The sequence below is a fragment of the Athene cunicularia genome, assembly GCF_003259725.1.
Source record: "Athene cunicularia isolate RWA chromosome Z unlocalized genomic scaffold, athCun1 chrZ_part1, whole genome shotgun sequence".
Classification (NCBI taxonomy): Eukaryota; Metazoa; Chordata; class Aves; order Strigiformes; family Strigidae; genus Athene; species Athene cunicularia.
Window position 1 is genome coordinate 18,071,148 of NW_020799142.1, and position 72,089 is coordinate 18,143,236.

At 36.8% G+C, this 72,089-nt stretch overlaps 2 protein-coding genes across 2 annotated transcripts; one reads left to right on the forward strand and one right to left on the reverse strand.

The window, feature by feature from the left end:
- Positions 1-27,894: 27,894 nt before the first annotated feature.
- On the reverse strand, positions 27,895-55,379 carry NDUFS4 (NADH:ubiquinone oxidoreductase subunit S4; the record flags this gene model as incomplete). The annotated part of the gene is made up of 4 exons (XM_026865792.1): positions 27,895-28,105; positions 32,397-32,470; positions 36,437-36,609; positions 55,281-55,379. Coding segments are annotated over 4 exons (450 nt in total), but the record flags the coding sequence as incomplete, so codon positions are not given.
- Positions 55,380-68,816: 13,437 nt separating this feature from the next.
- On the forward strand, positions 68,817-71,503 carry LOC113489777 (histone-lysine N-methyltransferase SETMAR-like). The gene is made up of 3 exons (XM_026865793.1): positions 68,817-68,830; positions 70,626-70,857; positions 71,246-71,503. The coding sequence occupies exons 1-3, from the start codon at positions 68,817-68,819 to the stop codon at positions 71,501-71,503; spliced, it is 504 nt and encodes a 167-aa protein (XP_026721594.1).
- The last annotated feature ends 586 nt before the right edge of the window (positions 71,504-72,089 follow it).

Sequence of the window (72,089 nt, forward strand, 5' to 3'; positions counted from 1 at the left end):
AATGCCGAAGAGATACATGGGCATAGCGATTTTATATATATATATATATATATATATATATATGGTGTGGGGATGTTTGTATATATTTTTAAAATACATGCAGAGAGGGGAGGGGAGAGGAGAAAGAAGTTAATGAGCTAAGAATTTTAAAACTAGACAAGATATGATTCACTGGCAGATGGCCTCAGTAAAGTGGCCAGCCTAATTAAGTGTGTTATACTGTACCATCAATAATCCATTAGAAGAGTGGCAATAGTTTATGTGCAGCAACAATTTGCTAAAAGAGCTATGTGCATTTCATAGCTATGGAATTTACAATTTCATTCAGAGGGGAAAACAAACAATCAGCCCTTTTAGTTTTGAAGAATAACTTTAAAAGCACATGGTGTAATCCATTGTGCTGACATGTGCCTGACTCCAGTGAGAATCTGAAACTGTGCCTCTAACTTGTGTGAACTGATACAATTAATCTTAATCCTGATTCCCCAGGCTCAGACCCCTGTGCTCAGCAAGGCAATGGCTACGTAATTTGGCATTTCATCAGGGTGCCACCAAATTCAGCATTCCCTTGTGGAATTCCCTATTTTGCTGCAGGCGGTTGCTCAACCTTTTGTTTTCTGTCTTCTGATTTGCCTCTTGCCTTGTCTCCTTTCCCCATGGGGAGGAGGTAATTGGATTACAAAGCATGCTCCCTTCACTCCTTCATGGAGCCAGCCAGCAGGGTGTTGGAAAACAACCATCTGAGTCCAGCCTGTGGCCTGGGAGTAGAGAGCCAAGCATATGGGATGACACACAGGAAGCAGAGCAACCGTGGGGAGCTGGGCAAGGGCTCCTGAAACTGGCTGCAAGAGCCCTGCTTCCCTGGTGCACATGAGGAGGGAGGTTTAAGTTAGGTTTTCAAGACAACATCATGGGAGCTGAAACCCAGGGTATGGACTAGGGCCCTCTGAAAGCATGAGAGAAAAAATCCTACCCGTGGGAGAGGAGAGTGGTTTTGTGAAAAATCAGGTGTTAGTCCTAAAAGAAGCACTGGTCATCTTACCCCTTCTCCCAAATCTTGACACAAAATACTGTATTTTAGGACAATTACATTGAGTTTTTTTATTTTTTTAATAGATGTTTGGGTGTGTGGCAACTTGTTAATTTTCTCAGAACTCTTCCATGTATATAAAGCCAAGTGATATTTTGGCTTATCTTGCAGAAAAAAAAGGGCTGCCTGGTAAAGCACAGCCTCCGGTTCTGCCTGAGTCTTCTTCCCCTCCAAGTTTTTATTCTTTCTTCTGACAGGCCCGCACTTATCCCCCTCTATCTTAGCAATTAAACAGATGGGACACAGCAACTGTTTTCCCTCTACCCCAGCATCTCCGTGTGGCTGGATCCCCTGCTTGGGAGACATGAGATGTTGCATTAATGTCACCTTCTTTCCTCCTGAATGGGGGTCAAATGTACCAAAAACTTTTCCACAGCCAGTGATATCCTTCCAGCATTTGCAATGTGCTGCCTTCTGTCATGCAGTGAATCTGAGGAGACCTCGAGGACACCACTTGGGGTTTCCTCAGCTTCAGCTCCTGTCTGAGCCACTGCTGCACACCTGCATCTATGTGATGCCATGTCTTGGCTCCAACACACATCCTCAGCAATTGCTTTATTATTCTCCTAGCTTTGTAATGTTAGCTTTCATTTTTACATTAGGGAACACCACTTTGCTTTGGAAATCCTGAAAACAGCTGGTTTTGAACAATTCCAACTAAATATTTGGTTGAAAACAATATTAGTGAGTTTTTGTGAGGAAGGACCACAAAGAAAAAGAGCATTTCGAGGTCATGAAAAATGTCTAGAGACTGGTAAAGTGCACTTTAGTCCCATTTTGCCCAAAGAAGGCTTTTTCTTGTGGAATTCTTGCAATGAAGCAGTTCTGAGAAAGAAATTATTATTGACTACTGCATTGTCTTAACTTTGTGAAGCACCATGCTATGAATAGGCCCTTTATAGTCATAACTGCACATTCATATTACAAAAAAAAAATTAGTTCTTGCACCACAATCACTTTCTCTCCTCATTTCACTATGACATAATGAAATTGGAATTGAAGGGATGAGACAGGATCCTGAGGATCATCTCAATTCTTCTGCTTCAAGCTCAGAATAATAGCAGAAGGTGTTTGCAACAGTACAAGTTTTAACTTTAGGTTTATCAACCTTTAGGAGTTTGAAATAAGCTTTTAACAGATGGGTTTAAAAATAGATCTGTGGGGCTGAAAAAAAAATTTTTTTTTTTTTTACCATAAGTAAACCCCGATTGTCAGGATGTTATGTCTTTGCTAGGCAGTGGGCTGAGGTTGCACAGGGGCTGTGAGGTACATATGAAAGCTCCTTCCCCTTTGACAGTAAATTCCATCCAACAATTCTGTTGCCTTTGGCTGTGTATCTATGAAGTCCAACTCAACCTTGAACATCTCTTGTTTTTCTGTAGTAGTATAAAAGTCTAAACAGATGAGACTTTGTTTTGTCTGCCCTTAAAGATTACCACCAGTGTTTTTCATCTAAGAATTCTTGGTCTGTGATTGCATCTTCATATGGAATATCAGCTTTTCTGCTTGTAGAAGGAAAACAAAACTCCCTGATTTTTGTTTTATGCACATATGTTTGTGTGTATGTTTGGACACATCAGTGGCTATTAGCATCCATCTCCTTCTTACAAGACACTACTGGATCCTGCTAGGAAGTAGGCACAAACACCGCACCTAAATAGATGGAAAGAGGACTCACAGGGAACTTAGCAGTGCATTGTATTAGTGACCCATGATTTCAAGTACTTTGAACTAGGCAGCATATCAACGAGTCGATGCAATACATTGCACGAAGAATCCCCAGATAAGAAATTCCATTCTGTGGCCAAATGTGACAACAAACTGTAGAGCTGTTTTATATAAAATACCTTAGGTTTGGCTACATCTCCTACTCTTGCTTTGATAAAACACTGGTATTATGTTAACAAATGGTAAAGTTTCTAGGGAAAGGACATGCACTTAATGAACAGAGATTGCCTAGCCCTAATCCTTAAAAAGAATAGAAGCTCCAGCCTGTTTCTGGGTGTTCTACTTGTAAGATCTGGGTCCTGTAAGCCCTTGTGCACATGCTCACCTTCATTTCTGCCAAGTTTCAGGAACTCAACATATGAAGTTAAATGTGTGTGTAGAATTTGACCACTGCTCTTAAAAACCTCAAGAAAGTTTAGCAAACAAAGCCAAATATAGAAAGATTAATGATTTATTCTGACAAGTATGATATAAATTTGGCTGGAATGTGTTAACAGAAAGAATTTTGTTTAAGAACCTTCAACAAAATTTAGTAAATGTCTTTAAAGTCTTATGTATTTTTTAACAATGCAAATGGCATCCTTCTAGGGGAGGGGAGATGATGTAAAGACCCTTTAATTTCTAAGATGTCATGCTGTTTGTTTTTCATAATACATAATATTGCAAAAGTTTCCTAGTAGCCTCTTTTTCAATAGTGTTTCTCTGTTCATTTCTGAATTTATATAAACTGAACATACACTTGATAAAGGAATTAATTTCCTATTAATCATCAAAACCAGAACTGGTTGCTGTCTTTACCTTTCTCTGCAGTTTGTTAAAGGATTAATGGTGAGAAATATATGAAACAATCTTAAAGTTAAAGTGGAGAATTAATCTGAACCTTACGAAAACTCATATGGATATGGTTTGATGTCTATACATGTAATTACTCTTCATTTATTAAAACATGGTCATTACCCCCCCCCAAAGTAAACAGTTCAACTGTATGAAGTTTTTACTACTTTAAATTTTTTAAACAACTTTTTAAATTTTAAAAAATTCTTTAAATTATTTTTTTAAACATTGACAAAATTGTACACTCACAGTGAGATTAAGATAACACTTCCCTGAAGCTTTGCCCAAACAAAAACGATCAGAAAACAGCTGCTCATTTAAAAACAGGAAGCTGTCTGAGAATTTCCTTATTAAAAATAGTAATAAGTAAATAAAATAGCAGAGCTTTGTGATGCTTTCACTTGAAGTGATTCATTATTCAGTTTATATCTTCTGTCTTCCTCTGAAGGGCATAGAAATTAGTCAGCTGAAAAAAAACCCCAGTGAAGTGGCTGCCATTCCCCTAGCTTGTTACAAGTCTTTGTGTAAAATCACATTTTCTTCCTATAAAGTGCCACTTAGATCTAAGGAAAAATGCCATAAAAAGCTGCACAGAACAGAGCAAATTTTTTTTTTTTTTCCACAACTGAATAGGTCCACATAATTGGAGAAGCCACAGTCATCTCCTACCAGCTGGTTTTTAGGTGCCAGTTGAAATACAATGGTGGTGTTGGTGTTTAATCTGGAATGCTTTTCCTCTCTTAGAAGCTGGTGTGACACAGTTTAAACTTTTCAAACAACTCTGATTTTTTTTTTGTTTCTGTTGTTTGAAAAAGAAAAAAAGAGAAGAATTCATGATCGATACATCCTGTGGCAAATGGGCTCAGTGCAATCTATTTTAGACAACTGTCTAACACAAAACCGAAGCTAATTTGTGTGGCAACAAAGCACACCTAAATTTTCAGATGCTTCAAATATTCAAATGTTAACTTTCAGTTCACATACTATCAGAGATTTGTTTCTGTTGCTGATTGTATACTGAGCAGCTATGTCTGATTTGTGCAATTCCACTAGTATAACTCCAAATTAACTTTTATTAACAAAAAGAGGGATACCCAGATTTATAGCACTAGAATCAGTTTGGAATATAAGGGAAATTTTATGAACTATTGGGGACTTCTATTTTTATTTCTGACTATTTCTAGGTTGCCGTAAATGGTATGACATGGGTGAAAGATAAGGAAGATCTCAACTTGAATTTCTGTGATTAAAAAAAAGAATCAGATGTCTTTTGCAAGACAGTCACCATCTGATTTCACTGCAGATGGAGAAAAAAGCTTAAATTTTAGTCTCCCATGCTCCCCTTTGTATACTACAAGGGAGAATGCAGCATGTTCACTGAGTGGGAAATGTATTGCATTTTTAGAGTACTACATAAGGGTTTTTTTCTGCTCAGCAGGAAAAGGATATAACATACAAATTGTTAACTCTATAACAAATCTTCAACTTGCAAACAGAAATCAATCGTTCAGAAGAAAAATCAATGCAAGTGTCTCCCAGACAGTGAGGTGATATTAAATGACAATATTATCTAGCAACGTTTCCATTTGAGTATAAACATGTCTTGGTTTCATGGTAGCTCTGGGTAGCAGCTGGAAGAGAGTAAGGGATACTTGCTCCTCCTCACTTTTGGTGTTTAAAGAGTACCCTAACAACAACGGGTTTCGTTGGATGGGGCTACTAATTATTTTGTAGTCAGAAAGTGCTCTATAAAAGGCATAAGGGAGTAATTCAATGCAGTTTCCTTTTATCTGCCTTGCCAATTGATGTCTATACAGAGCAAGCGGGGCTCCCCAAACACGTCAGTCTGTTTCAGATACACAAGATTAAGTAGCAAGTGACATTCAAGAGCAATCGGCCCACCCAGGAGGAGTGAAACCAGCGGAAAAGCTGTCAGATTCCGCCTTTTCTCCATTAATCTTGAAGCTTTTCAATGCTGCCAGGTCGCATCTCCATCAAACAAGCTGGGAAGAGTGTTGGGCTATTTTCTTTCCTCTCACCCTCCCCTCCCCATCGCCCCCATTAACCCCTGCCATGCCAGGTTCTGGTTTGGGAGCAGCTCTTGTGTTATCCCCAGTAGATGGGGCAGCATGTAGGGCTGGATGGAGTCCAGTGTGGACCTTGTCTTAGTAGCAGTCCAACATTTACATGGTTGGAGAATGGCAGGGATTTCTCCCAAGATGGAACTGTTTTGAATGCTTGTGCAAGCAGAAAAGAAATAGCAGGTGCGTTTGTCTTTTATAGACAGACCATAAAATGAGGTAATCTCTCCCAGGCTGGTTTGGTTTGGGGGTGTTTTCTGTAATCTAGATTAAAAGGGGGAGGCATTTCCTTCATTTAAGAGTAAGTTTTTGGCACTTATAGTTGAGTTGGCTGCATCACACAAGATCCAGGATTTGACCATGACACAGATACGTATCTCATTCTTTCCCTGGATAGTTCCAAAAGCATGGAGGACACAATGTGTAGCTGTCACAGAGGAGGCGTTCAGGCTGGTGGCAACCTTCAGAAATTGAATCATAGAAGCTGAGGGTGGCTGAGTGACCAGAAAGTATCAGACTGTGAAGTGTACATAACAGGGGTAAGTGATAATACATGTTGGAACTGAAGCCAAGTGACTGTGTTCCTCTGATATGAGGGGATGGGTCTAACAGAAAGGCAAGAGGCTTTCCTTCAGTTCCTTGGGACTGCATCCTGAGAATGATATTGGGGAGGGTGTGGTTTTGAGAGACAGGAAATTATGGAATCCAGCTCCGAGGAACTAAATCTGTGAGCATAAGAATGGCTGCAGCAGGTAAAGGCAATGGTCCATCTAGACTGTCTCTGACAGGACATGTCTTGGGAAGGTTATATGAAACACATATAGTAGTAGCTTCTTGGATAGTCTTCCAGTTCACAGTAACTTGTAGATAATTAATTTCTATACTGAGGTGGCATCTCTCTCCCTCTGCCTCCCTTTTTTTTCCTGTAATCATACATGTGTGGTGTTTGCTTTTCTCTATTCTTCTCACTCAAGAAATCTCTTATGTTCCTCTTCCTACAAGTGATTTGAATTTCTGACTATTGCAGACATAGGGACAGTGGCTTTGTTTCTGGCATAAACCAGAGAGTGAGAATTATGAAGGAAGTGTGCCATGACACAATTCACATACTAATATTCCCTTCCCCATTTTCAAGCAGAAACAAAGCTAAGCAGAAATGGTCAGAGACTGCAAGTAAAATGATCTCAAGCCTCTAGCACCTGACATGACTGTTCTATCCCCAATGTGACTGAGTATCAGGAGAGGGTGACAATGGTCAGTCTCCAGGAATGTTTTCTAGTATCCTAACCTGCTTAGATGTGCTCTGAGAGTGTCCACCAGGTCTCATCTTGAAGGTTAGAGAGGGGACATTGTTCTCAAGAGATTCACTTGTAAGATGTCCACCTCCCAAATACCTTTTGTTATTCTCTCCTGTGCTGCTCCAGGAAAAGGGAGAGGAAAGGAAAGGGATATGCTTTAGTTTGCAGAGCTGGGTTTTTTTAAAGGGACTTAAGAGAAATTTTTTACTAAAGCAATCTAGATCGCTCCTAGTTTCTCCCTATTAGCTACTGTTATACCAGAGATATAAATATATAATACATTCTTCAGTTTTTACTTAAGTATGCCACTTTACAGATACAGGCCTTTGTAATTTTTCTGGAGTGCTGCCTTTAATGGCTAGCTGTGTAGTTCATTCCACTCCTGCTCTGTATCAGTCTCCTGGCTGAGTAGGCCAGTGGTTGTAACTGGTTATTCTTCCAATACAGTACAACACTGCCTGCACCGTAATCTGGGTATAGTCAGTCAATTTTGTATTCAGGCAGTGCAATCTCCAGCAAATGGGCTGTTAACACATTTAATGGTTGTGACAGAAGAAGTAGTTTATTGGAAAAGCAGTTGTGTCATTATCAAATGTACACACAGAAGGAAAAATAGTGACATACAGAATAGTGAGGGGAAAAGCAGACAGAAGTGAGAAACTCAGAAAACGGATCCTTAGATAGTAATAGCTGTATAGCACAGGAATAGTGGGAGAAACACCATCACTATGACTTTCTTCAGACTATACTGAGTAAAGAAAAAACATGCTTCACAACACAATAATTCACCCCTATGCTGGCTGCAAGAGCCAAATGCCCCTGTTCAGCATGACAGCAGAAGTGAGTCCTGTCATTCCAGAGAAAGAAGCAGGCATGGACAATTCTACATCTAAGAGCACCAACAGGCTTATGGATTTAAGATTTCCTACTGGAAAGCTGAAGTCTTCCAGAGTGATGACCTGGCAAGTAAACTTTCACCCATTAAAATAATTCATTTTAGGTAACAAAAATTTTGTATGTTAGAAGAGATAAAGACTTTAATATCTAACCAGGTTTAATCTCTGACTGACTGGTTGGGGCTGGATAGCCTGTTGTGCATCATGAACTGGTGTGGTGTGGTGTCACTAGCAGGTGTGATCACACAGGCCTTTACGTATGATCATCACGTTAAAGGTGAGCCCTTTCATTGCATTGAACAAGCAAGCAGAAACATGGATGTGCTGAGACAGTCAGCAATGTACTTAGTGTTTACTATACTTTGGTTTGTACTCAGAAGCCAGAGCAGGAAAAAATAATGATGTTACAGTGCTGGTGTAAGAGCTGAGTAGACCACTTGAATAGGACACCCTTTCCCAAATGCTCACTACTCACCCACACACCTAGCATTCAAGAAGCCCACACAGCCAGTATGTCCCACTCCTAATTTTACACAATGGCTAGACGTGAAGTTTTTCCATTATGTTAATCTATAATTCAATGACATTTATCTTTACTAACAACTACAGTATCTGTCTGTTCTCCACAATGGATTACTGCCAATATACGGAAATGAATGACCTTAAAATGTCTCCCTAAATATCTTTCTGTAGTTTCTTTTCCCATGCACAGTCTCCACCATGCCTCCCCCTTTTCAAACTGCCTCCCCACCCGAGACTGAAAAATAAACTGGTATCAGTTTCCTACTTCTAAAACAAAACTGTTCTCCCACCTTTCTTTTTCTCCATTTTCTACCTCTATCGCCCGTGTCCTTTTCTCACTCTTTTTTTCCTCCTGTTTCTGTATCTATTTATTTCTTGTTTTGCCTGCCTGGTTCTGTGCTCCCAGTCAAGGATAAGTGATCTGTTCTACAGCCCTTATGGCATCTATATTCACATTTTGCCACACCTTTCTATAGTCATAGCTACTTTTGTACTGCTAATTGCTCTAGTCTTCTCTCATTTACATTTCCATTCAGATCTTTCATCATACACCATGAGGTTTAAGTTCCTTTCAGTCATTTAAGTTGTATTTCTCCACATCTTTTTTTTTTTTTTTTTTTTTTATAGACATAAGTTAAACACAGGGTGTGTGACATTTTGTTTGTGCCTGTTAGGCCATGCTAACTTAAGGTCACAAAACTTTCCTGACTTGCAGCTTCAGTGGTACTTCTGGGTAATCCTATGGGATAGCAGTATATAATTAAATTTGGAACCAAGTTACTCTTCAAATTTCCATGCAAAATCCTGCCTTAAAAAAAAAAAAAAAAAAAAAAAGGCAGAGGGAGAGCCTTTACCATTATCTCCACATAAGTGTTAGTGTTCAGATGCAGTTGCTGTCTTTGAAATAGATCCTTTCCCTCAAGTGTAGTATGTTTCATTTCCACCAGTTTATCTTCCTGGATAGGGCTCAGTGTTGCATAATGAAAAACAGCTAGAAATTCCAAAGGTCATGAAAAAAAGTTCATTACATTCCTGCCTCTGTTTTACTTTCTTCCTCCCGTGTTTCACTTCCTTCTTTAATCTTTCTATTTACAGCACATTTATGACACACGTAGGTTAAAAAAAAAAAATTAAAAATATTATTTCATCTAAAGCTACAACCTGTGAACAAAGATGATACTTTTACCAAAACAGTCTTTTGAAACCTGCATTATTTTTTCCAGAAGCACAAAAATGTCCTGGAAAGAACTAGATTACTACTTTATTCTCTTCTTCTACTGTTTCCTAAAAGAAATTCCAATCATCAGCCTTCACTGGATCAACAGTTTCAGAAATGTGTTTTCCTGATAAGATGAAGTTGTTATCTAATGTGTATGACTAAAATAACTGATGTTCTAAATAACTGCAAGCAACCAGTCCTTGACCAGAATGACTCACAGATATGTGAGTGAAAATGATGGTAAGTTTAACATCTAACCATTCAATTCAACAATGTTTCTCTTGTCATTATCAGGAAAACATAAGTAAACTTTTGGCAGAATAAAATATTTAGGAACACTGCGACACCATTAATACTTATTTCTGCTGGGGATCATCATGTTCTCACAATGACTCTTAGGGCAACATGTTCCAAGCACATTTCATTTCTTGTGGAAAAGCTCGAAGTTTGATTCCTGACTCTTGCACACATACAAAGTAAAGAAAGGGGATCTGAATGTACTTTACATCTGCAAAGTCAAACAGAAAAATGAAAACCATGAGTCTGCCTAAGCAAGTAATAAAATTGTTCAGGTGCTGTATGTCCCTCTAAAAGACTTACCTGTAATACTTAAAGTATTTTGTCTGTGTGGCATAAAGTAACATACTAAGTAACTACTCTAAAGGAGATTTTACCTCTGCTTGGGTAGTAGCTCAGAGAAGAACTCTGGGAAAGTGAGCATAATTTTGCTAGAAAAATCTAGATCAACTTACAAATAGATTCAGCAGTTTGAAGTATTAATATTAGACTGTTTTGATCTGCACTGAGGCTTTTCAGAGAGGGGAAAATAGGATGGGGTGGTTTATTTTATCTTTATGAAACTTATGGCCTTCCCGTGGTTCACATAGATGCTTATAAAGTCAATTAAGGTTGTTGTTTCAAAGACAGGAAGACAAGCAGCCAGAATAGGTAAGAAAGTGTAGTAGAACATCTCTCAGACTTCTAAATCTTTCCAACCATATACTCTGCTGTACTTAAACATGCTTTTATTATCATCAGATTTTTAAATATGTTTGTGATTTTTCATTTATTCTATGGGCTGTTTGGAATACTTAGCTCCAGTCTACTTATTGCTGGTAATTATTTTTATTTTTTAAATTGTATTTTAGAGGTTTTGAAATAATCTTTCTTAGCCAATATAGAAATGGTTACATATTCTGTTATTCCACTATAAAATTGATGTGAACAGGGGCTGTGGACCACAGAATGTACAAAAACCAGCAGAGTTTGGCAGCTGTCTAACACTGGGAGACGACACTGAAGCCTGGGTATGAAAATGGGTATTTCCATATAGGTATCATTGACCACTTTGTTTTATGTTTACATTTTAACCTGTCCTCTCCTCTCAGTTCTAAAAGAGAGCTCATACAAAGCAATAAAAGAAAGACAACTCAAAGCTACAGCCTCTGGGGTTTCAGAGCAACTGCTATATATTGCATTACAGCAACCAGGAGCTATGACAAATCCTCAATTTTCATGTTGGACATATTTTCTAATAGAAGAGTATATTGACACTACTCTCTTGGTAAAGTGGAATTCTCCATGTCACTCTGTAGTGGGGAAATGTGATGTATCCAAGGATCCACACAGGATTCATATTCTACACACATAGCAGAAGTTTCAATGACCAAGTTACTTAAAAATCATAACTTACCTACAGTACACAGTATCGTAGTAATATACTAGCTAAAATGATAGACCTGCATTATATATAACTCTTTTTTCAGAGTATGACAAAAATGTGCACCTCTCCCCTACCAAAGGTATTTTGTGTTCTGGGCATTGTCTTTCTTCCTCATCAGTACACATGCCTGCTTTAATTGTTACTCACATACAGTCAGTCAGAAGAATAAGTGCATTTGTGGATCAATTTTTTAGCAGCAGTTGATTAATTTCTGAGGAACTGGATTTTAATACCAGAAACCATGACAAAGCCTTCCTTGTAATGGTGCTCTGCAGTGGCAGGGCATTCAACAGAAAACTTTGTAGTAGACTTGTGAGAGTGTGTGTATGTATGTGAGGCAATGGAGGTTTTGAAGAACAATATTGTACAAAACCAGAATAGCATACGTTATTCATTATATAGATAATATTATCAGGATGAGAATAATTTGTTGTTATACATTGGCATTTAGGAAAAATGTCCATTGCCTTTCTAATGGGAAGTGCATGTTGCTGCATGATCATCTCTAAACTCTGGAACAGGCACTGAAATCCCTCTAGAGGGCTACTGCACAGATACACTGATGCACAGCTGGCTAAAACATTTATGCCTTAAAAAAGACACATCTACAGGAATGTGTTACACATTGCCTCAGTTCTTGCAGACCTCCATTATGTTACACACACACACACACACACACACACACACCCCTATTAAGACACAGCAACAAAGATTTAGCAAGGTTTATAAAGCTCTGGTGGAAACAGATCTCATGCCTCCCAGTTAAGAGGCATCATTGGTTTTGTGTTACTGTAGAAAGTTTGCTGAGTCCACAGCCATTGCTGAATTCTTCCTCTTGGTGGGAATTATCTTCGGCATGGACTTTTTTTTGATCTTGTGCACTGGCCAGGTACTTTACAATAATGCTGGCTGGCATGTAGATTCTTTCACATTAAGAACTAAACACATTCAGATTGATGCTTCCCTGGTTAGTTTAAGATCACTCCATCCGCCATGAGCTTCTGCCATGCCTCGGCAGACAGGCATCAGATACACCTAGCAATAAAAGACACCAAGTGGAAAAGAACACAAGGGACAGGCAGTGCTCAGCTGAGTTAACATCCTTTTTTATCATTATTAAAAGGTGCTGCTTCAGGATTGGTTTAGTTTCCTAAATAGCCATAAAGCTTTTAATTCAAGACCTTATTTGAAACACAACATCCACTGCAATAAGAGAATTCAGGCAGTGAAGTCATGCTGGCTTACCACACTGGACTGAATGGATGTGCCTCGCTCCTTGCAATGGAGAAGGCACTCACATGGTCTGTTTCTTATTACAGCATTATTCTACTTTTTCTGGTCTGGGGCTTCCTTTGAAGCTATCATGGTGCAGAGTACCAACAACTACATTTTTAACCGCACACAAACTGCATGAAGAGAAGAAATGCTTGCTGGCACACTTTTGAAAGACAAAGCTGTATTGGTGGCTTAGACCAGATGCTTTCTGGGCAGATGATGTCAGAGCAACAGGATACACTGTGATGAACACACTTGCTCCTTCTAGTCCACCAGTTCTGCATGCTCTTCAAGACACCAGGTTCAAAAACACAGTATCAACTTCAACAATGAACAGCCACTGTTTTGGTCATTTCATTTCTGGAATCCTTCAGCTTGTGCTTAATGACAATGGTGACTTTGGCAGAGCCCTGAGGATTGTTTAGCTTACACAGTATCTTTTATTCTTAGCTTTTTTCCCCAATTGTTTGTGTGCTAATATTTTATATGACAGTCTAAGGTTGTTACTTCTGACAACTCAGAATCTTAATCTCCCTCCAAGAGCTCTTCCTGTGCAAGGACCAGTATTTTCTTCTTCACTGGAACACCTTAAGAAACAGCATATTGTGGGAAGAAATATCCACTGCATTCCAGTTTAAAAAATATGTTATCAGATTTGTGTGCACATATTCATATTCTTCATCATGCATTTATTTTTCATTGTTTTTCAAAGTGTTCAGTGTTAGTATCATGAAACACAGTTTACTACCTTACATGTGTGATAAGCAACCACTTAATTTCTTGACACAGTTTTTTGAAAACATGGACACAAAAAATAAAACTGTTGTTAATACCATCTGATTGATTGGTAGTTTCCAAAACCACTTTAATGCCAGAACAGAATGGAACTTCTTGCAGCAGCAGCCAAGTTTGAGATCTTCACACACTTCCCTCTCCCTTCCCCTTATCCAAGCTAGAATATATATATCTCATCTGGCATCTCTCTTTGTAAAGAACTACCTCTAGCGATTACACTGCAATGTATTTAAAGGACTTGTTCCTGAAAGCTGTTCTAGTAAAGAACTGTCTAATTAAAATAGCTCTGTCCTACATAGTAATTCAGTTTATCGCTGTAGTCAGTTTTTGAGAAACAGTAAGTTCAAAGGATAAATTCTGCCACAGAACTCTGGAATTTCAAATCAAAGCTCATATTTTACTTAGCAGTGTGACAAAAGTGAGCTTTGCTTCAATTCATATGAAATTTTGATGAAAATTGACTTTGCTTACATTCTTTGCTTCTTTTAGAAGCAACTGTTGTTACTGTTGAGGAGGAAGCTGAAGTCTTGATCCACCAGAAACAGGCAGTTCGGTGATTTAACTGAGTTGTTAATATTAAATTAATCCAAATCTACAAATTTAGTTATGGTATTATTCCTAGCTCTAAGGCTAAGTTATAGTTCTTTCAGCTGCATGATTAAGACAACATGCTTTCAATTAAAGTTTACTCTTTTTTATACTAAACACTTATTTCTTCAGTCTTTAAATAAGGAACAGAATAGTAAAGCTATCAGAGTATCTTAACACATTGCCTTTCCTAAACAATTTGGGCTTAGCAAACCAGCATTTGTTTCAACAGTTGCAATCCTGATATACATTGACCACTGTCACAATGCAGTCTGCAGTCTTGATGAATAACTTCCCTTTCTCCTTTATCTATTTTATTTGTGACTACAGACAAATAATCATCAGATTAGCAAGCTGTGTTGCAAATGGAAGGTAAATACTAGTAGTCCAATCACCACTATGGACACTGTCAATCTAGTAAGAAAACAACTCCCATTTGTTTTTTGTTGACTATAGTCAGCTTTTTCCGTGCTGTTTTGAAGTTAATCAGAGAGTGTTTGTGGAGAGAGGTTGTCATTTTAATGACAACTGATGATAGAATTTTCTTTGAAAAGAACTACCAAATCAACAAAGAAAGCAAAAATGGAGATCTATCCTCAGTACTTTTAATGCTCTAAATTTCTGGTTTAAGATTTTTTATTTTTGTATTTAGTCTAATGTAGGTCCATGAAAATGTCTCTGACATTGAAATAAAATTGCTAAAGCCAAAGTATTTCAGTGTCATCAGAAAGCACTTAAAAACTACTGGCTTAATCAACTCAATGTCTGCAACTTGTTATTGAATTAGAAGTTATTTCCTTGAAAACAACAACAAAAATCAGAATGGTAATTTCTTTTTCCCAGTGCTTATCTGAAAATTTTCACTGTCTCAATTCAATAGATTGACCAGACTGGTATTTCAGATTGCTTACAACTCAAGTTCAGAATCTGATTTGTAAGTCACTGCCAACTTTCAGACATTTTCTACTTCTGAGGAAAACCTTAGGCTGTGGTGTTTCATATTTAGATTATAAAATGCTTGTTTGGGGTTAACTGCACTTTGTGGCAGAAACACATTTCTTCTATTTCCAGAGAGTCATCAGCTCTAATGACAACAAACCAATTTCTGTTTCCATTCTGAATAATGTTTTGGCTTTGCAAGGGGCATGATTTACAGATGAAAGGAAACTGGCTGAATAGAAACCTTCAGGTAAGCCTTCCCTTTTGTCTTCATGCTGAAACATACTTTGAGTATAGAAGAGGCTCATTCTTTATGTATGACCCTGTAAAACAAAAAATGTTTTAAAGATACATTTATCTTCCAACATTGCCTGGAGACAAAGCTATAGTGAAAACTCTCGTCAAAAGAAAAAACTGCCAGTGGCTAAAATTGCGTATGCTCAACTTGGCTTGCTGTCTAGTAGACTAGCTGGTTTTAAGAATATTGAAGACAACCATACTCCACTATGAGATTATTAGTGCTCTGAAAGTGAATGGCATCCAAAGCTCTTACCACTTATTTAAAAAAAAAAAAAAAAAATTAATACAGCAATGGCTACTAAAATGATGTGGGAAATGGCAAGCCATTTGGCATGTGAGGAGATTAAAGAAAGGGTTTGATGTGTGTAGTTAGTTAATCAAAGGATAAAAAGAAGTCTGTTTAGGTATTTTAATTCAGAAAGCACTTACCAAAGAGGGAATATTGGGTAGGTAAGTGGAAAGGCATATAAACTGGTTATAAATAAAACTAGTCTGGAAATAATAGAAATATCAGTATTTTAGAGATACGCTATTCTGGAATGGTCTTTGAAATGCAGTAAGGAGCACAAGGAATACAATGTGTCATGCTAGCACGTCACAAGTGTGTAAGTAGGATTTAATGACAGGATGGAATTGATCCTCAAGTTGAAAATTGACTTGTGATTTGTATCTTTGGGTGGTTAACTTCTTGTATTTGTAACACAGGCTTTAAAGGAGGCTGCATTTCCATTTATCTTCTTTGCACCGTATTTTAAATACTTTAATCCTGCCAGCTGTTTACCTGCAGGGGCCAGAGATTTACATTTGCCCTCAGTGCATAATTTGGCTTTTAGGGAATGAAGGCAGGCAGGGTTGCTTTCTTTTAAAGCATCAAACAATGGCCATGGAAAGTGATGAGATATTGGGTCAGAATTTACTGGTATTTTTGTAATATTGAAAAAAACTTTCTTGCCTCTGCTCAGGTTTAGGAAGACCCTGACTGTCAGGTTTGGAGTCATGTGGATTCCTCTCCCAAAATTCAGAGTATTGACAGAGTCTTTTATTAGTCTTTTCTGGTTTTCTCCTTTCTACCTAGTGCTAGGCAGTGATTACTTTCTAGGACCCCCTAAGCATTATCTCTGCACAAATGCCCGCTATTGCTAAGGCCATGGTTTGAACATTAGTGACATTTTTAATTTTTCCTACTTTACTCGTGTATTAGCCTCCACAATGATTTGTCTTTATATGGAATGTTTTGGGTTAGTTATACAGTGGCAGAAACTTTTATACAAGGTTTTGAGGTTTCATGGTTAACTGCGTGGTTGATACTTAGGGCAGTCAGAGCAGGTATTTTTGTAGACAGCTGTGGAGTATCTCTTCATGGTTGGCTGTGGTTCTTCCAGGTCCCTCCAAAGACCTACATTTCTTAGTATTTAAGTCCACCAAACAGTTGTTGAAGCTCTGCAACTGTGACTAGCTGGAATATGTTTAATGCCCTAAAGAACATTAAACATAGGGAACTGCTCCATATGTCCTTCACCTGAACATACCGAGAACATGCAGTTCACAGTGGAGACGTTATTTTTTTTTAAATGTAGGCACTCCTATGCTCTTGTCCTAGGCTCTGTTTCACAGGTTCATCAGCTACAAGAGTAAGTTCTAGCTTCTGGGGATGCAGGAATGTAATAGTCACTTTATCTAGTTTCCCATTCTAACTCCATCATGTAGGCATGTTGGCAACATAGCAGGATTTGGTCTTTAGATAGTGATACTGTAGATGAGATGTTAAGAGTCATACCCTTATATGCCAGATGGCATAAAAAACACATCTGCAACTTTCCTACCATTTTTTTGGTACCATTTTGAAAGTAGTGTAAAAGATTGGACAACCTACAGTAGGGACCTTGCTCAGCTTTGTAAGATGCCATCATCTCCTGTCCTCAGTCTTGACACTTGGAGACTACAGGCCACTTCATTTATTTATTCCAGATGTAAAAAGTCAAGCTCTAGTTCTGCAAATAGATCTATGATGAGCGAGCTATTTTTTGAAGGAAGAACAGTAATTCCTATTAATCCAGCTCATTCTATGTGCTCATTTGCACCTTGATGGTGCTGCTCTGCAAACAGCAACAGAAAACCCTGTTCTTCTTGCAACATAAGAAAATCTGGACAGGGCTAAAAGTGCTCTTCCAATGTATATGAATTATCTGTTAAACATAATGACTGATCAGAACAGATCTGTTATTCAAGAAAGGATCAGTATTGGAAAACCACCATGTTGTTGCTAATATGACATTCATTCACTGAGCAGAATTGTGAAGATCCCTAAAAAAGAAAAAACATGTATGCATCCTTATTGACTATTTGGAATTGCAGCTCAGATGTGGATAAAATGAGATGGGATGAAGAAAGAATACCCAGCACTGGTTAACAGTATGCAGGAATCAAACCAGCTGGATGCCCTTAAGGAAACATTTGAACATAAGCTTATTTGATTAAGCAACATTTCAATCTTTATTTAGCTAGACTCATCTCTTCCTATGACTGAATTAGCATTTGCAAGGTACCACCAGTGAAATATATAAACATTTACTCAAAGGAGACCAAGCTTCTCCCTATGGTTGCTGTTTTATAAAATCTATTTGTGCAATAAATCTGCACCTGTTGTACATAGTCAGAATACTTAATCCTGAGCATTTAGATGGTCTTCAGTGGACCTTCACTTATAGATCTGTTAAAAGCTTTATAATAGCAGGGTACTGAATACATGTACACAATACAATGAATAGCTAATTTGTGGAAATAATTCAAAGGAGAGAGAAAAGCTATCATGTATTTTACTCTTGGACATGACTTCAAGTGGCAGGAGGTAATTGCTTAGTGTCTGAAGATTAAAGTACCACTTAATTAAAATAAGCATACAACCCAGACTTGTCCCGCAGGGAGCAGTATTTCATAAATGCATAAACAGGTGGCACAGTGCATGCTCCAAATATGGGAATATTTCCAAAAGCAGTTGCAGATTTTATGGAGTAAACCTTTATCTGACTGGGGAGAAGGTTCTCATTTAGCTATCTGTTAACATAGTGTATTTGAGTTAGCAATCCATATGGATTCGTTTTGGGAAAAAATCTGGTGCACTGCTTGCAAAATGGTTTGTTCTTTTACTCTTCCACCAAAGCCCATCACCTCAATCAGGTTGTGAATGTTTTGCTAAGATGCAAGTCATCAAAAATTGTTCTGACATATACAGTATACTAAGCCTTTTTTAATAGCAGGTTATTGACATGGAAAACTGAAACTATTTTAAAATGAAATTTTGCTTGCTGATTAAAGTAAGGTGGACTTCTAGCTGGTTGTCAAGAAGCAGAATTAAAATGCTCATAAAAGGTCCTATATTCATACGAAGATAATTTATGAAACAAAATTAATGAGTCAATACCCAGTCTCCATTCATTTAACTTATGATGCTAGAAAAGAAGGTCTCAGTGAGTACACACACAGCAGGGTTTTTTTGAGACTATAATGAGCTGTATGGATTGCTGCTAAGTTAAGTACAAAGAAACCTTGATACCTGATCAGACTCCCAAGGTCTCAGGGAAACAGGAGGAGAGCTTATTTGGATGAACATAGATTGCAAATTTTTTTATCAGCATCACTGCAGGTGAAAGTTGTGAGAACAGCCTTATATATACTGTAACTGGATCCTTCCACCAGACATGCTGGAATGTTTTAGTCTCTGAACCAGGATGCCAGGCCAGAAATTTTTGCATATAACCAAGGCAAAATCTGGCTTCAAGAGGAATGGATGTGCCCAATGGCACATCGCAAAGCATTCTCAGATTCAGGCTTATTACTGCCCAGGGATTTCTCTAAAATTCAAGCAAGTTTTACTGATTCCTGTTGATGGTTTGAAATCCAGTTTGTAAATTCTATTCTGCAAGATGGCATTAGAAATTGTATTTCTTTTTTGTTCTAAGCCAAAATTTGGCAGAGACCTGAGAGGCAGCATATTCTGTCTGTGATCTGGCAAAGAAGATACTCTAAATTAACTACGAGTGGGTGGGGAAATATTACCCGAGGACCTTGCCTGGAAATAAAACCTGTAGCTTTTGAAGTTCCTTGCAAAGAAAAACAGAAAAGAGCAACAGAGAAATAAACTAGAGCAAATGACAGTCACAGCAGCTACCTAGGAGACCTAAGATCCAGACTGAAGTTCTGGCTCTGAATCACACATTAGGGCCTGGTTCATACATATATGAGACAAGCACCCTAAGAGTATCTAGAGTCCTTCCTTCAGACACTTCTTTGGAGCACTCCTGTTCTGGGCAAACTGGGTATTAGTTGGGTCAGCAAAAATGAGGAATTCCTTAGCCTGACAGTAAGGGATTTCACCTGGGATGTAGCAGCAGGTGTCAGTACCTCATTTGTGCCTTCCCACACATTATACATTCGGGTTATTGGCTACTCTTGTGCCAGTTCAGCGGTTTTGATCTGAATTTATGCCTGGCTGCACAATATTGCAAAACTAATGTTTACTTAAGCCAGATTTTTCCCACAAAACACAATGATTTCAACAACAAAACATTACCCAGTATTACTTTTTTTTATGGAGTATTTCCAAGCTGCCAAGATTCAGATAACGTTTCATGTTGCTGACAACTCCAACAGCAGGACTCGAACAGGTTAAAAAAATTCAAGATGAAGCCTAAAAAAAACCCCTTTTTGAGCTAGCCTAGTACAAGATTAATGATATGCCACAGATAAAAAGAGTTAAGCACCTAGACATGACTAGCAACTCTAATCATGGATGAGACGGTTGGCTACAGTCTGCCATTTTATGCCCTCAGGAGACAGTGAAGGTCATTTAAGTGCACAGATGTGGGATGCTGTGTCTACTGGCCAAAAAAGAAATTCAAAACTCCAGAAAATGTAGTACCAGAATGGAGAACACATAACCACATCACTCAAAGACTGACTGTGAATCTTTAAGGCAATGCCCATGGAAAAGAATAAAAGGCCCAACAGGCGCCAGTAAGATTTTTGTTTCTGTGACACCATTTGTTTTCTATTATGGATATTTGAGTCTTTGGTTAACATTCCTCTCAGATAAGACCTCATACCTGATAACATTCATCCCCAGGCCAGGCCACAGATCTATGTCCTTGGCACCATACAACTATTTCTGTCTGGAATCCAAAATACTCCCAAGAAACACATCACTTTGTGTTTAATTTTTTTTTTTTTTTTTTTTTTTTTTTTTTTTTTTCTAGAGAGACCTGGTCAGAAAAAGTGTCCAGAAAGAGAAAATGAGACCTTGAGCATGTATGAAAGACCATATGGTAATGATCAAACTTGAGGAAAAAGCTGCCTTCCACCTGCAAAACAGAATTGTCTGAAGATAGTGAAATGGGAATGCTTTGAAGATAAGCTATCACGTAGTGTGGGAAAAGGAGGCAAGAAGCAAAGCCTGGTACTGAGACAATTTCCTAAGGTGCACTCTGTGATTGGTGGGTGGGGGAGCCAGGTGCTGATTGTTTTCTACCCTGTTCTAACATGTAAAAATCAGCAAAGCACTAACTGTATTTGTTACCTGCTTTTCCTCATAACCTGCCTTCCAGTGGATGGAAAGCAAGGAGAGGAGGAACTTTTTTCTTTCAAAATATTTCAGGTAGTAAGTCAGCTGCCCTTCCTGAAATGGGATTTCTATGTCTTCCATGGTCTTCTGGCTCTCTTCAGGAAGATAAAGGCTTAAGTTCAAACACGGCTCTGCAATTTCTCTCTCCTGTGCTTCTTAATCAGTCTGAAATCCGAAGGTAGGCACTGATGGGAAGTGAGGATGCTATTTTTGAGGTCACATCAAGAGAAGTGAGTATACCTCTCTCCACTCCTTACTGCACTCACTGGTAGCATCTATGCCTCCTTCAGAAAGCATATGGCATCTTGAGACATAAGCAGGACTTCAATACTGAACGAAACTACTAGCATGGAGGAAAAAAAAAGTATAAATGGCATTTCTTATCCATTCTTTGTAGCACAGGTGGATGCTTCAGCCATCATTTTTAAAGGAGGCAGGAAAAAATATCCCCGAAGGAACTTGAGATAATACAACAAAACAAAAGTATCTATGTAATTCAATCTTAAACTGTGCAAAGCAAGGAGATTCAGATATAGAGATATAAATTCAACAGCTTCAAAATCCCTCAGATTATATTTTACTGATTGGAAATTATCTCTGACATGAAGAGTGGTATTGATGATTGAAATTCAGGTGTTTACAGTGGAGAAGGTAGTAGCTTAACTAGTCTCTGTTTATGGTTTTGTAAGTGGTTATAACAGCATAAAGGTGGTTATGGTGGCTCCGTCTAGCCCAGGTCCTGTTTCTGTTGAGAAGTGAATGTAGACAGCCTTCTAGATCTGTAGGGATGCCTGCCGATGTGTGTACCTTTGAGTATTTTCACAGCCTCCAGCCATTTCTGCTTTAGGGGACTTCTATGATGGAGGTGGCTTCTATGTGTGTAATAACCCTTAATGATATTTCTTCTCCTCTCCAATAACTTGTTTAATCTCTCTTTTAAGACATTAACATTTCACAGTTACATTACATCCATAGCAATAGACAAAAAGGCACTTCTAAAGCTCAGTGCATCTCGCCTCTACAGATTTCTGCATCAGCTAAATGAATCAAAATCCACCAGCTACTGAAGGACTACAGTTTCCGTGTGAATATCCACACTGTGGACAGGTGGGTAGTTCTCACATCACCTCACTTTAAAGCAGATCATGTAAGACACCAGCATTTGAAGTTTTATACCAAGTTACAGTGATGGGCTGCAGAAAAGCTGTTTCTAATTTACTGTTATTTTTTAAATACAGATTATATTCTGAGGTAGGTTTTCCTTTTTTATAGCCTAGTTATTTAAAGTAATTTTGTTTAAATCAGTTTACCTACATAATTATTACAGTTGTACAAGTGTGGTTTGTGTAATCTAGTTACTGCACATTCTCAGCGCTGTGGGTAAGTACACCCTGTTGAGGCAATCATACCTTTTGCTCCCAAGTTCTGTTTTAGGTATAGCTGCAAAGAGCAGTTGCAAACTAAGGATCATGACAGAAATTAATTATTTAATTGAACTGGTAGAACTTTCAGTAGTTTCTTTTACAGTGTCTCAGTGAAGCTTCTTCAGTTGTTAGGAGATTTTATGTCTGCTATAGTTATTGGGTATTTTATATATTTGAAGACTTTACTTTAGGATGTTGACTGTTAAAGGAACTTTGTTATCATAACCCCAGTAATAAAGTGGAAATCTGTCCTGCCAAAGAGAAAAAATGCATCATCAGAAAGCTAAAACGTGAATGACCCATGCAGTACATTAATGAGTAAGACAGTCTGCAATGTAAGGGGAACTGTAACAACATCTCCACAGCCACGGGTATCACTCAAAAATCTTTCCACAAGCACTGTGCAGACATCCCAAGTGAAGCAATAGAAGTGGTCAGGTCGAGAAAAGGGGAAGAAAACAAAAATAAATATAACTTATGAAGGTCTGTAATTTTGACAAAACACCTATTTGGCAACAACATCAGATCACATTGTAAACCAAAACAGTGAAACATCCAAGAACTGATCAGAAAAGGTGCTGTAATAAGAAGGGAATTTATTAGGCACTGGTATAGTTCTGGCTTTAAGTTTACAGTATTTCTCAGTTCAATGTTTCACTTCTCTTAGCTGGTTAAGGCAGAAGGCAGCAATGACAAACCTGCATTTGATTAGAAAAATCATCTCAACAGACAGACTACAACTTTGCATACCTATTCCTGTAACAGACAACCAAAGCATGCTAAAAGACAAATGCTTTACTTGATATACATGCTAAGAATTTTCTCATCTCCTCTACCTAATAACGGATAAATTAAAGTATCTTCCAGTATTTATAGCCACAATACCAGAACAGATTCTTCACTTCTTCTGGCTCAGCGATACCTTTTAAGAATAACTATACTTATTTATCAAGTCAAGCCATTGTTTTACCAGGATGCTTTAGGAGAGTAAAATGTACATATAGTACTAAATATATTTAATCATAATTTAAATACTTCTCCAATCTTAGACAAAAATTTTGAATCTGTGGAATTTAGCCACACATAGGTATGTGAGCATAACTTGTTTTAAAAAGTATGATGACCACTGTAGATCATGTTGGTCAGTAGTAAATCTTCATTAGCTTTGACGGGGAAGTTGTTTGTGTCCTTTGTTTACTCTAAATAATGTATTCAATTAATCATAAAACACTGACAAACACAAGAGAAAGAAAAGTTTGAATTCCATACTGGCAATCACTACTAAGAACAACCATTCTGTGCAAGAGCAGGATATTCACCTGAACAAACCTGGCATTGTCAGTGGCCCAGTGACCACCAAAGAAACAATAAAACAAGGCTAACTCCAAGGATACCCTCTTCTCAGCTGTTAGCAGGCTTTAGCTCAGGGATTTTTCTACACACTATACTATTTTATGTTTAATAGAATGCATTTCTTGTGTTGAATTTGAGCAGGTGCGAAGTTAGCTTTGGTAGTCAAAAAGTTGCCAATGAATTTCAAAATCTGCTATGTGAAAATGTATTTGTTTATTTTTAAACTGCATCCTCATGAATTTGTTGATCTGCCTCTGTATGTAAAACATTGAAAAATTATACATTTTCTCTGCACCACTTAAGATTTTAGAGGCCTGTTCTCTCTCCTGTAGACTGAAAAGCTAATTCCACCCTGCAGATTTGTTTCTCAAACAAAAGATACTTATGTCTTTAAGTATGTTGTTGCCTCTCTGTAACTTGAGACCTTTTTGAAATCCAAACAGGACCACTTGAATCACCTTGTTCTCATATTCATCACTCCTGTGAAGAACATGAAAGTGAATTACATCTAAAATAGCCAATTGACGCATCATTTTTATATCATTTCTGTTCATAGCACTATTTATAAAGACTTTTTTCTTGGAGGGAGGGACACGACACACCAAACACCCAATAAACCAAGAACAAAAACCTGACACATATTATTTAGGTAGAGAGAGTTTTGAATAAAATGTGTAAGTCACAGATAATAGTTATAGTTTCAAATTTCAGTTCCTTCAGGACTTCACAAGACTACCATCTGATCTTTGTATTTATTCTCAGCAACTTGTCCAGAAAGTTTTTCATTCACATCTTCTGTGCAAGAAAGGTTCAAGACAGGGACCTTTCTACCTTCCCTCATAGTGAACATGGAAGAATCAGTATTTTAGATCCAACTGATACTCACATTTTAACACCATTTCAAAATAATTTGTCTTGTTGTACTGTTAAGTTCCTGTAGGCACATTTATTTCAGCAATCTTAGGATGTTGGTGTTATTAGCAGCATTAATCAAGTACCAATTAAAAATAAATCCTTCTCAGAATGTAGGGATAAGAACAATGACTTATCAAAGCAAGCTGTCTTACCAGACATACCATAACTTACTATAAAACTCTCTAAAATTATTTTTTTAGGTTACTTCAGGTTTATTTGCACTTCTTTTCTTTTTGGAATAACAAAGTATGTTGGCATACCCAGTAACAAAATACAAGGTTAGACAACTGTATCTCTGGCAAAACCAAACTACAAGAGTTCCTGGTGTGGTATTACAGGCAAAGCTAAAATTAGTCCAAATTCATGTCTCTCTTTCTACCACATGACAAAACTTTGCAGATAAGGGTAATTAAATTTTCCATTTCATAGTATCACTTAATAGTCTGATTTGTTTTAAATTATCCATCAAACTGCACAGTTAAGGAATACACTGCTAGAAATCTGAAACTGTTCTTTTAAGTTTCCTGACAGTCTCTAAGTTCCATTACAACATCACAATTTTGAGTTGCAGGGCCTTTGTTATAAAAATAAATTGTTCATTGGAATTATGAATGCTGCCAGTCTTCAAAATAATTTGGTATCCTGCAAATGTAATTTTATCACAACGGAACTATGCAAAACATATTGAAGTACTACAGGTATGCACCCATATTTTGTAGGGAGTCCTATAGTGCAAAGTAGATATGGTGATATGCAGTCAGCAACACAATGGGGATCATTTACTTCCATTTCAATTAGGCTTAGGTAAAAGAAACATCATAAAACATAAAGATTAGGATTTTTTTTTTTTTTTTTTTTTTGAGCTTTAAACTTTTTCTTCCTCCATCAATGATTTTGGTGTTTCCAGAGGTTTGAAATATTACTGCCATGAAAAGGTATGATTAGTTGGACACAGCACAGATACACCTACCACAAAGATGAATCTCTAATCTTATTCAGCATTTTTATTAGCCTTGAGTTCTCAAAATCTCTTTAGACTTCCATTTTCAGGTCAATGGTTGAGGATACTAGAAAACCTAATTACGGTAGTTTACCTGCTGTACCTTTTGTTTTGACATATTCTAGATCTGGGAGCAATCTTACTTGTCATAATATGCTGCAGAATAGACAGGAGCTGGAGTTGGCCAATAAAACATACCCTTCTGAAGGTACTTAATTAAAGGCAGTCAGATCATCTCGTACAATTTCAGTTGCAGCCTAGTGCTGTAGTATTCTAGTAAGTTAATGAAAGGGTAATGAGGTTTAGTACTAGTTATTTTTTGATCTCTAAAATATATTACCGTTGGCACTAGTGCTCTGCAAGTTCTTGCACTCAATTTCACTTCTAGGGTTTGAAGACTATAGTGACAATAATCAACTCTCTTCCATTGTCAGCATGCTCATTCTAAAGAAGCCATCCAAGTCCTAGGAAAGTGATTGGAGGAAAAGAAGGTCTGAGCTCAAACACAACTTAAAGACTTTAAGGTAGAGTGTACAGTACAGAATCATGCCGAATATATACATTAAAAAAACCAAAAAACAAACAAACAAACAAACAACAGATAAAAAGCCACCTTCTTAGGAAGGGGACTCAAATTCTCCTTTGAATATTTCCATTATCTTAGCGGAAGAAGTAAAAAAACCAAACTGTGCTCTATGTGAAACTGACTCTCGCTATGCTCTATTAACATAGAGCAATTTCATATATAAGGTGTCCAAAGATCATGTTAGGTATCTAACATTTATCAGTCATTTTTCTGGATTACATAATTTCAAAAACCAAGCTGTGCATCTGCTGCATTAGCTATCCAAGCCCTTTTCAATTTTAATGTTGACAATCATAAAGCTTGAGGCCCATGCAATTAAGATCTTGCTGCTCTCCAGTTGTAAAAGACAGAAGGAAGAAAAAAAAAAAAAAAACAAAAAACAAAAACCCAAACCAAAAAGGATTTTCTTATTACTGTCTCCTTAGTAAGATCAGCATACAAAGAGATGCAGTAGATTCTCAACTGTTAAGATTCCAGTTTGGTGCACCTGGCATTCCTGGAGGACCTTAGGCTTCACAGCACAATGCAGCATTCAAAATTCAATAGGAAGATTAATTGGAACAACAGTTCCTGTCTGTGATAGGAAACTAGCAGTGTCAGCCAACTGGTCAACTACACTGAAACTGGGTCAAAAACAATGGTTTAAACAAATGTTAGCCATCATATAGAGCAGCTGGTTAAATCCGAAACAAATCTGGACAACACAAGGTAGTTTTGATTCCTTTTAGCTGGAATTCAGTGCACAGCACTTACACCGTTCTTTATATCTCTGTGGAGAGAGCTGTCTCAACTGCTTCTTTTCTGACAGTTGAGATAAAACTCTCAGTTGAATATGAAAAAGGTGTACCTTCCCCCAATTTGTAAGAGATTTCACTGATCATGTGTGTGCATCTTCATTTGTTAAGTAAAAGTTAAAAGTGAATAAATCAAAAGCCACAGACATGTAACCAAGGATTCCAAACATAATACTGTGCATTATTAAAATTAATGATTTAATATCATGTGAGAAAAACTGAGTTTAGGCTGCATATTTGATGTTAAGGCTGAGATTCTATCACCACATCTCTTGTTAGCCAACAGAAAACCTCAGTGTGGATAAACATGTAACTAGCAATAAAAAACCAGAACTATAATTATATAATTAGTATATGCTGATGAGGCACCCAACAGTGTTCTGACTTTATTTGTGCGTATTTAACTGGCATAGTTTCACTTTTGAAGAACATCACAAGGAAACAATTGCACTCTCAAGCTTTTGGACCAAATCCAACACAAAAATCGGGGCTTTCTATTCCAGTCACAAATGCTTCAGGAAAAATGACAGTATTAATTTGGGCAGGAAGAAGGTTATATAATATACATTTATACAAAACAGTCTATGCACCTTTACTCAAATGTTAAGTTTTACATATTATACTTTGCTCTTGAATTGACAAACTTCTCTTGTATAGAGAGAGAAAAAACACAGCTTCTACTGAGAGAATTTGTACATGCAAGGCTTTAAAGAAGATAGTGAATATAAAATTACCATCAAAGAGAAGCCATTAACCTTTACAGATGCAGCTGATTTTAAACATTCCTGTTGATATATTCCTAGTACAGCAATTTTTTAGAAGTATGAACACTTCAAATCTCCTCTATTTATAGGGAAATTTGTAACAGGTTCAATTGGAGACATCAAAAACATTTTAAATAGACATCACAAGATGCATCTGTAGTTTAAAGGTCAAATTTATTATGAGATTAAGAGATGTATTATACATGGACTATAAATATAGCACAGCTGACTTTATTCACAGTCAGACAGCCAATGACAACCTATTTTGTAGACACCCTTGTTCTTTTGTTCCAAGAAAAGTTTGCACCATAAGACTTGGATTTAGGTTTCGGAATCTTCTTCTCTTCAACATCATAACTCCACCCTGGAGGTTACAGGGGAAATGGTGGGGGGAGACAAGAAACAAAGAAATTCTAAATTTCTCAGCATACAATATAGAGCAAATGCAACTTAAACATTTTAACTTTAATATCTTTTTATCCACATAGACGTCCATTAGTTTATTGCCTTGTAATTGGCAGCAGAGAATACTGAAAAGCCATGTGACATATGCCTGTTCTCTCAGTTGATAAGACTTCACCATACCATGTACCTCCATTTTTTTTACTTCGGAAAAAAACTTGACAGTCATCAGTGAAAATCTCAATACAAAACACTGACTGTCCTGCAAGTTCATGGCTCCACAACTCCACATATCACAGAAGCACTAAGGCTCTATGTATGTGGGGCCAAGAAATGAAAATAAGATAAGGAAAGGGGGAAAAAAAAAAATCATACAGAAGATCAATTCCAAAGGTTGGGAGAGAATGGAGACCCTGGAAAGCTAGAGAAAAAAGAAGGGTGGGAAGACCAAAGTAAGGAAGAAGCAAAGGAAAAACTTCAGCATTACAAAGGAGTTTAATACTCAAGATTTTTATAAGAACATAAAAAAATTAGGAGTAAAAGGGAATTAAATGATAGAAGACAAGTAAATTATGTGATAGTTAAGCAAGAGAAATGCTAAAAAATGTCAGAAAAGAGGAGGTGGAGAAATCAGTGTTTATGTAAATCAAAATGCAAATTGGTTGCAGCCTCCAGGTGCCTGGAAAGTTGCCAGGGCAGCACTCAGTATTCCAAAGTTTGGTCTCTTTAGCTGCAACATTTCACTCAAAGTTGAGATACCTGAGTTGAAGCTAGAAGTGGTTAAGTATGCAGTTTTAACTGATATTAATAAGATGATACTTTTCTTCCTTAGTTTTAAAACAAAAAACTTGGTAAGTCCTAGGAGGTTCAACATATATCTGGATTTTTACATTTAAGATGCTCAGAAAACATGCAAGATAATCTACACATCAAAACATATGAAGATACACAAATTGTCATGTAACTGTACTTCAATTTTGTGCATTCACAAATGTCACACAAACACTTTCTTCATGCTTATTAGGCTGAATCAATGTTAACTTCAAAGGTAACTATTCTCTGTAAGAAATACTGGAATAGAGGTTTAAAAAACATATTCTTTCCATCTGTAAGAGCACTGGCTTTTGCCTCCTGTGCTGTTTAATAATGTAAGCTTGGGTAAACAGCCAGTACTAGATCCAGAAGCACACTTTGGTATTGCAACATTCAGCATTAACACCTAACTTTGAGACAGTTGGCTGCTGGAATGTAATCAACAGTCCCAAGTTATTGCTTCATCTTTTAATACACTAGATAGAAAGGAGCTGAGGGCCTCCAAAAAGAGATCTGCGGCTGCCAGCACAATGACTTGGGCTGCTGTAGCTATCCAAGATCCACAAAGTTAGTTACACCTAACTTTGGACTGTAAGAAGCCACCATAATTGATAAGGTTTCACACTCTGGAATGGTCTCCTTGTGCTGGGCACCTTCAGTTGTTCATGACAGAGAAGAGGGCACTTTTATAAAAATACCACAATGGTGGGGGAGGTTATTCTTGCTCTGTCACACAAGCCAGGTGGATAGAAAGCAGATTTCATTATCTCTGGAAGAACACCCTCATCACCTGACTAAAGGTTATCGTGGAATAGAAAAACTCCCCATCCTTGTTAATAAAGCTGTATGTTTTTAAACAACTGCCTTGGTGATGTCAGACAGAACAAAAATTAGAATTTAGGTCCACAGGCTAAGCTTTTAATTTCATCCAGTTACAAGTGCTTCCTCCTTGCCTCGACTTCACACCATCCTCAGCTGTCATATTTTGGATAGAGATCTCTCTCACTAGTGTATTCATTGCTGTTATTCCACATTAGAAAACACATCAGATGCGGAAGACAGAAAGATAGCTTGCCTCAGGTTCCTGAAGCTCTCAGGTGAGAAAGAACTCTTGGCCCTCCCAATTGTATCAAAATACCTGCAATATCTAGTATTTGCAGAATTTAAACTTGGGGTACTTGAGGAATTTTGTAATGGAAAAGTTGGGTGGTTCATATGGGAAGGACAGAGAGGTAAGGATTTGTGTTCCTAGACTTAGATGTGTTTCAAAAACACCTCAGTCTACAAGCTAAGTTCCACTATAAATGTGTATCTAATTTATAATTTCTTTTTAAAAGCAAAACTAAATATTGTAAAATTTATATTCCCAGTTATGTCTGATACCAAAGCTATTACTCAAAAAACTATTATGTACATATCATAACGCATAAAAATAAGCCACCTTAAATAAAAACGGAATAATAATTTAGGCAAGCCAGTATCGCAGAAGTCTGGTACATCTTAACTACGGTAAAATTAAGCATGCAAGCTAAGTGAATATTGAACTAATAATATTAATACTAAGTCACAGCCTTAGTTTAGTTGGTAGAATTCCTTCGTAATTTTCCCACACAATGGAGATTCATCACTAATTCAGTGAAGGCATAACCTTCTACAGTGAACAAATCAAGTATTTTACTGGAATTTGCATCTGGAAAGGACAAAACATAACATCTTCAAGGAGCAGCACATTAAGACAGTGATATATAGGCCAGGATTCAGATTTTTCCTCTTATAGGCTGATTTTCCCAAGAAACAGAAATAGCATGAATAATCAGAAGCAAAAGTAACACAAGATTCTCTAAAATTTCATATTAAAATTGCACAGTAATTGGTGGATCCAATGCAGATATGATGATCCTATTAATTTCTTAGTGAACATAATTTTTTCACTAAAATTAAGACTAAGTTTTTTAAAAAAATCCATTCAAAGAGGAATAAAATAATGAAATTCTAGCCTCCACCATTAAAAAGTACAAATAAATTGCACATTAAATGGTTTAACTTCTTAATTGTACAAGTTAATGGACTAAACCTGTTGTTTGCGTGTACAACAGAAGTAATCTAACAACTTCACACAATTTGGTCTGACCAAGAAGCTTTACTGTCTATTTACACCAGACTGTATATAGTTGAAAGGTGCAGACCAAAGGGAAGACTTCCAAAGAAACTTACACTCCATATGCATTATACCTGGTTTTAAATCGTGCACTTAATCTTCCTCACATCCATGAGCACTAAGCATCGAGCCTAGCTCTTTAAGGAAAATGAACTTGTTTTTAAAATTAAAACAAACCCAACAAACCAATGCAGCAAAAAAATTCATACCAACACATAAAAGAACTGCTGAATATTCAAAAGGCTGAGATTATGGATACTGCTTGCAGTACCATAATTCTGTGAGAAAATACAAGCCTAAATAACGAAATAAATTTACAGATACAGTTGTTCTGATACATCATGAGCATTAAAAATATTAAGTAATGGTAACTGGCTTTTCTAACATCTTTTCCTCAAAAATTATCATCACGTGTAAGTGTTAAATATAATTTCAGTTTCCTCAATCTACAACTTCCCCATGGGGGGCAGCAGAGGGGGATGTGCTGGTCTCCTCTCTTTGGCCACCAGCGGTAGATACCAGGAAATGGAACAAGGCTGCATCAGGGGAAGTTCACGCTGGACATTAGGAAAAGGTTCTTCACTGAGAGTTGGCTGGCTACTGGAACAGGCTCACCAGGGAAGTGGTCACAGCACCAAGCCTGTCGAGGAGTGTCTGGACAATGGTCTTAGCCATATGGTTTAGTTTGAGGTAGTCCTATGAGAAGCAGGGAGTTGGACTCGATGATCCTTATGGGCCCCTTCTGACTTGAGATATAACATGATTCTACGATAAATCCACTCTGCAACATGGCCAAAACTGAAGTCCAATGTGCTTACTTAGAAGTCAATTTCAGTTCCTCTGATTATGAAACATTCACAAGGGTTCTGACCCCATTTCCTTAACTAGAAATTCAGATGGCTCATGTCAAGCCTTCTGCCATGTAGCTGGGACCCCCAGCCTGGGATACTCTTAAAAGATAAAACTATTAATTTTCCTCCAAGACCTAAGCAAGGCTTAGTTCTCATTCAAAACACATATACTTGCAAAAGCATTGCAATAGTAATGCTAAGAGGCTGGAACACTTTTCCAGAAAGTGGAAGGCCTAGATTCAGTGCTTTCAGGACCCTCAGAAATATTCCTCCCCATCTTCCTCCTTCTCAAATAGAGTACTAATGGTCTACCAGTTTTGTGGAATAGAGTGAAAACACTTTATTCTGTACTTTTACTGTTGCTAATACTTTGATATCAAGATTGCCTATATAAAGCTGAATCCCTCATACATAATAGGTACAATACATACCATTTTTTTCAGCAAAAGCAATGGCATCTTCTTTAGTAGAGAAAGTAAGAACCATGTTGGATAAAGGATCAGCTCTGTAAGAAATCAGATGGCACATTTTAAGTATATTTGAAATATAAAAGAATTACACCTGTATCTCAAATGCTAGTTAAATGATGTATTACATAACTTTTTGTAGTACACCACCTCACGAGCCATTAAAAATCCCTTTATTTTTAATTATTTCTAGGATTAATACTTTCTGCAGGGTATTTTTTCACTCTTTCAATCTGTTACACTTTCCTCCTTGAAGAAATTAATGTTTCAACTTTTTTATTAGACACCCATATCTAACCACCTGCTGAGATTATATTAAGTGTTCTGCAACAACATTTTTAGTTTCTGATGCTCTGTAGTCCCTCTCTTTTTGGAAGGTTTAAGGTAATTTTGAGTATTTCAAGGAGACCAGGAGTCTGTAGAGTGGCTAGGGGACGAATAATCTTATACAGAAAAGAGCAGAATATCAAAGTTAGAAGAGCAGAAATTAATCATAGACTGAAAAGTACACAAAAAACCTCAAGAGTTCAGCTTTGGCTCAGGTCACATGACCTTCATAAATTATTCCACTACAGCAAGCAGATCACAGGCCACCACTGAAAATGAAGCTCAGAAACACAGACCTAGCTAACTAAATACACAGTGGTTAGTTTTAGATGATCACCTATTTCTCAGCTGCATTTCTGAAAAGCATCAAACTGCAAAAAGCTTTCTGAAGCAAACTAAAATTTCAGTTAAAAATTAAACTACCTTATTTGTTGTTATAAAAGGTCAATTTAAGAATAATGACAAAAGATGAAAAAAAAAAAATAGTGTTCTAAAAATTAATCTACAAAACTACCAAAGACGATACTGGTTGTAGCAGCACAATGATGAGATAATGTTCCCCTGAGACAATACTGTACATGAACTTGGGAAACGACGAGGAAGTCAAGACCAAATTGCAACAAACTACTGAAGGAGTTGCATCTCAACTGTTCTCTCTTTGAAGCTAGAAGGGTATATGAAAAGAAAAAGCAACCAGAGATGCACTGAACTCCACAATAAAGGACTGTGACTGGCAGACAGGGAGGGTAAGAGGGGGAATCTAGCTTCCAGCAAAGACAACAATGTAATTTTATCTGATGTACACATGGAAAAATGGTGTTCACTATAAAACCAATATATTCCACCACCGCTCCCCCCCCCAACAAACAGGATAAAGGCAGAAATTACTCTATTGCAAGCCACTAAGATGGGTTCTTTTGAAGACATTTAAAGATTTCTCCTTATAAATAAATGCAGGAAGGAAAATTAGGAACTAAGAATAGTCCATGATGGGATCAGTGAAGAATCAAGTGACCCAAATACAACATGATATTGTGAAAATTTCTGCTTATTGTTCTAAATCTTCTCAACACTGCTAAGGGAACAAACAAGTTTAAGTCTGAAATGCAGTGAGGGACTGGTGCCTGTTCAGTACTGCAAGTTTGGCAAAAACATTCCAGGACAGAGGCAGTTTGGAAATTGGGAGTGCAGAATTTATTTATTCTGTTTTCACATGGGATCACCCTTCATCCAATCTAAATAGAGCTTTTTGATTTCTTTCCATATATGAGCTATTCATGTATTTAAGTTTAGGACAGTCTGTGAGCAAACTGGAGTTCAGGATGGCCAGCATGATGTCCTGAGTGTCAGCAATATCAGTGCTGCAGGATTTCATATGCTTGCCCTATGCCTGCCTGTCTTATCAGTCACTGCAAACTGGGGTTCCACCTTTTCGTAGGAGATCTTGTAAAATGAAAACCATGTACTTCCCATGTTTCTTTGTTTACAGCTTTATATTAAAAGACGTACTCAAGAATTATCCATGGCCATTCCTGTAATGAAACTTCCCATTAAAAAAAAAACCCGCTATGGATCCATTTTGTTTAAATCTACAACGCGATAATTTCACTGAAAAGAACTCTATGTTCAAGAAACAAAAAATGCAACCAAGAAAGAAAATGAGACTGTAAAATGATATAGCAAGGACCTAGAGATAAGTAAGTACACTGAATTCAGAAGAAAAGGGCTCTAACCCACCAACCCTGTTACATTATTCAAAAGTAAATGGGAAAACTTCTAAGAACTGTTCTTTGCAGAAATTAAATCTGAAGAGAAGAAACTTACATTGTTTACACAAGAAATATTCCTTTCCCTACCCCAAAATAAAAATGCATGCAGAGATGGATTAATTCAAAACAGCCATTCCTTTTTAAATTGCCACAATAAGCTCATTCCAGGACAATTTAACATACAGGTAAGCCCTTAGTGCCATGGCTTATTTTTCCAGATGGTTATACAGCACAAACGTCGTAACTGTTAGAAAGGTTAAAAGACATTGTTTTGGCTGAGATCATGCAAACCCCACCCAGGAAATAATTTGCCTGGAGAGGTTAAAGTCAGTGGAAAAAGCAAAGGGGGAGTAGAAGAAAAGTTAAATATAACCTCACCTAAAGCAGGTGTAGCACCTGCTACAGTGTTACAAAGTGTGCAGTGGTATAAATAGACCATACTCTGTGGCTAGACACTTCCGAGGCCACACAAGATCGGAGGGAAAGGTGTGTTGCTGGTCCACAGTCTATCACTTAATTAATTTACACCCTGTGAAACAACCTGGTCATTACTTGCTAAATGTAGTAACTACTTGCAGTAGCCAAGTCATCTAAGGCATACATACATTAAATCACTGAAATAATCTTCTTAAACAGCAATTTAAATTATGTTTAAAATGAAATCATTAAAAACCCCAGGGCGTGCTTAAGATGAGGTCAATGTTATATACAGGCTTAAAGTTTTAAAACAGGTATTTAAAAATATTGTGTTAGACTGTTAATTCATATTCAGTATTTTTTCTCATCTAATGAGAGTTGAACTTGGCTTCACTAATGCTTTCCAATACCAACACAGATACTATACATTTGAGCCTCCTCAATTTTTTAATGGGAAACCAACATAACAGGAAGACTTGATTTCAAACTTATTTTGAACTAATATTTCTGGATACATTTATTTTATAAATAAATAAAAAAGAAAAAATAATTTTGTGATCAGATTTAGAATGCTAAATATCAAAAAATGTGTCCTCAAATTATTTCACATTTATGGTTTAAAGGTAGGTTTTTTTCCCCATAGAATTTTGCTTGTAAGTGCTAATATGATTGCAGCCAGACATCTTCGGTACACACTGTATCCTTTTTGAAGTTTGAAAAATAATTTCTAGTGGTTTTGTTTATGTAGAATAATTAACTTTTCTGAATATGCCTTGAACAAGACAGCTTCAAATCAAAATTACAATATTGTCAGGACAATTGCTGCCACAGCCCTCACAGTTTACAGGAATTCTAACTGCACTGTAAAACGTAGGGAGTACATATACAGAGGGAAAAAAGAATTAAAAATTAGCTGCATCCAAGTTATAATTTAATCTCCAAACTACAGCATATTTAGTCAAGATTAATACTTTTCTGAATTTTGGCATATTTAAGCATTTTTACTACTAATATTAGCAACATTGAAACAAACCAAATATTTTAAATGTCTGGGGTTTTTTAAAAATACATAGTTATGGCTCATTTTAGATTTTCAGGATATTTATAAAACTTTGTAAAAAAGCCCCATCCAAAAGATAAATACTGTTTTATGTTTAACCAAATTTAAAAGATGCAACTGAGAGCTGCTTCACATTAACAACCATCTTTTCCTGATGCTGCCACACAGTAACATCACCACAAATGTAATCACTGAAGTTTCTGGTTCTTAAAACCTTTTTCAAACTCTTCCAGGTAAGGTTGTGAGCTAAAACTGCCTTTTAAACATAACAGATCATTAATCATACAACTAACAAACCCAACCACATACTGTAAGTACTGTTAAAAGACAAGTAGATTTTCAGGTAGAAAGGGCATTTCAAACATAAAGTTTACATGACCAGTAAGAGACAAATATAGAGGAAAAGTACTCCAAATTCATTAACTACTCACGTAGATGCCCAGCCCATTAAAGGGTTCTCCCAGCGCTCCCTGTTATCAAATTCCATCTTCCATTTCTTTGTATTGTTAACTCCTGCTTGCATTGCATTACGTGCTGGAACAAAAATGTGAACTTTTCTGGTTTTGATGTGCTCATCTGGAACACCAGTTAAAGTAGTGATATCCTATGAAAAATACAAGGTAACTTGTTAAAATGGGTTCATGTACATGGCTTGTAAAATAATACTGCTTATACTTTTTACATAATTTCATGCTTTATTTTTTAAGTTACAAAAATAGATAAAAATTGCAGAAAAGTATGTTATGAGACGAGCTGTACAAAAGAGAAGCTGATTCATGCTGGGACTGCTATCATCCTGCTTCACCTGGATGAATTAGATTTTGCATGGATCAGTTCCTGAACTTGGACATCTTCTAAACTACACAACTCCTAGTGCCACAGGATGGACAGTACATTCCCTCCCATCATCTGACTACAGCTACAATGTTAGGAGTGCTCCAACTTGCACCAGCTAAAGCAAATGCAGAGTATCTCTTCCTTCCCCATTAAAAAAAGTATTAGAGCTCAGCCTGAAACATCAACAAATCTTTAAGTTTTACACTACCATTAAGAACCTTAACATAACATAAACAGGACTATTCACCAAAATCCTAGCCAGCTTACTATGTACTGCAGTGTGCTTTCACTTGAGCTTAAATCTGTATATAATTAAGAGACACCAACATACATGCTGGCTCAAGAAGCATTAAGAAAGAGGCAAGGAGTTATATTTCGCACAATAATCTAGTGATTGAGACTGCAGAGTAGGTACTAGAATTCAGCTCTTTTATTTCTCTAACAAGTTGTTATCACATAAAATTGACCCCCTTGTGTTTCAAGTTCTGAATATCAGCTTTTGAGAGTCAATTCTAATAACATTCTGCAGTATTTTTGTGAAGGACAAAAGGATTCAGGAGATTCCAACCTTCCCAGAAAAAAAGGCTTGTAATATTGTATATAGTCAATAGTAGGATGCCCTCCTCTACTAAGGCTTGGATTGTGAGTCCTGAACAAATAAAGATAAAAATTGAAGGATCACAAAACCAGCCTAAAAATATTAACAGACTTTAACAACGAATAATATAGGTAAAAACCTCACAAGAATTGCTGTGAAAAATTACCCTCAGCAGCATCTAATCAAAGTGAACTTTCTCGCTAAAAACTAAACAGTAATTACATAAAATTAACCTGTCAGTTCACCCTAGTAAAGCGTAAAATCAAACATCAAATCCATCTCTAAGGATGCTAAACTACTCCTGTTCCTTACATACTTAAAAGACCAGGGGAGCTCCTTGGTCTCTCTCCCTGCCCTCCCCCTCCCCTCCTCTCTCCAGGAACAAACAGTAAACTGTTAAAAGTTCAAAAAAACACAGCAAAACTTTCCATATATTGAACTCATCTCACCAGTACTGCCATGACTTGAATGAAAAAGCAAACAAGTTTAAATAAAACACTGTGGCTTTACATGTCTATAGCTGCAAACTTTATGGGACTTTGTTTTGTAGCACACTTAAAAGCTCCTGGTGCTGTCACCAGATCATCCTTTGAAATGAGGAAAGTCTAATTTTTTGTTTTACTTCAGAAAATAAATTTTGGGAGATCAGTCCCTCAAAACTATACAAGGGAGCAAGTTAAAATCCTTTTACTTATATTTACAATTAGAACAGCAGGGGAAACAAACAAGCATGCACACTACTTTTACAACTTCTGACATTTCTACCCAAACTACCAAAAGAAACTGTCAAAGTATCTTAACAATTCCATTATAAAGTCTTTCATTAGGACCAAGTAATGTTTATTTTTAATATAGCAGTGATAAGAAAAAGAAACACTACAAGTTACTGGAATGTTGCAATATGTATGTAAAACACCTCCTGACAGACACATTTCTGACTGCTGAAGCTTAAACCACAGTTTTAGAAGGAAATAGCTTAAAGTTTTCTTATTTGAATTGGTAAAGTGCTTTGTTTAACAAAAGGGTTTTTACCTGCAGTAAAGTTTGGTGGGGCTTCAATGTTTCAGCTTGCCTGTTTATAAGAATAGGCTACTGTATCAGCCTTTATTTCTGTATTTAACAAACATGCCTATTGAGAAAATGTAAGAATATTCACCAAAAAATTGGTTTTCCCTTCTGAAATAATATGCTACATGAAACAATTATGGGTTTGTTATCATCAGATACCTACAAGCTTCAAAATAATGAACTTTTTGAAAAACTATTATTATTCTCAGCAACTCATGTCCATTATGAATTTTATGCTTCAATGATTCAGATTTACAAGTTTTTCAATTGTTCCAGAATTATCTGGATTTAGTAAAATAGGATACTACGTTAAATAACATTACAGACATATACAGTTTCCTTTTTTGAAGCCTGCACACCACAGAATTGTAAAAAATACTACACATACAGAACACAATCTAAAAAGAGTATTAAAAACCAGCAAATTCTATGTTTATGAGGCAACAATAGTAGAGAAAATCCTAGACTTGTCCATTTGGATGAAAATAAAACCAAAACCCCAGACAAACCCTAAGACCCTTCAAGGCACGTTTTCTTGGGCACTCTGTTGGCTCCAAATCAAAGTTATTTTACTATTAATATAGGATTCATCCCACAAAAAACTTTTCAAGGTGAAAATGAAAACCTGCCTACTTTTTGAAACTTAAGTATCTACATGGAGTTCCCAGCTTTTCATACTTGATTCATTATAGCTGAAGTTTCCGTTCCTTCTGGGAATCTGGCAAATTTTTATTGCTATCTTCCCCATTTTAAAGCTGGCAATTGAACAGACAGTTGTTAGGACAATGAGTTTCTGGTGTCTGAAGCCCAAGTTTTCCTGAAATAAAATCACTGGTTTTGCTTGCTGTAGACATGTAAGGTACTGTAGCATAGCTGAGCTGTTGCCAAAGATATGGAATAAAAAGGCTTGGCATCTATCACATACTTGACACCTAAAGAGCACAGAAGCTCTAAAATTCCTATTCCCTGTAGGCGCACTCTTAGTCTAGACAAACTGATTTCTCACACATTTAAAATGCATTACAACACTCTATTGTGATCATTTCATCCACACAGCTCCAGCTAGTGACAGAAGAACCTGTCCTTTAAGCGACATTTCAATGGGCTAAAGCTCCCGCTCCAAGATGCCATTAAAACAATATAATACTTGAAAAGAACTATGCTGCACTGGGTTGAACTCTTTACTGCGTCTTCAGTGCTTTGTTCTGAGTTTAAGTTCTCATTGAAACTACCTGTGAACCAACTTTCCAAAACAAAGATGTTTTTGACACATGATTTCACATTACTATCTTTTTTCCTGAAGTGTTCCTTACTGAATTTTGCTATACTAGCATATTAAAATACTAGTGAGGTGTTCAGCATTCAAAATTCTAATAAGGTGACAATATAAAAGACTTGAGATTTGAACTGTATAGGTTTGCTTTACTAAAAACAAACAATCCTGCTTTTCACATTTTTAATGCAGGCTATCATCTAAAAGATGCATTCTGACATTCTGTTTTTTTAATAGCAACCTCTGAATTTTTTTGTAATTCAAAAAAATAAAATAATTATTCTAAAGCATTTTGGCTCCTCTTGGAATAAGCTGAGAGGGACAAAACACATTCTTTAAAAATCAGAAATCACATCAGATTGCTTACAAATGAAGAGGAGCTTTTGTCTTTACTATAACATACACTACTTAATAATACTTGTCATGGTAGAAAGACTGGTAAAGCCGTTCTGGAAAGAGTAGTAAGAAATTATAAATGTGCTATATAGCTGGGAGAAAAACTCTTTCACAGAGGCAGTGTCAATGAAAGCAGTATTCAGCATGAAGATGACTTTTAAAGGAAACAAGAATTTCTTACTTTTAAGCACTGCACTAATAGCACAAATTCCAAAGTGGACAAGAAATTGAACTCTGTAATTCAAGGAGAAGACACAAAATAATTGAAAGTATCTCTGAAAACAATTGTTTTTGAATAGATGGGTCAGGTGTGCATAAAGGTATTGTGTTTCTCCTGTGACATTTCTTTCCATGCATGGACAAAAACTGTACATAACCACTATCAACTATCTACTGTTTAGCATCCCCCCTCCCTTTTTTTTTTTTTTTTTTTTTTAATAAAGGAAACAGGGAACAAGCAATGGGAAGTTGATGTCAAAACACAGAAAAACCTCCCAGCAAGCTTCCAGCAACCACCCAGGATTTAGAGTCTCGATAGCTGCTCTCTTTTCAATACCAGAATTTCACACATTTCAATGACCATTATGACTTCAAAGAATCAAATTTTCATCATTGTCCGTCATCTGCCGGTTGATTTGTATAAAGGAGTTCTTCTGCATGCACTCTAGACAAAGGGCTTCTTACTTTCGTGGCTATATATCAAGTTTAAAAGTTCTGTTTGTGACAGTTGTGTCTGTGGTAAATTAGGGTAACACTGAAGGAGTGCAGCTGCTCTGCAGGAACCTCCTTTTTGGCATCATTTCACTTAAATAAAAACTGAATAATTAGCTTCTGCCTTTATTAAACCGCAAAAATGCCACTGGCCTTCGTAATTACTTCCGGTTGCTCCACCTACTTAACCTCAACAGTTTACACTTGTTAGAAAAGGGGGAAAGTAGAAGTTTTCTGTACTTTGTAAGAGTTTACAACAGCTTGCTCTCCTCCCCACCCCCAACATGTTTTACCAGACTACGTGCATGAAGTTTTGCTATAAATTCATGTTGCAATACACTTTCTTTAGGAGCTGTTATATCAAAGCACAGAACATCTTGCATAATACCCACAAAATAGCTGCTGCGAAAGGAGCTTTTTATTTAGTGTGCTCAGATGCTTAGACTGTAAATCAGGAAGAGAACATTTATGTTTCTACACTTCAAAACAGTATTTTTGAAACAAATGTAAGAGAACAGAATCTATTATGCAAATTGTAAGTGGAAAAATGGAGCAGAATGAACTAAATGTGGTCAGACAACGTTTATCTAACAGCTACAGACATAACAAGGGGGGGAAAAAAGCACATTTGCCCTTAGGAAACTCTGTATCACACAGAATACAGTTTTCTTCCAGGCTTCACAATCATTTTGCATTATCACGGTAATCTGTGAACAACATGGTGTTACCCGTAATGTGTTCTCCCATTTAACCAATGCAGAACGATTAATAGGGAAGCTGAGAAAACCAATGAAAGAACCATATTTTAAAAAAGAAAACTGAACACTGTAAACACGAAACAGGATTCAATAATAATAATGATTGCATGAAAGCTTCCATTTAAAAAAAATCTCTTTCCATGGACGCTAAAGAGAAACTGGATATGGAGAAAAGGATATGCTGAAAAGAGGGTCCAACATAAGCAGAAGTTGTCATGTTATTGGTATCAACATAAGTCTATCACAAGACTTCTTAGACTACTGACTGCCATCATGCAGAGGTGTCAGCATCCAAAACAGTTCAACATTTGCAAGTGCTGTTAGCTTGAGCAAACTCTACCCAGCTGTGAAATATGAACTGGTGAAGAGACAGTAACAGTCACCATGGATAAGCACGTGCTGTTACCACAAAACCTCCTCGAGAACTTCCCCATCATCCCACTGCACAAAGGTTCACTCCACTTTCTCAATATTTTGTATGCCCAATATTACTCCATGCTGCTTGCACAAAATACTACAAACATAATGGCATAACACATCCCACACACCATTAAATGAATTTCTCTTGGATTTGTTCAGCATGAATGCAATGAAAGAGTAAACAGGCATAACTGATTTGACTTCTAAAAATCCCAGGTACCCTCTATAAACTGGAATACATCTTCACACTAGTAAGTAGAAAACTTTTCCCTCACCAACCCTTCTTTCGCATCTTAAAGCATTTTACTTGTAGTTTGCATTACATTCTCGAATTTTGTATTCACATTTGTTTTCCTGCAAAAGTCACAGAAAGACTGTATTTATAAAGTAATTAACAGTATATTATGGCAAAGGCTGCCGAGTTGTCCTTTTGTTAGTTTAAATTATAACACTAAAAATAAAAACAAAAATCTCAGATTTTGAGCCTCTCGGTGCTCTGGCAAACCTCAAAACAGAGAAGCGTTTTTCCTGACAAAAATGCACAAAAATACCTATCATTCACCCTGCATCTAAAACAACATTTTAGAAATTTAAAAATGAAACATTCAAAACACGTAAAGTCCCATTTTCAGCACAGTTGGGTATTTCATGCTCAGTATAGTTTTTCTGCCAAAAAAGAATCAAAGAGCAAGACAAAATGATTATTTATTAATAATTTTTTTCCTCTAACAGTATGTCTTAGTTTTGTAAATGTTGTTTGGGTAAATATTATTAAATTAAAGAGAAGGGGAATCAAATATCTGAGCTTACACTTCGCATTTTCTGTGTATGACTGGAATTAAGAAAATCATTATTAAACGTAGGAAAGTAAGGGCAGTCAGGGGAGAAGAATATATTTCATAAAAATATATTGATGTTGCTACTAGTAGCAATTAAGAGACTTCAGTGGGGTCATGACATTCTTCAAATTGAGAAAATGATAAACAGCGTGCTTGTCTCGAGGTAGAAAAAAAGTCGATTAAAACAGATCTTGTAAATTACTTTTTCTTCCAGCACAGCAAAACTTAGAGATAACATACCTTCTAGAACTAATTCAAAGCATATGTAAGCAAATCTTTTGCTTACATACACACAAGTGGCTTGTGGTTTTTTTGTTATTACCTGTGAGGCATTTAAAAATACAGTTTTCTACAGCGCACAATCTTCAAGTATTCTACAAGAACTTCAAAATCCTCCGATCAAAAAACATGTGAAAAAATAGACTATATCAAAGTTTTTAGACCATAAACTTTCAAATAAAAGAAGAGGCACATTTAGAAAGCGGGTAACCGAACAACTGACATAATCTGATTCTTCAAATAATCTACAGCTATGGCAACACTCTTACTGCCTTACTACCGTAAGTAACTGTTCTGTCAGTTGGAAAACAAAAGACCAGGCAGGAAGGAGCTTTAAAGGAAAGAAGACAGAAGTAGTAGCCAGTAGAGCCCACCTAGAACAGAAAGCTTTGTACAGAATCCTCTGATTATTTTGATTTTGTATATACTATTAAATAAATAGTATATTGTAGTTCACTTGCAGTTCAGTGATGGTGCATTCTTCCAAACAAAATTTATTCAAGTTCCAGTTCTGAATATTATGCTATACGCCTAGCATACATCACAATAAGCAGACTGGCTTGCAAAGATAAAGATAGTATTTCTAGAATATCTTGGTGAATTATTCACTAAAGATGACTTTTAAGCTTACAGTCTGTAAAATGGAGTTTTGATCATGGACACCCAAAGCCCTAACCAGCAGCTCAGGGTGGGGTCTTCCATATCTAAAGTGTGAACCAAAATTCAGGTTACTCTTGCACATTGGGAACAACTTCTGTATTTTTTTTGTTTCTGACGTCACTTTACTGAAGTCCTTGTTTTTTAACATTCATTAAAAGTTACCTGTACTTACAAAATAAATCGTAAGCATATGACTTAAGTGAATTTTACAACGTTACTGTTTTTCAGGAATTCTGCCAGGAACAAAAGAAAAAAATAACAGTTCAGATCTGCTTTATGCCTATTTCAAAACCTTACAAAGCCTCCTTTAAAGTACACATGAAGAAATTTTCCAAATAAGGCCCAGGTAGAGTTCCCAAATACAGGCACCATTTGTTTCACCATCTTCAGCCTTTGGGGGGCAAGGAGTCTAATCTGTGTTAAATGTGTGTCTGGGATGCTTTTTCTCAGTTTTATCGAAAACTCCCTTACCAGTTCAAGATGCGAAAGACCCAAGAGAGCATGACAAGCAGAGCCTAGCAGTGAACTGGGACACTACTTACACATAAGCAGTGTAATTGCTGCTGTGAAGTAAGAACACCTTGGCCAATTCATACTCTAATCTGGACAGCAAATATCCTTAAGTCTGAGCTGTTGGGATCAAATTTGGATGTACAGCAAAGTTGTAAGACTTGGTAACTCTAGTAAAATTTCCTATGTAAAAAAGATTATCACTACAGTATATGAAACAGCCGTTGTGGATTCAGTTGCAACTATCTCCCTGGGTTGACAGGTAAAGAACACCGATTTAAAAAAAAAAAAATAAAAAAAAAATCATTATTGTGCATTCTGGTGTTCTTTTTCTTTCACCTCCCAATTACCTATTAATTCCCTATTTAAGGATAGCTGTTGAACACCATTTAAGGATGAAAATCAGGCTTCTCTTTATTAAAAAAAGTCATCCAACAAAGGTGGGAGTGAAAAAAAACCCCACCAAAATCCAGTGTTTTACAGTTTAGCTTGACAATACTGTCACACCAGTGTATGGTCTGCTACTAAAAATCGTATTGAGAAATCCTGAGTTCATGTAAACCAATGCTTGTCTTCATTGTGATGCATGTTCTCTATTTACATCTTCTTTATAAAGAAAGTGATTTCTGTAAATATATCTTTGCTACATAGTAAGAAGTCATGTGAGACAAGGGAGAAAATTCAAGCAAATCCCCAATGAAGAAATGAAAATTATCAGCAAAATCCCTGTTGGTGCATGATTTTTAGAAGAGACGTTTTATTTAAGAAATTACAAGGAAGCTAGACCTATTAAAAGCTGTCCCTTACCCCAATGCAAGATGTAATGCTTCTGTGTAATATGCATGGACTTTAAAAGCTGAAAGAAAACGCTAAATAGTGTACATAATTTCCATACACAGCAGGTAGTGAAGCAAGAAAAGAACTGACACAGTTACTCTCCTTAAAGAGATGCACAATAGAGAACTGTTATGCAGTGTTAGTGTACTGAAGGTCTATGCATCAGGGATGTTGCGGCTATTAACAGCTTAAATGTTCACTGTATTTTGTTAATTAGTGCATGCAGCTTTTAAGCCTTAAAAACTGTTTCAGACAGATATTTTCTAACTAACACAGTCATGATTCCCTGGTGGGGATGGGAAGGGTTGATGGAGCTTCAACTGTTTCAACATCAATAAAATACACAGCTTAATATTGTTGGACAAAATGGTTTCTTAAAATTTATCTATATGCTTAGTTAACATGGAAGCTTTCTACAATGTCTCTCTAGAAAGCTGAATCATAACTAGAATGTATTAGTTTTTAGCTTGTTCTAGCTAATAGTCTGTCCCTCTAATTTGTGCTTTGGTCTTTATATGTTTGGCCTTGAAGGTTATTTCAGGACAGAAATCATGGTTTTACACTTTCTGATTCAATAGAGAGAAATTCATCACCAATTAAATTCAGTAATTCAACCTGATACACTACTACTTTGCTTTCAATTTTCTATTACTGTGGGGAAAAAATAAAATCTTTAAAAGAGTACAGCGTACAACTGTGTTTACTAAACAGTGATAAAAAAGTAAGAAATTGTACTAGAAACAGACATTACAGAATCTATTCAGCTTCTGACTTATCAGAGAATCAGAATCAGTTGACCCAAGACTGCTTTCAACTGGAGTGGACATGGCAACAACAATGTGGTCCTAAGAAAATGCTCCTAAGCAAAATTACGAAACAGAAGAATAAAGAATAAAATACTAGTGCAAACAACAATTTTAATCTTAAAAAAAACCCTTCTGCCTGGTTAACATGGTACTCAGTGAATATATGACTTATGATGATGATGATGTTGGTCTACAAAGAAAAATACTGTTTATTTTTACACATGAATATATGTGTACATCTATAAAATGAATCTGTAAGGAAAAACTATCATTTTTTTCAGATGTTTGTAATCAGAACTACACACCAGAGTCTTTAATTTTTTTAAAACACTTGCAACATAATTACAACATCTTTCAGAAAAATACTGTATTTGATATGTCTTATCAGCATTTTGTAGGAATTCCTTATAGCTCAGCTTCTCACTTGTTAACCCAGTTGTCACACTAACAGATAATAGGATAAAAGTTATTTCCCCATCATGCAAACAAATGGGCTTTATGGAGTGAACCTCATAAACAAGACACTGAGAACTGGAAGAGCATCTGGTTCCATTTCATCATTGATCTTCTGAGCAGAAAGAAGTAGTACTAAAGAAGCACCAAGCTTCCAGCATGACCAAGATGTTCAAGGATTCCCACAGGATTACTAGCTTTCCAGACAAGGAAAGATTTTGCTTTCTGACTTACATATATATACAAAAAATTCAGAAAGACAAATTTGAATGAACAGAAAAGAAAGCGCTCTACAAGGAACTGTTTATTCACTATTCCTGACAGGACAACAAGAATTCCTGTCACCTACAGAAATATTTCCTAAGAGGGGATACTAACTTAGGTGTTCTAAAAAAGTTTCAGATAATTCTATGTTTTATGAGAACATGAAAATACTATCTGGTCTTTAAAAAGCAAAACTACTAAACAAAACATCTCCAAAAATGAAGTTACTTCTTACTCCTGTTGATTACTAGGCTGTATCAGTGGTTTCCTTTTATTCTTTCTAGCAGATCAGAAACATTGCCTGCATATTTAGACTTATAAAACCAAACAAGTATCTGCATGTTGAATAACCTTTTGGAAGCCTGACAAACTAAACATGGCACAATGATACTCCTTTAATTTTTTCTGAGCAGCCATCATAGCATGCTCTTCAAAACCAGTATTCTTTGATAGAAAATTAAATACCATGTAATGAAACAAAAAAAAAAATCACCTGCATACCCTTCAAAGAGACATATTATTTTATCCAGTGCTCCAGACTAAAGCCTTGAAATTTTTGCACAAGAATGCTGCATTAAGGAAGCCCAGACAAAACAAGACACTCAAGATCTTAGAAGCTTGTGTAACCTCAACCTCAGACACTTCTCCTTCCAATAATACGCAGAAGAGATAGCACTACCATGCACCAAAGGCTCTCAGATGAAGAAAACAAAATCCTTTATCCTATTCTAAAACCGAAATAAACCTACATAGGGATGAAAGCACAATTGCTCTCACTGATACAACTACATATCACTTTATGCCAGGTTCTGGGCTACTTGCAAAACGTGTACTTTCCTAAACTGAAAAACAAAATTAACTCAGGCTGATGTTTAGTAATATAATAATATTTATTGCTTTTAAGACAACTAAAGGTGATGGCAATTTCTTTACTTGGACTGTCATGGTTATAGAAAGCTTCTTTATCATGGGGAGTAACTTGTTGCCCGCAGACATTCTTGCGGAAAGCTCTTTATCGGTATCCAGCCAACCGGCTTTTCTAAACCACTGCAAGCTTCATCAAACACAACTGCATACAAAAACAAGTTGTAGCAAGCATTATAGGCTGAATTGAGCTAGGATATTCCAACCAAAAAGGGATTTAGTTGCCAAACAGCAAAATATAGAGAATTTGCACTACTAAAAATATGTACATAGCTAGATAATCAGGTAAATACATACACAACTACACCTGAGCTTGTACTGTATTTAAGGCCAAATGCAAATACCAGCCAAAACTGTAAAGAAAACGCCAAATTATTTAAATTAAAAAACCAAAAAAAAATCACTGTTCAGAAATAAATGTATGCTCTGACAGACCAGTGTGGTGTACAAGAAGTGAGAAGGACTACCATCCCCAAAATCATTACAACCTTTAAACTTCACATTAGCTGCTTGACAAAGTTATCCAAGAGAGTTTTTGCTTCCCAGAGCAGTCTTTCTTAGCCTTCACTGATGGGAAAATAATTTTTTAAAAAATTTTAAAAACCAAACCAACAAAAAAAACCCCACCCCAACTTGTTAATAGATTATGTTTTGCAACAAAAATGCAGATTCACAAATAAACTATCAGTGATCACAAAAAGTAAAGGCCTTTAAGTATTTAACTCTATGCAAGACCACTCTTAAATTAGATACTTTAATAAAAGTAGATGTATATGTATTTTCACTTGTGAATAGCCTTCTCTTTTGAATATTTCACTTTTATTGAAAGAATGCATTTAATTTTTAAATAATTCTCCTCTCCACTGGAAATTAGTATCATCCAAGTGTCAAAACATCACCACTGCAGATGACTGAATGCAAACTAAACATTACTGAATATGAAGTGAAACAAGAATACAAGACACACTATATTAAATATTTTATCAACTACCAGCAAACAATTTTATCTTGAATCTCAAATACAACACAGTTCAGATAAGCTGGTCACCTGCTCACTTGCCACAACTGTGATAGAAGAAAGTACTTCTCCGAATCATAGCCTTTATATGCAAGGCCACTTTGGCCAAAGCTAGAAACTTTCTCAAGACATATTTGCAAAGTAAAGCATGGAACAAACACTTTTATTAACCTCGGTTTACATAACACGTTTATTCATTTTTCATTATTCTGAAGCAAAATGCAAGCTGCTTATCTAATTAAGGAAAAAAAAAAAGAAAGAAATAGAAGGACTACAATCCACAGAGAGAAATGGGTAACTCTCTCTGAAGCCCCATACAGATTTCCATACTAGTAACTTGTACCCTTTGAATGCAACTCCTCATCATAGTCATACAAATAAGGCACACAAAAATTTGTAAGTTGCATTCCTCATCTGAAGAGGAATGCTGTCCTGAACTGAATCCTTTATGGTAACCAGTTGAATAAATATTGCAGCTAGAGTGGATTAAATGAAGAAACGATTATTCTAAATTCTTTTATCCCATTAAGTTACTTTAGGAACAGCTTGAACTCACCCTCAGGGAATAACCCCCAAGGGGTTAACAGCATTTTGAAAAACCAAAACACAGAACATCCACTATACCCTTATTATCTAACACAGTGGTAATGCTTGGAGAATTCTTGGCTGAACAGTACTTTCAAGACAAGGAAATCTAGTAAGCCTGTCTTTAATAAACGCATACTTTGCCAAGTGTTTCTCCTTCACCGAGTTGCAAAAACAGCACCCATACACAGTCTTCAAATGCAAGGCCACACTCTCGCACAATTTTATGATATATCACTGCTTTGGTTTTCAGAGTATATACTCTCAGTTCTTGGTAAAAACTGTTGGTAATGATCACACTTTAAAAAGCATGTTAAATCCTGATTTCCTGTTCTTTGTTTCACAGCACTATACACTATCAGATTGAGATTTGAAGAAGTTTCATCATTCCAGGCTACTTTTCACTTGTTTGTATATTTTATTTTGAGCTGCAGTATTATCACTGTTTATTATAGTAAATTCTATGCTTCTCGAATAAAACAAAGATTATACAATTTCACTAATTTCTAAGTCTAGCCAAAATTGGGATTCGGATGGTGAACAAACTATGACTCAATCCTGAAAACACCGTGTGATGTTTGCTAATAATGCAGTCTTCTAGAAAAAACGGACTGGAGTGTTTCCGCAACATTTTTGCTGAAGAGGTTCATGTTCTAAGAATCCTGTTAATACACTGCTATTCCTGGATTATCCAGTAGTAAACACTTACAACCGACAGTAATTGCTACTTCTGGACAGCCAAGAGAAAGCTGCAAAGATTCTTAATATCAATTTCACAGTAGTTATTACAATCACAGAAACATTTAGGTTGGAAAAGACCCTCAAGATCATCAAGTCCAACCGTAAACCTAACACTGCCAGGTCCACCACTAAACCATGTCCCTAAGCACCACATCTTCTAAATACCTCCAGGGATGGTGACTCAACCACTTGCCTGGGCAGCCTGTCCCAGTGACTGACAACCCTTCCCGTGAAGAAATTTTTCCTAATATACAACCCATTTCCTCTTGTCCTATCACTTCTTACCAGGGTGAAGAGACCAACACTCACCTTACTACAGCCTCCTTTCAGGTAGCTGTAGAGAGCAGTAAGGTCTCCCCTCAGCCTCCTTTTCCCCAGGTTAAACAACCCCAGCTCCTTCAGCTGCTCCTGACAGGACTTGCTCTCTAGACCCTTCACCAACTTTGTTGCTCTTCTTTGGACAGGCCCCATCTTGTAGTGAGGGGCCCAAAACTGAACACAGTATTTCAGGTGCAACCTCACCAGTGCCAAGTACAGGGAGATGATCACTTCCATAGTCCTGCTGGCCACACTACTTCTGATACAAGCCAGGATGCTGTTGACCTTCTTGGCCACCTGGGCACACTGCTGGCTCATACTCAGCTGGCTGTCAACCAACACCCCCAGGTCCTTTCCTGCTGGACAGCTTTCCAGCTGTCTTCCCCAAGCTTTAAGTGTTACACGGGGTTGGTCTGACTCAGGTGCAGGACCCTGCACTCAAGACTTGTTGAACCTCATGCAGTTGTCTTTGATGCATCAATCCAGCCTGTCCAGATCCACCTGTAGAGCCTTCCTACTCCCAAGCAAATGAACACTCCTACCCTGCTTGGTGTTCTCTGGCTCCAGTACCCTGAGAAACACCACTTGTGACCATCCACCAACTGGATTTAACTCCATTCTCCACAACTCTTTGGGCCCAGCCATCCAGTCACTTTCACCCAGTGAACAGTACACCTGTCCAAGCCGTGAGCAGCCAGTTTCTCCAAGGAGAATGCTGTGGGAAACACTGTCAAAAGGCTTTACTAAAGTCTAGGTAAAAAATAGCTACAGCCTTTCACTCATCCACCAAATCCACTTACTAAGCCACTTTGACCTAGGTTGCTGCAGTACAAAGCATTTATTGCTCCTCTTGAACATCATCTGAAAATTAGGAACTGCTCATCCTCATAAAAGGGTTCCGATTTTTGGCACCCAATTTGGTGTATACAAATTTTCTTTACTGATTTATGTAGAGTTTGTCTACAAGGAAACTGGCCCTCTGCTGAGGTTCAGTACTGAGACTTCTGAACCATTTCTGAAAAAAAAAAAAAAAAATGTTAGTTAACAGTATAGGCAACACAATTTCAGGACAGGTGCTGAAATGTCAATAGCATCATTGTAGTTAACCTGTCATGCTTATGAGTTCATCTCTACACATTCTCACAATGCTACAAAACCTACCTTAGTACCATTTCAGTTGCACTTCATAGCACTGCTCTTGAATGCTTAACTCTGTCTAGCAACTCATTTTATCTTGGCCTGATACAGAATAAAAATATCTCTGAGATGGATACAACTAATAGCTGATCCTTAACCACAGTACCACAATCTTTCTAGCGTCTCCCCAGTGACCAAACTCTGCAACTGCTCTTGCAATAATTTCTGCTTTGAGCTACAGCATATACATTATCAGTGGAATATTCTGCTTTAGAGATGCAAATTATATGTTCTGGCAGTTGTTCTAATTTTGAAATATTCTTGCAATGCTGGTATCATTTAACCACTGTAAAAGTCCTTTTATGCCAAATATTTGGGGGTACCTTCCAATTGCAGACAGTAACCTTCACAAAAGTGCCTAACCTGTAAAAACTTCATGATAGACACTGACAACACAATGTTACCAGCACTGACTGGGAAGCCTGCTTAAAGCACACACACTTAACTGGACAACTTTTAGCTACAACAAACAGTACTGATGCACCCAACTAATGACAACTGAAAGAAATCACAGTAATTTAAAACAGTTCAAACCCTCATTTTAGAAAAAAAACACTGAAGATTTTTATAATGATGATGGAAGCTATGTTATTCCATACACACAAACAGTTAAATCATTTGGAACATTACCTGAGGGGAGATTTGCTGCAGACAGCCCTTGTCCTCTATAGCCCAAATTTCCTAATGCAAGCAGGGTCCTGAGAGACTACTTTTCACACAGCTATTTGTCCATACTCTTGGAATATGACCTAATTGGTGGCCAGAGATAGAAAATGTGATGCAAGAACTATATTTCTGTTTAGCTTTGTTAATTTTGTATGTCATTTTCTTCTGATTTAACTGTTAGTTATAAGTTGTTTTATTCAGTATTCACTGAAAACAGCTAGTAACTGAGACAAAGATATCATTTCTCAGATGTGTTCTACACAAGCTGAGCATTTAACTCCCTTTACATTTAAAAATCCCACTTTTTCCAATATGAAAAATTAATGTAGTCTAAACTATTGTATTTTCTACTATTTCATTATAACTCATTTTTCTGTTGTATTCAACACATGCTGGGCTGCAGTAAGAAGGTGACTGACTACTACTTAATAATTCAATGTCAGGATGCTCCTCCCTCTGCTATTTCATTTGTGTTTCCAAAGACAAGATATATTTTAGTACTTAGAGACCCAAATGGGACTCTAGATAATTCAAAGAAATCCCTGTTTGATCAAGTTTTAGCACATACATGTACACACAGGAATACAAAGTCTACAGAAGCACTGGAAATAGACAGATTAATTCAACTAACCACAGTGTTACTCTACTAGCCTCATAAACATCAACTCACCAAAGAGTTCGGTTTCAAAGTAAGTCACAAAAGGAACAAGGCAAACAAGGATAACCACATACCATTTTCCACCTATTCTTGCTTCTTCTTTCTGAAATGCATGTAAAAACCACCCATAAGGTGATATCAGGCTTTTTAAGAAAATAAAAATATTACAAAGCAACAAACCCATCAAAATATGATTTCATGATTTCTAACAATAAGATGCATGTATCTGGCAGTAACAAAAGACAAGGGTTCTCTTTTAACTAAAAGTTAAGCATGAACTTCTGGAATACAGTTTACAACTTGCATGGAAACAATAGTCATTATGTTTAGCAACAATATTTGAAAACCAGAAAATTCATGTAATGTGTTAAATCAGTTTTAATGGGTTGTAACTAATCCTACTTAAAATTCTGAAATATACTGCAACAACCTTAAAATATGTTAATACAGTACTCTATTCTTCCAGGAGCTTTAACAGGTGTCTAGAGAACTTCTCCTAATCCTGAAAGAGTTGAAAACCACATCAAAACTCTTTGTGACGATTTTCCTTGCTAATGGAATAGAAATTTTTCCCCATTAATAGAACATCAATTATTGGATATTTTATGGCATTATGAAAACTCCTCCAAAAACTTAAACTAAATCTGCGAAAGAAAATTTGAAAATAATATTCTAGTTTTCTAACACTTTGTTTCAGGCCCCACAACTATCTGGAAGATTTGTGCATATAAAACGTGCATGTACATGCACAATTTTATAGGAAAATACTATTCAGTCTGACATTTAACCTAATACTTGAAAGAACTGAGAGTAAAATATTAATGTAGATACATTATATGTATCAAAATTAAACAAAATTATTCAATGGCTGCTACTATGAGATCTCAAAAAAATTCCCAGTAACTATGATATGAGCATCTTCAACTTGATGAGAACATATGACATTAGAAATAATCACTTCATTTACAATTCATTTACACTATCAAGAAGAGAACAGAATAGATGTATTTCAAATTAGTATCACTTCAATTCAACTGGAAGTATTAACTCTCATAGCTAGGCAGGGTAATATACAACCCTAACTTAGGATAATATACATTTAAATACAAAGTGGAAGACAGAAAAGTATTTACTTTGTGGGTCTGTCTTTGCACTATAGCCTCTTTCAGATCTATGTATCCATCATCCAAGGTCACAATAGGGAAATGTAATACTGTAAATTCTGGAAGTATAAAAACTCTATTTAGTTTTGTTTTGTTTTGTTTTTTTTTACATTTTAAAGAACAGCGCTACAATAATAAAATGTAATTCATAATTTGTTGAGGGAAATGTAGGTCTCCTGACTTGGTGAACTTTATTTACATGGTGACTCATGAACTCTTCTAAATTAAATTAAATTTCCTGAATCCCAAATTATGCAACTGGATTAGCAAGATGATCATGTTCGCTAGAATACAGTATTTTTTCCCTAATTTTTAAATTTAAAATTATACTATTACTTTTTAAATTCAGACATTTTACAAAATAATTTTTTTAAACCTATGAGTAGATTAGTATTGCTAATCTATATTACAAAGCATGAGGAAAAAAAGCCCCGAAGAGTTGTTATAGTACGTGTGGTTTTTTTCCAATAGCCTGTTCAACTTGTAGTTATCATTACAAATGTTCAATTTATAAATACAAATTCCAAATATTTCTAAAGTAGTTAATATAGCTTCGGGGATACAAGAAAGTCCACACAATATGAACCGTCTGGTACATATGATGGGATTTCTTTTTTTCCTGAAGATTCAAAAGTGACATGAAAACCAATGAAAAGCATGCTTCAGCTGTGACGCATTCTCTCCAGAAGTCTTACAAAAATTATACTATTGAATAATGTAAACATAAGTGTAAGGTTGCATCTAGAGTAACAGACCACACATTATGGAAGAACTTACAAGAAAGATTGCCAAATTTCTGATCTGCTACTGATTAGCAGAAGAATGTTATGCATTTGTTCCTAGTTGTAATCTAACCTTCATGCATATTCAAACGCTAGAGTATATGTGCATAGTAACAATAAACTTGCATGATGCTTCTTTATACGGTTTCTTTAGTAATATGGGTCCTAATGAAGATAATTTCAGAAGGCTGGCAAATTCTGTATCATTTCACTACAAAGAAAATATACCCAGATTTCAATAAGAATAAACAGCTCATACTGGTCCTTGGCCATAACATAATAATAAACAAGGTACTCATCATTTTATATTGCTTAACACTCTGAATGCTGTATTTCCTTCACATGTTTATGTTTTACTAATGTTACCCTTTTAAAAACGTATGAAGGATTGCTGCTTTGTAGTTCATATTTATACAGCTTTCCTAGAAGAACACAGAATACCATACTGAATGCCTATTGTGCAGAAATAACCCTGAAGGCTGTATCATAGCAGTATGCAGTAGAAAACCCTTACCAATTTTTCATCAACTGTGATGAGTTGCGTGTCTCGAGTCTGGTCCTGTGCCAGCCGCCATGTGGAAGTGCTCAGTGACCTGCGGTGCAAGACTTGAAGTTAAAAAATGATTCATGCAATGAGAAAATAGAGGCAGACAAATCTTACATAAACAAGTTACTTTAACAATATCCGTCTTGTAAAAAAAATTGAAGAGGGAGAGATGAGGGCACAAAAATCCTTTTTCTCCCCAATTAGTTCTGTCTGCTGAGTTTTTGGCAGACTCCCACTTTGCGGTTCACAACAGGCTGCACTTTATGTCAGCCTACAGGCTCCCTGTCACAGAGGGACTGCCAGTGGCAAGGACTGTACTGCTCTATATGAATGTACAGTAGCTGGTTTGTCACGAACAGACAGAAAAATACAAGACTGCTGCAAGCATTCTGGAACTCTGATCGTTAAAATGATGGCATCAGAGGAAAAAAATCCTAAATCTATTTGAAATAGTAAAGCTCCAATTCTATGCTTTAACAACAGAATATTAGCAAATTTTAAAAAAACAAAACACCAACGAAACCCAACAAAATTCAAACTGATAATTCAAAGAAAATTTTCTCATTTTGAGTAGGCAGAGCTAACAAGTATTTTGCTTCATTACTAAATCGATTTTTGAGGAAACCATCTGCAAGTGCCTTTAAAACAACCACAGCTTTTAAAGTCAAATTACAAGACTTTCAGAAAATCTGCAATACTATCAAAACTAACTCCTCCCCACATAAACTGTAACTCTGAAATAGTCAATAGCATGAAAGGTGTGTCAGGACTAGATATTCTGCACACAATCATTCAAAACCAGTAGAATTTACAGAATCATAGAATGGTTTGTGTTGGAAGGGATGTTAAAGATCATCCAGTTCCAACCCTCTGCCATGGGCAGGGACACCTTCCACTAGCCCAGGTTGCTCAAAGCCCCGTCCAGCCTGGCCTTGGACACTGCCAGGGAGGGGGCAGCCACAGCTTCTCTGGACAACCTGTGCCAGTGTCTCACCACACTCACAGTGAAGAATTTCTTCCTTACATCTAATCTAAATCTATCCTTAAAACAGCATATCTTCCACCACATTCTACTAAGCCAAGGAAACATGGAAGACCTAACCAGGGGAACAGTCTCCACATAGCACATGAATCTATCATGTCTTCTCATCTCAAATCCCTCCCTAATTTTTGTCAATTCTGGTGAGAATGCATTTGAATATATGAACTTGACGATTTAATTAATTTAGCTGCACTGGATTTAACACATTAAGTAAACATTCAGTTTTCAGACATTAGCATGGTAAAGTTTTCTAGGAGGTAAAACCTACACTAGAAAGGAATTCTGAATTATAAAGAAAGCCACAAGAATCTTATAAAACTAAGCAACTGGAACAAAGTTCAGCTCAGTAATATTTCAAATGCAGATTCCCACAAATCTATACTTCTAATGCAGATTACACTCTACTAAATTACCTTCCATTTGCCGGTAACAACTTCAAAAAAACTCCACATTATGAAAAACAAAGAACAAAATTTATAGATACCCCCAACTCTGACATCAACAGACACATCTATTCCTATTTAAAATGACAAAAATCTGTCTGAAAGGCTACTGTGAAGAAGAAGATGAAGTTTTCAAGTGTAAGGGAGCACATGAATTTCATAAACATCAAAATTATAACTACTCTATTAGCTCAAAATCTCTGTCCTTAAGAGCTTCTGGCTCAACACAGCTGTCATTTTCAAATTTGTACACATAAAACAATACATCATAAAATCAGGATAGACTGACACTGCAGTATGCTACAAGAAATGGCTCTTAGATGATCCTTATTCAAAAACACACCGAGAAGTTATCCTAAAAACTTTCACAACAGCAGCATTACACTTGAGTTCCAGTGGTAAGTAGCTGAAGCCACGAAGTTTCCAACCTTAAGCCAAGCAAAAACACTGTAATGGGAAAATTAGTTTCTCCCCAAACCCAGGAATTTTAGTATCAAAGTAGTATTCTGTGGGTATTCTAGAACTCTGTGTGCTACAGTGTTCACTGTACTACTTAATATATAGCCAAAGGATACCAAATTATGCAATCAAATTGGTCCTTTCTGGATAGAAAATACTCTAAACTATGAATCAGAAAGTTCTCCAAACCCTACTCTGTGAAGAGGTCTGATGAGTTTGTAAAGACTTGAGTATGCCAGGTCTTAAGTAATAAGCCTTATCAGAACCACATTTTTTTTATTTTTTTTTTTTTAATACAAATGCAATTTGGAACAAAATTTAGCACAATTCAGTTTGAATTTGGTCAGGGTTTTTTGATATTTTAAATTTGGAAAAGCATTAGACAGCTTTGTAAAGTATAAATGTCATGCCCTTCCAAATCATTTCCACTTAACACTGTGTCATTCAAGATTATTTTTACTCAGATGAGTGCTGATATTGGAAATTTCTGTACTTTCAGAAAAAAAAAATAGTGATTTTATACCATTATAGTTACCAGGGAATAAATAGAAGGGTAAAATCCCACCAGATTAAAGGTGAGCAGAATCTCTCTCTGAGATGCATATCAGAGGGAGCTGATTTTTTTGCATAATATGTCTTTGTTTAGTGGGATAAATTTTGCAAGGCATCACACTGTACAGCCTTCCATGATGGTTTAGCTCTTAGTCTACAAAAGCAGACTGTTTACTAGCCTAAGTCAACTTCTGCTACTCTTCATCATTTTTCAAAGCCATTTCTCTTGACTACACCTTTCTGGAAAAAGCACAGCTGTTACTGGAATTTGCAGCCTTGTGTATTTCTTAAAATATCCAGCCTTCTGTCCATCCCTGGATTGCAATAAATTGGAGAAAACCTATTTTCCTTAAGAACTTCCTATTTAGAAAGTGGTTGTAAAGTGGCATTTGAACTAGATTATGGTGTGAACCATAAATCCATGGAGGTGTGTCTGTGCAAAAACACATAAACCACCAGTTTTGCTTTAAAGATGACAGTGTTGATATTTGCATTTGTTCTATCTCTCATAGGAAAGTAACCTGGAGCTTAGAAATACCAGCAACTCTGAAATACTACATGATATGAAATACTACTATTGAAAAATTAATAGAAAGTGTTGATTCCTAGAGCACTTGTTTAATTTTCAATAGGTTTCACTGAAAGTTTGTCCCTAATGTCAAGCACTTAACTGAGGAGATTCCAGGAAACAGGCCACTTTCACAAAATTCTCTTTCCAAACTCCCACAATGACAAGTATTACTTCATCACTCAAGTTTCCCCTTAGAAATTGTATAAACTTTACATATTCGTTTAATCAGAATGCAAAATAAATGTTGCAATCTAAATCACTTAACTGACCACTCAGTATAAACCTTTTATTCTGTCCTCAACAGTAATTCTCACAAAATTCCCAATTAATACTTGCCTCTACACACATCCACCTTGACCTTTAGGCAGCTTGTGTGACAGATAACTTGCAGAAGTATAAAACATACTTTTTACAGTTTCATTCTACAACGTTCTCCTCCTTTCTTGTACGACTGACCTCTGGAAAGGTAATCCGCATTCTTCCTTTCTCTTTGTAAGCAATATGGGTCCACACTACTTCATTTTGCCTCGTCCAGGGAGATGATGGAGCCCCCATCCCTGGAGGTGTTCAAGAGTAGAGCTGACACAGCGTTGAGGGATAGGGTGTAGTTGGGAACTGTCAGTGTTAGGTTAATCGTTGGACTAGATGATCTTCAAGGTCTTTTCCAACCAAGACAATTCTGTGATTCTGTGATTTTTGACTGCTTATGCATTTTTTTTTTCCTGTCAAAATATCTTGGGATGAGGCCTTAAGAGCAGGAAGTTCTATGTCTTACCCTATTCCAAGACTAATCAAACTCTGATTTAAAATTACTGTACACAGAATACTTTAAATGCTACTAAATAGACCAGCAATGTAAATCTAAAGTTCAGAAACTATACAGAGAGTTTTGCACGTAATAGCTAGCAATAAAACCCCCTGCTATCACCTAGGCTCATTAATGTCCCATTCAAAACACAGATTAGACAAACTTCCTTCACATTACCATCTAACAAACAAAATGGGATGAGCCTCCAAGCTGCCCACAGCTCCGTCGTGGATCTGTCCAAACATTTTCCTTATAGTAAACTCCCTACCGATGGACAAATGAGCTTTTAACTGTGAAAGCCCAAGTTTATTAGAATAGTTAGCTTTTTAAGACAAAATCCCTTCAAAATTATGTAGACAAAAGTAAAATTGCAGATATTTTCCCAGAGTATCCCCACATTAATATATATGGATAATCAATCTGCAGCTTCTTGGATTACAACAAACCCTTCACAAGGTCTTCCAGACCCCAAGACGTTTTTCTTTCATCAAGGAGGCCTGGCTGTATGGCTGGTGAAGATGCCACACTTAGTCCACAGGTACTCAAACAGCAAAATTCTCCTTTGCTGAAGTTTGCCTTTCTGGGCCTTTTCCTTCAGATGCATTTGGCATCACACTCCTCCTCCCCAAGTATATTCCTTCTCTCAAATCTCCTAGTCACTCTCTCAGTGGAAGATGCCTTCTTTGTTTCTACATGTTAGCCTGTCACACAAATATGGAGGTGTCCTTCTCTTTCCACAGACATGTGTAACTTGGCTTGAATGTACAGAAGCTCCTTTGGCTACAGAGACCACCACTCAAATTGTCATTTGGTTTGCAAGTAAGAAAGCAGTATTTTCTCCCCACCCTGAATTGTGTTGGGCATTTAAGTTCCCTAAGCTTGATCTATATGATCCTGTATCATCACTTCACACTAATCAATTTCTGTAGTTATCCTGTATCCTGGAAAACAAATGCTATGATCATCTAATCACATGTCATTCGTGAGAAGCATCTACTCCCCTTTACACCATCACCTGCTGCTCTAGCAAAGTCATGAATGGGTCCCACATCTGCTACACAAATGGAGGGGTCCATTGAAAAGCCATTGGAAACTCTCCCGTCTTCACTACAATATTGACACCAGTATCAGGTCTCATGTGGGATAAAGACCTAGCAGAGTTTCTTGTTTCTGGGGACACATTTATGTCTCCTCTTTTCTACCTGCATTAGAGGCCCCAGCTCTGTTGACACCATTAACCAGTTCTGTGAACAGAAGAAATCAAACAGTAAAAAAGTGGACAAATGGACAAATGTCTTGTGTGATAGCAGGATGAAGGATATAAGGCATCTGACTTGAACATTCATCTTGGTAGTTTTGGTTATTCAATCTCTAAAATTCAACAAATATGAACTTCTTCAACATCTGCTAAATAACCTATGCTTAACCCCTTTATGCTTTAGTTTTTAACTGTATAAATGGAAAAACAAATGGAAGTCTTACAGAAGCAAATGCCTGCTGCAGAGCCTCTGGAAATGTTGTGAAGAATCCTCCACAAGCCTAGTGGAAGGTGAGAAGCAGCCATAATTTACAAGGCATGAACTTGCCTTCCGTGAAGAGCAACACTGTGACTAGCATGTTACACAACACCCAGATGCAAAAAGTTGCATTCACCTGATATAATTCAGTAGCTGGGATTGAATTACTTGCACAAGAAAAGGCTCCTTAACCTCTTTATGCAACATATCTGACTGTTTTGATCTATTAGCACCCCCTTTTGGTCAAATGTTGGAGATATGTTATCACAGCACAGATAATCAGATCACAACCCAGAGGTGAAACAAAGTCTTGTAGAAAACCTCACGTGCCTCATGAAAAATGAAGGCCGTTATTAAGAAGTAAGTCTAAATGGTGTTTTAAGTATTCTGATACTGAATGATGAGGGCACCAGTAGGTGTGTACAGCCACCATAAAAACATTAAATTCTGAACAAAAAGAACATGGAAACACTGCCAGCTCAGAACTTCCAAAGCATTTAACCTAGGCACACATTGTAATTAAGTAGACTAAAACCAAATCAGTATAATGTTATCTCATATAAAATACAGTCATTAATGACTATCTGTTAGTACAATGTCAAATACAGTATAAATCACAGTGTACAGCCCCAATATAATGCATTTTTATAAAGACAGCTTGTATAGTTGAACTTGTGAAAGATTAACTTAAACAGAGTGGGATAATGCTTCCTTGGTTTTAGATTCACTAATATAATTAAAGTGATAAAGACTTAACGGAGTCAGCAGTATTTTATTTTTACCAGGATACGTTTACCATTCTTATTACATCCCAACATAAACAAAATACAGAATATAATGCCAAATACTGCCTGTGGAAACAACGTAGTTCTGTTTTGTAGTATGAACTGCATAAGTAACTTCAGATTTGGAGGAAAAGCAAATTTCCCATTTATAAACAGTTATATTCTCAGATAGTATTGATATATCATAATTCTTCCTCTGCCTACAAAATTATGTTAAATTATAAATTATGTTTCTGAATGGATGAAAGGAATGCCAATTTATTTAATCTAAACTAATAAAATGTCTATATTAAGTGGCAAAACCCACCAAAATTAAAATAGAAATATATAAAAACTGCTTCTACTTGATAAAAAGTTCATATGCAAGATATAGATATATTTTCCAGTGTTTGGAATACAGGGCAGGCACTGATTGTGATTGTTAGGCAAATCTGCATTATGAAAAGAAGCAATGGTCATATAAATATACTGAATAAACATTAAAATAAGCATTTGACTTGTGCCTTATAATTTAGTGTGCATCTTCAAAACTAAATGTTAAGTTCACCTGGCTTTAGAAATATTAAATGGTTAAATTTCCAAGTAGTAATCAAATTTTAGCTATTTTAGATTCTACTTAGTTTAGTTATTTAGTTATTTAGATTCTACTAGTTGTCCCACAGATAGAAAAATACTACTGATGTACCTACAGACAACTAAGGTATCAGTTGAACCACAGCACTATGCAAACACAGCTGTAGTCCTTCAAGAACTACTGTAGGACCAAAGGACTACATAGACCCACTCCTGGCACTCCAGTTAGAATTCCAGGACAAAAGTCAGCTCTGTTAAGATGGCTTGAGTTGCTCAGCAACATTTTCCCTCACTTAAACAACTTTCTCAGGGGTCAACTATGAATCAGGAAGGTTAGTTCTGACTTATTACCAAGATTGCGCTGCCCTGGACTCAAACAGGGCCCATTTGAGCCACCTTCTAGGCAGCTAATTGACCTGACACTACTGGGCATACAAGAAAGACCATCACAACCCTTCAGAAGGCTCCATCAGTAAGCACAGGCAAGTTCAACCTACTCCTGCAGAGCTACACAGGTATCTCCATCAATGTTTTTGAGCACTATGTCTTGTAGGAGCATTAATTAGGTGGGTACATGCATGACACAAGCACACACAATGAAAACAGCTTGAGTTTAGGAATAGTTCAGGCAAAAATCCACAGAGCTAGTTTGGGTTTGAGCAAGCACACCAGCAAGTGGAGGGATCCACATCCTGAAACATTTCTCTACAAGTCCCAGGCTGACACCAGACTGTTTCTCAACGTGCTTGGGCATAAATTCAGTCATTATTTGCTACTACTGAACAAAGTCATGCCAGCGCTTCTAGACCCCACATGCACATGACTCAAAGTATGCCAGTGGTCTCTCCCAGATTACAGCAAACAGACTAGAAACACTTCTGACAGAAGGGCTTAACACATTAAGAATAATAATACCCAAAATTATTTAAATATTTTTGTACTAGAATCATAAAACTCAGTATGAAATGAGATCTGGTGTACTACTTTTACGGCAATATAATACATAATTTATAAGATGTCCAACTGCTACCAGATGACAGGAACTCTGAACTACTGCCACATGTACAGTTGCAGATCAGCAATTTCATTACATGTTACTCTCCAAACTAGAAGACCTAATCTTAGAAATTAACTTCAGATCACAATCTAAGAACAGGAGGTTGACCACGGACCAGTGAAAACCTCTTGAAGGCAAGTCAGTTGAAAGGTAAATAATACTAGAAACACCACACAGCCCGTATCAACTGAATTTTACATTATCTAGTAAAAAAATTATCTAAGAAGCCTAATGAAGTTTAAAAGGGGGAGGGAAAAGTTACACAGGGAGTAAAGACAAAATACACAGGTGACATATTTGCTCTGTTTGTGCTTTCTAAATGTCAAACTTCTCCCCACACATACATATTCAGGCATTCATACAACTAGACAGTAACTAAAAACTGTGCTCTCTTTATAGTATGAACAACAAAAGTCAAAGGGTTTAATTCCAAAACTTTAAGGAATGAAACTAATGTTCCACAACCCACCTCTGTCTTAGGGAAGTTTATGCATTTTGAACAAAAGCCTCTGAATCATGTAAAATTAAACAAAAAAATGAGTTAAGATTCCTCTGTGTTTGCAAACTGGTTTACAGCACAGTTCAGTCCTATATGTCATCCCTAACCTTTCCTTTTGAGTTAGCCTTTCTATTTGACTGCATTTACAAACTTAAGTAATACTTATTCTAATAATCTAGGGTAATAGCAAGGTCTGTAAAACATAGCATATAAATAAAAATAACTTCTTTCTTTTTTAATTCCCTCAAACACTTGAACTATAAACTACAGAACTAAGCTATAGTACAAAAAAGAATCCTTTACAGTGTAACTGGAAAACTACATCTTGGTTTATGTTTTATGGAAGTCGATATAGCTATTTGGCTAGTAAGCCTCAGCTGTTGGGTAACTATGAAAAAATGTATTTAAGAGCCATCTATTCATTTATGTTTGGAGTACTTAATAAAAGCCACTCAGAAACAGCCAAATGCCTCACAAATGGAATGAGACATATAGAAGCGGTCACTTTTCAGAACTATATGCTCTTAGCAGTCGTTCTAGATGAGAATGGGACAATCTAGCTAGTACTCTTGCATATGATTTTTTCACCCTTGCTTTGTCAACTTTGCCTTGTCTCAGCACCTTACTCTTCAATTTCCTTCAACGTCAAGCTTTTGTTCTCAACTCCTCTTTGAATTCTTGCCATTCCACAGTTCTCAGGTACCCTTCCTACTCTCCATTCTACCACACACCTTAACCACTCCACAGCCCATTTTTTAATTCTTCTGCCTGTCCACATCATTGCTTTTTTGACATATTTCCAACTTCCTCTTCACACACCTGAGTGGAACAACCCCCATAATATTTCAATAAAACTTGGTCTACTGAGTTACATGCAGAGAAGATACACCAATGCTGCCATCTTACATACGAGAATGTAACTTGAATTTTCAAGTCATCTTGTGCTCTATGCTCTAGCACTAAAAATCTGAAGACGAACTCTGTCAAACTCTGCATCAGGACCCTAAGGGCACTAACAGGTCTTAATGGATGTGACCCATCTCACCCAGGGTGAGTCATGAACACCCCCCTGCCTGTGGACCTGGAGCTCCATTTAAGCGCAGCTCTGGATCTTCAGCCCTTGCCTGAGCAACATCATTAAGTGTACCTACCTTCAGGCCTGGCTCTTGTCTCCAAGCCTGGTTACACCCTTCACCCAAGCTGCAGTATGACTCCAGTCCTGTTCAGACCCTGTTGCCTGGATAGACTTCAGACACATGTTGCAGCTTGTCTCCAAACCTGTCTGGTTTCTGTTCCTCCTGTCCAGACTCCCTGGACCTGGCTTATGTCTTTGCTGCATCTGAGACAGTTGATGGGCCCTATTACCAGCACCCAGCTCTCCTCATGTATAGATACTGTGGGAATGTGTCCTGACCAGTGAAGGCACTATGCCTGGTGGGATCACCCTCAGCTTCCAGCTTACTTTTCCTTCACGAGCAGCCAGACCCTGCTAGTCATTAATTCCTATAAAAATCTAGTTTTTCCAGTCTATGCAATTGCACTCGTTTTTCATTCTCATTACTTTGGAACCAAAGCACAGGATTTAACTTTTCTGCAGCCTCTTTATAACAACTGATTTTAAATCTGATCTCTATTTTAAAAGATACTAAACTAACAGGTTTTTTGTGAGTACCAGAGTGATTAATTAGCTCCTATAACACACATCTGTCTTTAGCCTGAAACAAATGGTTGGCTTCAATGTAAGCAACCTATGCAAGTACCTCTGACAGAAGTTTTAAAAAAATTATCACATCAAAATTTCAACTGCTATTCTACATGCAAGTAACAATTACATGGCACTAGTTTAGGAAAAATAAGTTCTTTCTTCTAGAAAGTACTGTACTTCTAGAAAATACTTCTCAGCAGAGTTGAGACAATAAATTAATGAAGGATAAATTACTGTGTTACAAGACTAATATAATGAAACTGCCAAGCTACTTAAATGATGTCCACTTTAAAAGAAATCCTGAATGCCCTGTTGTTCAACAATTATCTTACTTAGTTTTCTTTCCATTTACCACTATTTATTATATGCAAACACATCTTACAAGCATTTTGGGAGAACTCACCTTTGAGAATAAAAATAACCTTGTCAGTTACCCTAAGTGTCTGTTCTCTTGCACTCTTACTTACACGTTGATCCTCTCCTCCTTCACTGGTACTTTTCTTTCCTTTTGCTAGTCTCTTTTCATATTCTTATTATCTGAGCAGCTCTCAGAAAGGAGACTGGCTAGCCTTGCTATTGCTCACTCTTTTTGAAAGTGGAATAAACCCTTAAGGCAAAACCGGTGCTGCAAATGCAAACCTTATTCTTGAATTCCAGTTCAGACAACAACATTCATATTATTTGTCTCTTTCTCTGGTAGGCACAATCAACACTGACATATGACAAAACATCACTGCTGCAGAATTTCCCTTCAGATAACTTACGCAGCACTTATGAACACTCCTTGAATACTTGACAGAACAGTCAAAGCTACTGCATGGAGAGCTGTTTTCTTCATTTAAAATACTGTGGTTCTGCAGAAAGGAAGCCACTTGTTTAGTCTTGGCTCTTTAAATAGCCACAAAATAGATCTCCGGTTTCATAATGAAAGATGTCACTTCTGAATACTATTGATATCAGATGCAATATCCATAAAAATCTCTACTTAATACCACTGAAATATATATTGAAAAGATGAAAAAGTAAGCACTCATCCTCTACAATTAAATTTTGGTTTGGACTTTAATAGATATGGCATTACTTACGTTACTTCATTAGACTGACAGCAAAAGACAACATCAGAAGTATTTACATCTAGAGTATATCTTCATAAAAGATAGGTCTTCAAATATTTTATATAAAATACAACAAATCTGATTTTTAAAAAATAAATAGAAGCTGTTTATGAAACCTTCCATGTTAACACTCCAAGAATAAGCAGCTGCAAGATTGTTTGCCCACACACATTCTGTAGCTGCCTACAGTCTGTCTAGTTGAGTCAAAAGTTAATTTACTTCCTCAACATCAGTCACAGGTCAAGGGAAGATCACGACAGACAGAAATTACTGTAGCTAGAAACTGGCTTGTTAACAAAATGTTACCTAAACATACCGTTATACTGCCAGGAGGGAACATCTGAACTTTGAAACTCAGAGAGAAATATGCCATTCATTTCTTATGAAATATGGAAATACACATTATAAAGAAGGTAGTATTAACTGTTAAGCTTGCCTCCAGCTAGTTTAACATTATCTTTTATTAGAAAAAATAAAGGATGTGATCTTAAGACAGTTTTCGAGGTATACTTTGTAACACAATCAAATTTTTACAAAATAATTTTAAAAGCTTATCAAAAACCACTATATTGTCATAAGAGTGAAAACATGTACATGCATAAAATGTATAAAATAATAAGCTCTTAAGGACTATACAAATTTACTGAACCTATTAATATAAAAGATTTTTCTAAACTTGGGTTTTTTTAAAACTATTTGTGAGTAGGCTCAAGCTTCCCTGCAAACTACATAAGCCTCTCAATATTTTAATCACTTACAATAGACAACTTCATCTATGAGATAATCTGGCCAACAGCAGAAAAATCAATAGCTGCCTGGTGGGGTGGGACATCTTTAATTTCTAGTTTTTCTCAAAATACTAAAAATTTAGTTTCAGGTCCTGTGGTAACAAAAAAGTGCAGACCTGGTTGACTCTCAAGAACCAAAAATACACAAGTATAAGAACAGATACTTTCCTGCATCACAAAGAATTGCATAAAACGCAATTATGAACAAGACTGTTTGTTAGCCCCAGACAAAACTAGTGACATGGCCTTTGTTATCTCCAGAAATTTAACTTATGACTAACACTGTTTTCAAGCATGCTTAAAGTTCACAAATTCCTTTAAAAAAAATTTAAAATTGGCAGAAATAGTCACAAGATGGGGATAATGAGAAAACTGTACCATACTAAGTAGATGATCTGTCCATAGAATAAGTTACAGAGAGATGTCAGCAAATACAACAAATTTGAGAATGCAGATAAAAGTTAAAAATATCAACCATATTAACTATAACTAATGCTTCTATCCTCACTATTCATCAACATATGCTTAATAATAGGCAAGATTTCGCACAGTGTCAGAAGGAAGACCTATTACATTGGTCTAATACACTGAGAGCTCTGCATTGGTCTAATAATTCCTGTTGTTGATTTGCATTTATTTACTCCCAAAAGAAGAAATATCAGAAACTGATTTTGCTTGCATGCTTGTGTCTAGCTGTGAGTGAAAGGCCAAAGCAGCATATGTTATTGATGTAGATGGTAACCCAAGTTACTTTGGGTTTTAGAATTTAACTTCTGAATCTCACTGGTGCATTCTGACAGTGCCTGTTTTTGTGAAGAATGGCGCTGACAGTTCCTATCATTCAGAAATACAACATGACCCAACTGCCTTCTGAGCCTTTCCAAACATGTATAAAGTTGATGTATAATGGAATAACAAGGTCAATTGAGTCATAATGCTCAATCCTACATTAAGATAAAATCAAGGTCATTTTTGTAACCCCAAAAGTAGAATTTTTCCAGTATGAATTAAACCTGGTGAACAATACATATTAAAACACTGCCACTAAAGCAAATTTTATTACTTTGTTAACATAGATTTGAAATTCTATCTATTGAAAGCTGGCATTCAAATTCCCCTTCTCCATGTATCCATATGGCATTTCATAATCTATCAATTTATTTATTGGACAAAAAAACATGCTTGAAGTCATTGTAACAAGTTCTACAAATACATTTCTCTCGAATTTCAAGATATGAAATATCTAGGACAAGAAAATGTCAACATGAAAGCCTTTTCCATTAAAAAAGTTTTGGGTTCTGTTTTGAAAACGAAGTGTCATTTTCAAACACAGTGTCAGAACCTATTTTCAACTGTTTAGTCCCTGAAGGAAAGTATTATGGCCTTCTGTTTCAGGCTACTAGTGCCAACAAACTTTAACCTCCAAGGCTTTTCTGTTGTTTTTTTGTTTTGTTTTCATGGGGGTTTGGAGTTTTATTCATATCTCCACTCTTCAAATGTTCAAAGTAGAGATATGATTACCGGGTTCTCAGATCAGTAGATTTACGGAAGAAGTTGTTCTAGGATATAATAATGCTTTTTTAAAAGATATGTCAAATTTCAGGTAAGTGACCTGCAGTTCTGAACCCACAAAAATGAGTTGCCACACAGCTGCTAAGAAGAGGTTTCAGCTGTTCTAGTGCAGAAGCAAGTACATTGCTGATTTACTAGTTACCTTTCAACACAAACATGCTTGTCTCTACTAAACCTTCTCTTGCTGAAAAGGCTGTCATTCCTCCCCCTTTGGGTTTCTAATTCCAAAAGTGAAGGAACCAAATGCAATTAACTTATTCCAGGTTACATGCCCAATAATGAACAGGAATTTAAGAAGCTGCATCAGGAATATTTTACTGTCATAATGCCTGCTCTACTTGATCCTCCATAATTACGTTAGAAAAACAATCATTTCCAGAACAACACATCTCTCCCATGCCCCCAATCTCAAACTCTGGCTTTCCCAAACTCTTTTCTCCTTCTGCCCCTCTTACTTTATCATCTTTCCAACCCATCCTCTTCCTCACCTAGACCAATACCAAAAGTACTTGAACTTTATGAAACAGTATGGGAATCTCATACAACTTTAAGAATGATCTTGATTTTAACTTACCAGGGGACAAGCTGTGCATTAGAAAAAGGCTAAACTACATGATACATGGCATTTTTCACTTTTTCATTTCTCTAATCTGTGACAGGATTACTCACTTTGACAGTAACATCCTACTGCTCTAATAGCTCTTTAAATCCAGTATCTTCATTCCTCCATGGGGTATTTCCAAAGCTTCCTCTTTCCATTTTAAAGGAAGCAAGGAACACTCCAACACCCTACTTCCCATAACGTCAAGCACAGAAGCAGGAGATCTAAAACACCATTCTGGTTCACCAGAGCCACTCTAACCCTGTAATAAAGGTGAATATCCATGAACAACACACCATGAATAGAACAGTCATGAATAAAACAGTATGTTGTCGTCCCATTAACTCTTAACTGACATAAGCAAACAGTGATGAATTAGCAACTCTGACATCCTACATGAAGTACTGCAAAAGGACTTAAGTCATCCTATGTGTCAGAAATCTCCTCATCTCTCCCTAAAAGCATGCAAAACTGATGAGGAAAGGGGACTTTCCTTCACAAGAGCCAGACACCAAATCATCATCAAAGCACATGTGGTTATAACAAAATAACCACTGATTTCAGTCACAGTGAACATGCAAGATTTGGTTGCTAGACCCTCTCTTGTCCACACGATCTTCATTTGAACAGTGTGGAAAGAGTCAACGGGAATGAGTTTTAAACTAATTATACATTTAGATACATGGAACATCTACCCCTCTCAAACTACTGTTTCAGGCTGTCTGCAAGATCAGATGAACACTCAGTGCTGCCTGGAGTTTCGTTTTTAGCTTATGTTCATTAAGTGTACAAACAACTGCGGTTTTAGTTTTTTGCTCCCCTTGCTATGTCCATTTGTCTCTCTACATCTTACACCCTGAAACCACCTACATCACCACAATCTTATGACCAAAAAACTCCCTGGAGTTTTATTCTGCATTTCAGTTTACTGTTGTACTATTATTGTTGCAAGACTGTACTTTCTCTGATATGCATCGAAACCAAAATTTCAAATTAAATTTATATTTTAAAGGTCTTTTTTTCACCATGAATAATCAAAATGAAACTATTAGGCTGTTTGGAAATTAATTTCCGGTTTGTAATGTGATTTTCATTGTATATGTTTCAGGAATAGTACCTTCTCGACTGGCATACTGTTATATAATTTTTTAAAAGCTCATGTTATGAACTTTCACACTGTATAATTAAATTATACTATAAACTGAGTTTTTGACAAATTTTGGAGGTTTGAAGTTCAGATGTCAAAACAGCAATTTCGACAGATCTACGAGTTCAAACTTGGATGTAAAGCAGTGCAAGCTGCTCGAAACATCAGTGAGGTATATGGCCAGGGAAGTGTTAACAAACGGACAGTGCGACTTTGGTTCCAAAAATTTCGACGTGGCAATTTCGTCCTTGAAGATCAAGAATGTTGTGGACATCCTTCTGCTATTGACGACGATGAATTGAAGGCTCTGGTGTGTCCTGGTTCAATTAGGATAGCATTAGGTTTCCCCAGCAGAGAGAGAGGGGGAAGAGATCTCCAGCCGGGTTATTCATACCATGCTGGCGTCAGGTCCAGGGGTGGAACCTTTTTACTTGCTCTTTGGTGGGCTTGGTGGCGGGAACCTGTTCCGTGACCATTTAGCGGTATTTCTCTGTATATCACTTGTCTTGTTCACTATTATTGCTGTTTATTGTTGTTACTGTTACTGTTGTTGTTCAGATTGTTTTATCACACTGTTGAATTAAATTTCTTCTTATTTTAGCCCAGGTTTGTGCCTCCCTTCCAGCCCGACAGACTGCAGGTGGGGAGAGGCAACAGCAACGTGCTCTCCAGTCCCGGCAGGGCTTAAACTACAACAGGTGGAAGTAGATACATGGACAACTGTTCGAGAACTTGCAAAAGAGCTTGGGGTAAGCATATCAACTGTTTCTGAGCATCTGAAGAAGACTGGAAAGTCAAAGAAGCTCGACAAATGGGTGCTGCATGAACTGAATGAGAATCACAGAAATCACCATTTTGAAGTGTCGTCGGTGCTTCTTTTTCGCAACCAGAATGACCCGTTTCTCGATCGTATTGTGATGTACAACAAGAAATGGATACTCTACGATAACCAGTGATGATTGGCTCAGCAGTTGAACTGTGATTGAAGCTCCGCAGCACTTCCCAAAGCCAAATCTGCACCAAAAGGTCATGCTGTCTGGTGGTCTACTGCTGGTTTAATCCATCACAGCTTCCTGAATCCGGGTGAAATGATCATGGTGGAGAAGTACGTCCAGCAAATCAATGAAATGCACCAGAAACTTCAACGGCTGCGCCCAGCACTGGTCAACAGAAAGGGTCCAATCCTTCTCCATGATAATGCGTGATAACATGCTGCACTTTCAACGGTGCAATGGTTGAACGAGCTGGGCTACGAAACTCTGCCTCATCCACTGTACTCACCAGACCTCTCGCCCACCAACTATCACTTCTTCAAGCATCTCGACAGCTTCCTGTGTGGGAGACGCTTCAGAAACCAAGGGGAGGCTGCAACTGCCTTCAATGACTTTATCGCCTCCAGAAGTCCAGAATTTTATGCAACCAGAATAAATATGCTTGTTTCTTGTTGGCAAAAATGTGTTGATTCTAATGTTTTTTATTTCGATTAATAAATTTTATTCTGAGCTGAGATATGCCACTTCAAACATACAGGTTGAAATTGGC

Bases quoted from the DNA above. Each gene is read 5' to 3' on its own strand.
- LOC113489777 (XM_026865793.1), top strand. The intron at 70,858-71,245 runs GTGTGTCCTGGT...AAACTACAACAG, and splicing joins ACGATGAATTGAAGGCTCTG to GTGGAAGTAGATACATGGAC.